General features: G+C 36.8%; 2 protein-coding genes across 2 annotated transcripts; both read left to right on the forward strand.

Annotated features, from left to right (window-relative positions):
* The first annotated feature begins 14,682 nt into the window (after nucleotides 1-14,682).
* Nucleotides 14,683-43,807, forward strand: LOC131856233 (disease resistance protein RUN1-like). Its single transcript, XM_059207675.1, has 5 exons — nucleotides 14,683-14,861; nucleotides 14,946-15,065; nucleotides 15,256-15,569; nucleotides 42,424-42,587; nucleotides 42,678-43,807. Exons 1-5 carry the CDS (start codon nucleotides 14,727-14,729, stop codon nucleotides 43,739-43,741), a joined length of 1,797 nt encoding a protein of 598 aa, XP_059063658.1. The 5' UTR covers nucleotides 14,683-14,726; the 3' UTR covers nucleotides 43,742-43,807.
* LOC131856232 (uncharacterized) lies at nucleotides 43,794-47,544 on the forward strand. The gene is made up of 5 exons (XM_059207674.1): nucleotides 43,794-44,077; nucleotides 44,188-45,399; nucleotides 45,513-46,058; nucleotides 46,151-46,699; nucleotides 46,826-47,544. Exons 1-5 carry the CDS (start codon nucleotides 43,883-43,885, stop codon nucleotides 47,258-47,260), a joined length of 2,937 nt encoding a protein of 978 aa, XP_059063657.1. The 5' UTR covers nucleotides 43,794-43,882; the 3' UTR covers nucleotides 47,261-47,544.
* Nucleotides 47,545-72,089: the final 24,545 nt, after the last annotated feature.

Consider the following 72,089-nt stretch of genomic DNA (forward strand, 5'->3'; position numbering starts at 1 on the left):
TATATTATATATTATAATATAATACAATATTATATAATATATAATATATAATATAATATAATATTATATTATATAATATAATATTATGTTATATTATATAATATAATATTATGTTATATATAATATAATATAATATTATATTATATTATATTATATTATATTATATTATATTATATTATATTATATATAATATTGTATTATATAATACGTATTATATTATATTATATTATATTATATATAATATTATATTATAATATATAATATAATACAATATTATATAATATATAATATAATACAATATTATATTATATTATATTATATTATACAATATTATATATAATATAATATTGTATTATATGATATGTATTATATAATATGTAACATATAATATATTTTTTAAATTAAAATTACAAATAAAAATCGGATATCGGATTTTATCCGATATCCGATTTTATTCGATATCTGATTTGCATAGGTAATTACCAGGCCAAGGTGTACTGACACCCAGGACAAGCAAAAAGTCAACATGGATTTTCACGTTTTTAGGCGAGTGAAGAAGGCTATTTTTTTCACATCGCCACTTTTTGGCCCCCCTTGATCCTGCACTAACCCAGGAGGAAAGGGTGAGAGACATGAGGTAGAGAAAGAACAAGAAGGAGAAAAGGGTGAGAGAATCAAAAAATAGAGAAGTGTGAGGGGGAGAGAGATGAGATAGAACTCAAGGAAGATAATTAGGGCTCAGAGTAGACAAAGACAATGATGAGGGAAGTAAGACGAGAGAGAGAGAGAGAGAGAGAGAGAGAGAGAGAGAGAGAGAGAGAGAGAGAGAGAGAGAGAAGAGGTACATGCATGTATACAAACATATATATATATATATATATATATATATATATATATATATATATATATATATATATATATATATATATATATATATATATATATATATATATATATATATATATATATATATATATATATATATACAAACATAGATACATATATCTATATAAATATATGTATATATAACTATAGATATGCATATATACATACATAAACACATATTGTCTAGGTATGTCTAAAACATGTGTAGTAAATGCTAAGTTTACAAGCATACATTATTATGTCTTCATAACCCGTACGGGTTTTGTGAAACAAAAAAAAATGTTTTTAGTTCTTCATAACCCATACAGGTTTTGTGAAACAAAAAAATTTATTTCTAGTTCTTCATAACCCATACAGGTTATTTAGAACTGTGAATAGTACTTTTGGTTCTTCAAAACCCGTGCGGTTTTTGGCTTGGTAAGAGGGTTGGAAAATGACCCTAAGGCTTGCAAGCCCATTTTCCCCCCTTTTTTGTTCCTTTACATGTTTTTTCATCCTCCACCATGATTTCTTAACTTCATCGTCATCAGGTTTACAAATGATGAAGTGGGTATCTCTAAAATTACCACCATAATCTCACACATCTTCTTAGTTTTCTGACAATATAATTTTTTTAATTTATGGACAACATTAGCATAGTAAACTTTAATTTTCTTTATCAGTGCCTTGACAGTCCTCACAGACATATGTCTACCATTTTTTTAATAACTTTTGATATACTTTACCAAATTAAAAATAAATTATATATTATTGTTCTATACTAGATTCTATACCCTTAAAAAAAAAAATTGCATTTTCGATTATTTTGATGCAAGTTATGCCCAGCACACGAACACGTACCAAAGTTTCAGGATGCGATCACTTCCAAAAATCATAAAAAATAAAATAATCAATGAAAAATTACAAAAAAATACACAACTTCTAGATCTCACTCTTACCTATCACCCTACCAAAGGGTTTTGCAAAATACTAAATCTAACTATATATTTTGTGCAATGCACGAAAACAACTATGTTATATTTTTTTGAAAAAATCAGTAATAGTTTTTCATGCGTGAAAGGTTTGACCCTCTTAATCTTATCCAATTTTTAAAAAAATTAGTAGTTTAGAAACTAGATTCAGAGTACTAAAATTCTTATTGTTTTCTCAACTCCTAGTTTTGAGTGCATGACCTTCAAATAGCTCTTTGAAGTTCAGGTTTACTTGTTTTTCAGTAAAAATAAAAAATAAAAAAAAATGGACACTTATACCCCCCTTTTTGTTCACCATCTTGGTGCACTTACCCATTTATCAAATTCTTCATTACTCAATTCGCTAGGGCTAGGCCAACTTTGATCCTTTTTTGTGCTCAACCAAATTGAAGTCACCTCCTATGACCCATTTTGATTAGGAAAGTTTTTGCCATCCAATCCCATAATTCACTTCTATCCTAAGTACAATTTGGAGCATATATAAAGCATAAACTAATGGTTTGTGCATTGATAAAAGTAAATATCCACACACAACTATGTGAAGGGTGCTCACCTTTATTAATAGATTTATTCACGCAAGGAGAAAAACCAATGATAACCCCTCTCCTACCTTCAATATGTGAAGTATGAAGAAAGGAGGCCTCTCTACATATGTGGAATACAAAAGAAGAAAGATGAAGAACATTATTTTTCACTTCTTGGAGAAATACAATATAAAATTTTCAAGTGGCTATTGTATCCTTTACTCCATATTTACAATGAGGGACTGAAATCCTCCATACATGCCAAGACAATTTTTTGAAATTCATAGCAAAGAGGAGATGGAAGGATCCTCTTCATGAGGCAAAGCTTTATAAATAGTTGGCTATAGAAATAGAATAATCAATAGAACCCAAGTCCTGATTAGTAGTAGGTGGAGATCTTGATCTTTATCTTCCTAAAAGAGCCTTTTCAAAGCAATTCTTATCCACATTATTAGGAGAAGGGGATCTAGAACTTTTTCTCATAGAACAACTGATTGAGGATAAATTTTGATCCACAGATTTGGGATTAAAGTTTGATGTAACCTTTGCTATGAAACTATATTATTCTTGATTGATGGATCAAAAGGATCTTTTCTTTTTCTTACTGCTCTCCACCTATCCTCCATAACAACATCTCTATTAGGGAAGGCAGTAGGACAAGAGATTTAAGTTTTTTTTCTTTTTTTATAATTGAACTGCTGGAAAGAGCCAGCCCCATATTATCGCTTTTGACTGGAGCTTTGAACCAGGGGATCACAATGGGAAACGCATCCCTGTAGTGAACATATTGAGACATTAGCACATCTCAAATTTCTCTATGGTTGCTCATCTCCTTTATCACTCCATTGTTCTTCATTTTGTGTCCTTACGCCTCCCACTCCTTATCTCTCCACTCCATCTGTGACCTCCTTGTCACTCCATCTGCGTCCTTATGTCTCCTTATGCCTCCCTGCTCCTTATTTCTGCACTCTGACCATGGCCTTCTTATCACTCCATCCATGCGCGCCCTTATCTCTCCACCAACTGTGGCCCCCTTATCACTCCATCATTACGCTATCATTGACTGGTCTCTACCACAACTGGTAGCCTGCCTTTTTTGCCACCTCTCTCTGTCCTGTATCTCCTCCTTTCTATGTCCAGCTCCTCCACGTCACCTCCCGACTTCCGTGTTGTATGAACTAGTAAAAGCATCTAAATATGCTTCTAGATGACCAATACATGTATAAATGAAAAAAATACATAATTTGACTAAGAGAACTATTTATATATGTACCTATAAACTATTCAATAACATTTTAGATGCTTTTAACACTTACTATACAGTTTCCTCTTTATTACTTTAATGGTACACATGTAAGCCTACCACTCTTGTATATCAAGTCTACTTAATGACGTCATAATTCCCATTTACAAATGTAAGCTAAGCAATGAGGGGGTCGTAGGAATTCCAATTTATTTCGACGCCTGAGCCGTTGAAACATTACCTACAAGGCGGCGGAATTCCAACGACTTATGGAGTTTTACCGACGGCTAAGCGCAGTCATGGTCGTCGTCGTCGTCGGAAGAGTCTTCAGCTTCGTCGAAATTCCGACGGTCGTGAGCACCGTCGAAATGTCCGACTACAAGTTTTCAACGGCGTTGCTCGTCGGCAGTCCGATGAATTGTAGTTGGAATCCCGACGAACTGCCGTCGGAATTTGAAGCCAAATGTACTAGTGACCATCTCGCCCTTCTCATCCACCACTATTACTCTTATCTCCTCGTCTCTCACACTTCCAACTTCTGCACTAATAATACCAAATACCATACTTCTCATTTCCAGGATTTTTTCATCCTTTCCCATTCTTGTCAAATCGTTGTACAAATACTTCATGCGCTCCCAAAATCTGTCTGCTTCAATCACTGAGATGCTGGAAATGGTGCTTATCTCCTTTATAATCTTTCTATTAATGTTTTTATAATTAGGATACGGTTGAAAATGACTTTTCAACTTGGCGAGAGCATACTCAACCTCAGCACTGAACTCCAACATGTCAAGCGCTTTACCCACAAACAGCAACATAATTTCTGCACATGTTAATCCCTCTTTCACCTGTTATCAGAGAAAACACACATTAATCATATCATATATCATACATCATCAATGGAATGATCAAACAAAATTTCAAACTACTTAACTGTTTTAGTTAAGGGCAGATTTTGAAAAAGAAATTGATTGTAATTGAACATCTTCTCCCATTCTGATTTTCTGAGCTCTTCTTCACGACCCTTATGGAAATGCCTCTTCTCCCCATCTTTCTATCATCTCCCATGCATTCTTGTTGGAGATTCTTCCTTTGCCATCCAACACCACCACTATTGCTGGAGACCATGACGACAAATTGTCTGGGACTTCTATTAAAGAAAACAAATGCCGTAATGACCGTTGAATCAACCATGGATTAGGGACCACTGGCCATGGAACCTTTGCAGCAACTCTCTTGAACTCATCCTCCTCCGTCTCATCACAATCTGGAACCCAGACCACTTCTACCAGATTGTGATGGCTGTGTTGCATCTTCATATATTTATCATTGAATGTTGAATAGCGCATCTTGGATATGAGTAGGCTTTGTTGGAGAAGTAATATCACTTTTCCTTGTAAATCCATGAGCTTCACCTACAATTTTCGTTATAAACTATATGTAGCGTTACAGACTGGCATTGGCCTTTTGATTCATAATAAAAGTCTGAAACTAAGTAACTAAAAAATCAATAAATACCTGCAGACAGTTCTTAAGGAGGAAATCTGTTTGCAGCATTGCTCTCAGGATTTCCACATTGCTTTCACTTAGACCTCTTAACAAAAATGCTGGTTCATTTAATATATACGAGACATCTTCCCATACGGACGGACATTTTATTGCTTTTACTTCTGAACCAAATCTGCTCCTGAAAACAGAGGTGTATCTTCCATGGATTTGGGGGAGTGTAGCAGACACCTTACCAAAGAATAAGGAAGTCTTCTTGCTTGAAGGTGTGTAAGCGACAATCATCTTTGTCACCTCAGATGGAAATGCACTGAAATGTCTGCCGGCATATATGATTGACCAGGCCCTTGTGTTCACTTCTAGCTATTGCGTACCCTTTTCGAATAACTTACCCTCTATTTGAGGGCGACTATACCCATAATCTTCAATAATGAAGATGAGACAAGAGGCGGGTGGAAGGGAAGATGAATAGAAGGGGCGTCCATGAATGTCAGTTAGTAGACCTTCTTCGTCAAATATCTTTGTTGCCGCTGCCTTCAACATCAAAGCTTTCCGTCCCTCCTCAGTTTCCTGCAAAGCAAGGCATGTAATGGAATGATTCAAATCTTTCGCTCGCTGCAAATGAAATAAATTCAAATATAAGATATAATTATCAATTGCAGATAAATAATCACTCCTACCTCCCAAGAAGATCCTGTTAGCACCACGACATTCCAGTCTTCTTTTTCCCTCTGCATTTCTATCCACCGCCTGATCATCTTTTCACTATGTGAAATATTTAACCGCCACAAGGTTTGAATAGACCCTACAATGTCCATCCATTTTTCACCTAGGCTCTCCCAATATGAAAGGTCTAATTTTATTACTGATGTCAGGCAGTGAAAATCGCTAGAAAGCTCCTCCAGGTTAGAGCACATTGATAAATCCAGCGGTTCCAAGCATCCAGGCTGACTGAAACAATTTGGATAGGCTTTTGCATTCGCACAGATCCAAGTATTTAAGAGCTCTAAGGAATCCAAAGTCTCTGCACAATTCTTGTATCTTTCCATACCCTGATAATTCTAAGCTTTCTAAGCATTCAAGCTGACCAAAACAATCAGGAAGTTTAGACAAGCTTTTGCATTTGGACAAATCTAAATATTTTAAAGCTCCAAGGCATCCAAAGTCGCTGCTCAATTCTTGTACGTTATTGTAAAATTTTAGCTAAACCTGCAAATAGAAAACAGATCTACACAAAGATCTAGCTAGAAAAGAAGAAAAGCAAAATTGCAGATAATAGCACAGAAGATGAAAACTAGAGCAACTAAGAAAGGAAATTGTATTAACCATCTTATCATTTACAATATGCAAATACAGATTTATACAATAGTAACTGTAGAAATGGCAGTGAAGTTTTCGGAGATTGTGAAGACTAACTTGTTGTTCGCATTAGTTACCTTATTACAAAGAGTGCATTAATCATGCAATCACAAATTTTCCATAAGTCACAGCTTATTTTAAGGAGCATGTATCAGCAGCTATTCGTAAATCACAGAGAGTTGAATTGCAGGTAGTATTATGCTAACACCCCCCCTTAAGTCTAACTAAGAAGAGAAGCCTAATGAAAGGAAAGAGGAAAGAGGGAAACCCCAGTGGGAACAAAACTCCCCCTCAAAATAGACACTAACTTTGCATGACACTTAATATGCTACAATGTCTTGCAATCAAAGGTCTTGTAGAAAGTGGCTATTTGTGCCTTCACAAAGAAGAGAAACAATGTAAATACAGAATAAAGCAAAACGAATGTTGTAGTAGGTTCCCCTGCAACAAATGATGCCTCTTCCTTTTGGAAGATAGAAACCTCGAGTTGTCAAACTGCTGAATTCCCACTCCAGTGAAATGTATGAAGGAATGAAGATGAACGATTCTGAAAAATACTCATGTTTCTCCAATCCAATGTTGAACTCTGACTCTGCCATACAAGATTCCAGAATAGTGACTATTGAAGTGTGAGATTTGTTCGGATATGAATCAGGATGTGTCAAGATAGTAGCATGGAGTGGTTGAGAGAAAACAAGAGAATCCAAACAAAAAGAAGATGCAACTTGATGTGAGCCGACATCAAAGAGAAGACATGTGTCCTCAAAATTGTCATCATGATCAAAGAGAGATTCAACAAACAAATGATAAATGTCTGATACGATGATATCTCACTCATCAAGAAGACAAGAATGAATCTACTGAAGAGAATTTGAAGTATCATTCGAAGAAGCCAAGATCTCTATCAAACTCGCAAGTGAAGGTGAAGGTACATCAACTATTTTTGTAGGTGGAGAAGGACCAGCTTGCGATTCTAATGCATTCCCAAAACAGAGTAGAAAGGCATTATGTGAGAAATGGGGACACCATTCACACCCATGTTGATTGCTCCCACAATACCTGCATATGCAACCCTTATACATATATATCATTCACTCCTTAAAAATATCTCCAAAAAGATACAAATACAAAACCTTCAATACAATGGTTATTCCAATCTAAAACAGCTCTATCTTCAGTGCCTGCAAATCAAAGTGTTTATCTTTTTCTTCCTAGCAACCTTGCTCTGATACCATGTAAAATTTTAGCTAAACCTCCAAATAGAGTACAGATCTACACAAAGATCTAGCTAGAAAAGAAGAAAAGAAAAATTGCAGATAATAGCACAGAAGATGAAAACGAGAGTAGCTAAGAAAGGAAATTGTATTAACCATCTTATTATTTACAATATGCAAATACATATTTAAACAATAATAACCGTAGAAACAACGGTGAAGTTCTCAGAGATTGTGAAGACTAACTTGTTGTTTGCATTAGTTAGGTTATTACAAAGAGCGCATAAATCATGCAAATAGCATGCAATCACAAGTGTTTCATAAGTCATAGCTTATTGTAAGGAGCATGCATCAACGGTTATCTGTAAATCATGGAGAGTTGAACTGCAGGTAATGTTATGCTAACAGTTATCACCTCCTGATAATTCTAACCTTTTCAAGCACCTAAGATGGCTAAAATAATCAAGAAGTTTGGACAGGCATTTGCATTTGGACAGATCCAAGTGTTTTAGAGCTCCAAGGCATCTAAAGTCGCTGCACAATTCCTATAACTTATCACAGCCAGATAATTCTAAGCTTTCCAAGCATCTGAGCTGACCAAAACAATCAGGAAGTTTGGATAGGCTTTTGCATTTAGACAAATTCAAATATTTTAGAGCCCTAAGACATGCAAAGTCACTGCATAATTGTTGTAACTCATCACACCCTGATAATACTAGCTGAAAGATTCAGGTAGCCTTGATAATCTCTTGCATCCAAACATGCTTAATGTCTTCAACCCTGCCAAGCAGTGAAAATCATCACACAATTCTTGCAAAATTTCACAGTCATCTAAGCATAGACTTTCCAAGCAAATGAATTGACTGAAGCCGACGGGAAGCACCTTAAAGCTCTTATAGCCATTCATTAATATTCTAATTCTTCCAGAAAGACAACTCGCAAACCTTGTTAGAGAGACTACTCAACATACTACAGCCCCTAAGATTTATAAATTTGAAGCATGGTAAGTCTTCAATCTCTTCTGATAAGTGAAGGAGATTAGGGCAATAGGATAAGTTGAGTGGGTGTAATGACAATAGCTTCTTTAAATCACATGGGTGCTCTTGCAAACTTTTGGAATTTGTCAACTCAAACACAACAAGGGAGCTCAGATCTCCAAATCCTTCTTATAACCGCATAAGGTTATCACACCTGAATATATATAACTTTTGTAGTGATCGGAGTTTCCCGATTGACCCTGGGAGCTCCTTCGGACCTTCAATGCTGGACAGTTTTAGTTTCTGTAGACCATAAACCTTCACAAAACTAGAGTCTTCTGTATTATGAAATCCCTCCAATTCCAAATGTTTTAAATTATTAAGATGTCCAAACCCTATATCTGCATGTGTATTGCTCTCATCAGTTCCCCAAGTCTTCTTCAGTTTGAGTACATGCAATCCAGAAAAATTACCACATTTCCACACCTCAGAATCAAAAACACCCAATCCAAAGGGGATGCCCAGCTAATGAGAGATTTTACCATGTTTAATTTGGTTTCATTATGAAGGGATACAAGGAGGATGTTTATCTATTTCTATCATGAGAGATTCAATTTTATGACGGGCTAACTTAGACCATAAAACTAGGCAATAAAGGCCAATAGCATCCATAACATTCGAAATATGCTGTTTAGAATTTTGAAGAAAAAACATGTTGTCATTAACAAAATGAGAATTGATAGCCACATCATTACTAGGGATAGAGATGCCTTTAATTAATTTCATTTGATTTTATTTTTGCAACAAATATCCAAGTGCATTAGCAACCAAAACATGGAGCAAAGTAAGAGGATGTCATCCTACAATCATATCTTCATTTTTTTCCATTAGAAATTAGGTTAATAAGGTCCACGTTAAAATCTATCCCTAATGATCTTGACTTCAAAGATTCTAAATACAATATATAAAAATTCATCTGTAATAATCTACCACACTGTTTTATAGAACTCCATTGAAAGTTCATCTATACCTAAACTTCTATTAGAAGCCATAGACAACTTCATGTTCTAATTCTTCAATGCAAAGGTTACAATCTAAAACTTGGCTATAATCAACATCTAATTTCTTTGGGTCAATGATCTTTTATAATATCTTTTGAAACAGGTTGAAAATCTTATCGATGTGATTATTCTTTAAAAAGATAAATTCATATTGATTTTGAAAAAAGACTAAATCTCTTTTGATTTTGTACAAAGAAGACCCTTCTCATCTTAAATTGTCCTAATATGCTCTTTTTTTATGTTTATGGTTAAGAAATTTAAAAACATATTTGGAACCCTATCATCCTCCTTGGCCTAATGTACTCTAGCTCTAATTTTTTCACCTCATCCGTTATAATTATCCATTTTTTGTAATAGGGCTTTAAAAAATAGCTATAGAAGATTTTGAGTTTATGTCATTTTTCTTTGCATTCAATAATTTTATGTTATGTTTGAGTTTTCCTTTGAGATATTTTTCCTTATGTTTATGTTTCCATTCCATTTTCCTTCCAAAGGCCCACAAGAATTTAGAGTAATGAAATGGCCTAGTACCATCATTCCCTATAAGAGCCTCCCTCTTTTGGCTTGGGGATAAATTTCCAAAGACCCACAAGAGAAGGCACACAAAAAGGACTTTTTATATTAGAAGTGTTGAGTTTGTATGAAAAACTTGAGTCATTGTTGGACTTGAAATTTCCAAGAATAGTACAGATGATGGGGAAATGAACAAAAAGAGTAGAGGAATGGTCCACTTTAATACAAAGTTAATTATAGAGTCTTCTACAACCTAAAGATTAGGTGAAATGTAGAATTTATCTAGTCTAATAAGTTTTCTATCCTCTCCAAACCTATAGTTAGGGCAAGTAAAATAGTTATTGTGATGGCTAAGATTTTTGTTGTGAATAGGATCTAAAACACCAATGAAACTATGACATTATAAGTATTTATCAAATTCTTCATTACTCAATTTGGTAGGGCTGGGCCAACTTTGATCTGTTTTTGTGCTCAACCAAATTGAAGTCACCTCCTATGATCCATTTAGATTAGGGTATTTTTTGCCATCCAATCCCATAATTCACTTCTATCCTAAGTACAATTTGGAGTATATATAAAGCATAAACTAATGGGTTGTGCATTGATAAAAGTAAATATCCACACAACTATGTGAAGGGTCCTCACCTTTATTAATAGATTTAATCACGCAAGAAGAAAAACCAATGATAACCCCTCTCCTACCTTCAATATGTGAAGTATGAAGAAAGGAGGCCTCTCTACATATGTGGAATACAAAAGAAGAAAGATGAAGAACATTATTTTTCACTTCTTGGAGAAATACAATATAAAGTTTGCAAGTGGCTAGTGTATCCTTTACTCCATATTTACAATGAGGGAGTGAAATCCTCCATACATGCCAAGACAATTTTTTGAAATTCATAGCAAAGAGGAGATGGAAGGATCATCTTCATGAGGCAAAGCTTTATAAATAGTTGGCTATAGAAATAGAATAATCAATAGAACCCAAGTCCTGATTAGTAGTAGGTGGAGATCTTGATCTCTATCTTGCTAAAAGAGCCTTTTCAAAGGAGTCCTTATCCACATTATTAGGAGAAGGGGATCTAGAAATTTTTCTCATAGAACAACCGATTGAGGATAAATTTTGATCCACAGATTTGGGATTAAAGTTTGATGAGGGGTGATGCAACCTTTGCTATGAAACTATATTATTCTTGATTGATGGCTCAAATGGATCTTTTCTTTTTCTTACTGCTCTCCACCTGTCCTCCATAACAACATCTCTATTAGGGAAGGCAGTAGGACAAGAGATTTAACTTATTTTTTATTTTTTTATAATTGAACTGCTGGAAAGGCCAGCCCCCATATTATGGCTTTTGACTAGAGGTTTGAACCAGGGGATCACAATGGGAGACGCATCCCTGTAGTGAACATATTGAGACATTAGCACATCTCAGATTTTTGTCTATGGTTGCTCATCTCCTTTATCACTCCACTGTTCTTCATTTTGTCTCCTTACGCCTCCCACTCCTTATCTCTCCACTCCATCCACGGCCTCCTTGTCACTCCATCCGCGCCCTTATGTCTCCTTATGCCTCTCTGCTCCTTATTTCTCCACTCCGACCGTGGCCTCCTTATCACTCCATCCATGCGCGCCCTTATCTCTCCACCAACTGTGGCCCCCTTATCACTCCATCATCACCCTGCCGCTGACTGGTCTCAGTTGTGATCTGCCACAACTGGCAGCCTGCCTTTTTTGCTACCTCTCTCTGTCCTGTATCTCCTCCTTTCTATGTCCAGCTCCTCCACGTCACCTCCTGACTTCCGTGTTGTTGACTAGCCTTCTCCGTCCATCTTCAGTTGTCCACGCCTGCAACCTCGTTCACCGAGCAGGGTACGAACACCCTCTTGTTTCTGACAACTCGAGAGGACACCACCTGCACATATCACTAAACCAGTGATTTTTGCAACATGATGGTTCAACGAATCGAACCCAAGACCTCCGCACTGCTACGGAGTTGCAACGGCAATAACAGTAGAATTATTGAAGCTTTGGGCATGTGTTGAGTTTTTAGACATAGATACAACTAAAGTTTCATTATTAATCTGTTATTGAATAGTCTAAGTAAAGACTAAGGTTGATTCATTTTGTTCCTTCTAGCCAGAGAATCTCTTATCAGATGGCTTTCTTGTTGGCAGTAAAAACATGCATTAGGTTTGCTAAGGTAAAATAGAGGATAACCTTAATGTTTTCAAGTAATTGATTGTTGAGGTCCATTTCATCAAAGACTCTTGGGTGTACCCTTAAGCTAGAGAATGTATAGAGTAATTCTTACACCAAATAATCTTTTCCAGTGAGAAACTACTTCTCTCAAGAAGGGTGTAAAGGCATAATTTAGAAAATGGAGCTCCACCCACATAGGGTATCGTGATCTAGGATGCCTTTTAGGGTGAAATTTCAATGTTCATGTTTGTAAGTAGAAAATTTATCCACAAATTATCCATGTTCCTTATTGGAGAACAACCTGGGCATTTTGAACATTCTTAAACATGCAAAAGGCATAGCCCTTTGCTAGACCCCTCAAAGTTTTGATTTTCGAGCGCCTATTTTTCCAAATAAGTTTTTCCCACTTATAAAAATCAGATTTAGTTAAGACCCCTCGTAATAAGAACAAAATAACTGGTCTATGTTGCATTCATCAATACAATCCATAAAATCATTAGGGAGGATAATTTTTAGGGTTTTACCTATGTTTCTCTTCCATTCATGAGTGCTCTATTTCTCCATTTTCATTTGTAGTTTTTTCCACAATCTTCATAGCTGCAATCTCATTATCATTCATAAAGCCACATTTCTATATTCCTCTGCAATAGCTTCGTTGAGTGTCCCATTCTTGGAATGACCCTCTCTCGCCTCTTATTTCAACCTCATTCAAATTGTTCCCTCATTCACTTGCATTGCCCTCTAGGGTTTGTTCTCAGTTTGCTACATTTTTTCTTCCTTCTTAGTGCCATTTGATGGGAATTGCTTTAGGATGGCCACATTTAATGTTTGGAAATATTATTTTATCTCCCATACACATTTAAAACAATAAAAAACTACTTTTTAAAAACTTTTCTTGAAATTTAGTAAATTTAGTAATTAAATGGGTTCCCACCAAATTAATAAGATTGGAACCACGAACAATTCCAACATCTTAGAGGCACAAAAAATTATAAAGAGGATTTATAATTTATCTTGATCCTCACCTTGTCATTGAAATTTGAGCAAAGTGCTGAATTTTAGGAGCTCCTTAAAATGTGAGTCGTACAAAAGACCGTTAAAAAAAATCATTTTTGACCTTGAAAATCATCCGATTACAATGACACTAGAAGTGGAGAGTGGTGATGTCATTCAAAGACTATAATTTTCAAAACGAACATCTTTTCACATTTTCACTATACTTTATGAATCCACACAGAAACATCAAACTATTAAAATTGGGCCCAAAATAAATGTGATCACCCTAAAAATGAGTATGGTATGTTCATTGTGAATTATCTAAACTTTCCATGAAGCAGATTTTGAAAATGATTTTTGAACAACCTATCTCTCTGGGGCCTAAAAACAAGCCTTCTTTACAAAATTAAAAGAAGTTTTAAATGAAAAATGAAACACAAAACAAGAAAAGTATAATATTAAATATATAAATTAAACAATTAAATAAATTAAAATTCTTGTTCACATTTTCTGTGATATTTTTTAATATTGTTACAAATAATAATTATTGATGTAACTAAACTATGACGTATTTAAACGTATGAAATTTGTATGAACTAGTAAAAGCATCTAAAGATGCTTCTAGATGACCAATACATGTATAAATAAAAAAAATACATAATTTGACTAAGAGAACTATTTAAATATGTACCTATAAACTATTCAATACTTCTAGATGACCAATACATGTATAAATTAAAAAAATACATAATTTGACTAAGAGAACTATTTAAATATGTACCTATAAACTATTCAATAACATTTTAGATGCTTTTAACACTTACTATGCAGTTTCCTCTTTATTACTTTAATGGTACACATGTAAACCTACCACTCTTGTATATCAAGTCTACTTAATGACGTCATTGCAAACGCGTTAGGGATTCAAATAAACAAAAAAATTAATCGTTACAATCACAGCGTCAAACTTGTAATCGTAGAGTATAGACCCACATGTAACTCAAGGAGAACGATATGTTTTAAATCTTTATTGTCTTATCCATTAGTTGTACACCATGTTGCGTCTATAGACAAAATTAGAAGCTTACGTTCTCTTCACTTTCTTACCAAAACCTTCGGAAGTTACATGGAAGCAGCGGGAAGGTAACACGGGTTCGATGTGCTTACGTAATGCACGCACTAACTTTCATTCTATATACTGTCTTACTGCGAGATAGATTAGAGGGGTGTGTACTTATCCTCTGCAATTCATTCTTTCATTTACATCGGCAGTAATGGCTTCCCCGACATCCCCTGCTACGCCTGCTCGGATCATCGATCACATTCTCAGGACAGACACAAGCACGCCAGACTATCTCCAAACATTAGTCAACAATATTGACACTCTACTCGATCATTACACCAACAAGGTACAAAACCATACATTTTCCTACGCTTTTTAAGTATTCATTTGTATATAGTATTGCTTTTTTAATAAGTTGTTTTTGTTACAGGGGAAACAAACAACCAATGATGATAAGTCGACTTTTGTGCGAGATGGGCTACCCTCTGCATCCGAAGTCGCCAAATTCTCAGAAGAAGCGTCAAAAAGTGTCAGGCTAATTTCCACCGAGGTACTAATATCACATTCATGTCTTTTATTTTTCCCCTTTGTTTTCAGGAGCTGAAAAGTAAATAATTTTTGGAACGAATATATGCAAGTTATAACAGAAATTTGTATCGTTAACATTGATTTATCCTGTTGAGTTTGCATGATGTTTTTCTCAAAAAGAAAGATGAATTTGTTTGTTATCTATCGTGCAGCTAGCATACATCTCTGGAGACACACACAGTACTGCTATATCAGTATTGAAAGCCATCGGAGGTGTTCATTGGGTTGGGGTTGGGTTTTTAATGGTAGCGGCAGTTATTGCAAGGCTAGACAAAATAAAACAGAACAAGGCGGAGTGTTTAGAACTTCTGAAATCCATGAACGGCCTGGCCAAACTTATACTGCAGCTTCAGCGTCTTCCGCATCTGAAGAAAGAGATGCATGACAAAATGAACGAATCCATACATCTAATTGTGGATGGGGCAATCTTATGTTGTGTACAGAAGAAAAGGAAACTCTTAGGAAGGTACATATTCCTTTTATTTATTCGAAAACGAATTCTGTTGTTATCTCTTTAAAAAAGGGTATTGGGTCTGTGGTTTTATCTGTGGTTGTTTTTAATATATAACAGCTACTGTTAGATCCATATTTCTTTCATCACGTAGATATATTTTGAACTGTGAAAGGAATTCTATTTGTTAAGATTATTTTTGTGACATATTTCACCACAGATTTATTTAGTATTACATGGATACCAGCTATTGCACTGATGTTATAAATGAAATGTTTGTTAGACCTATTTTTACATAGAGTGAACAGTAGAGATAGATGTTGAATTTATTGTACATTCGTTTTCACAAATCTTATATATTTTGCAATATATTTCTTCAAGTTTTGTGTATTATAATAATTCTTATATTTTAAAGATCAAAGGTCACAGTGACATAAAACGACTAAAATATTAAATGATTGCATTGACTAAGTGACAAACAACTTGGTTTTCTTGATGGGTGCTTCCTCTCACATGGTTGGTTGCATGGTTACGACTTGGCGATACTATTAGGTAGCAATATACTTTTGATATGATTACATATTATTTTAAACCACATGTCTATGTTACTTCAACAAAAATAGGCCTGCTACATTTGAGGGATCACCTTCTCATAGACAAATAGAGCTACCATCTTTGCTTTAATACCAATTTGGTATGATTCAACATCCTTTTAGAAGAAGTTCTAGACATGATTGTGATTGGTAGGTCTATACTTAAAGTATCAAATTCATGTACTTGCAGAGAACAATTCTCACTTAATTTTTTGATTCTAGTCTTTTGTATTTGCATAGTTTTCCACTACAATGCATGCAAAGAGTCCCCTATAATTTGCTTCATATGCACCCCTAAAATTTTTAGTTTCTTTCACTATAGAAGGGTGTACAACATTGTTTCTTCTTAATGCTATTTAACACAAGTAATGTTTATGTGAGATAGATTCTTCAATATTATCATTACTGATGAGCTATAATGGAGAAGTAATCAACTCAATACTTTATGCTTAAAATATTTTTAATTTTTAGTCTTTTATACTTTGGTACCTAGATGCAATTATTAACCATTAGGTCTTGGGCTCCTTCTCATAGGTCAAATAATAGAAAATATGAACATTGTGTCCATATTTATCCTACAAAACATTAGTTGCATTAAAGAAAAAACATTGGTATTAGTCCATCTCTAGTCTCTCAAAATAGAGCCAAAAAATTCTATTTGCATTCTAGAAAAGCATTTTGGAGGACTAACCCAACAAACACTAGGTAAATTAGCTCATTGACTGCTATATATCTTTGGACATGATGGACAAGCCTCAAATTTCAAAGAATTTTTCTTGAAGTATTAGTTGTAGGGAGATTGGTTTTGGTGTGTCTCATTTTTAAAAAAATATAGTGGTAGTGTTTCTTAAATGTTTCTTGCAGAATCTACACATTTTTTTATTACCATATTTGATAGTAGAGTGCGATTTGTGTAGAATCTAGAGGTCAATCATTTGTCATGGTTTCAATGAGTTTTATTTTTTGAAATTTGTACACAATTGAATGATTTTTTGTTCTTTTATTTCAATCTAAAACAATTGTGTCATTATCTATTAATTTAAGGATGGGATTTTGGGAAAGCTATCTCATACTCGAAAAATAGCTATTAGGTAGTTGAAATATTCCTTGGCTCATACATAAAACAAAGTTTAACTCACAACCTATATTTTCATATAAAAAGTTGAAAAAATCTTGACTCTGTTAAATTTTGTAACGTCGGTCGTACTATTTCATGCTTTCGATATATATAATTTTACACCGTTCATGGTATCGGGTGGTAAAGCGATTCTCAAACAAGTCGCACTCCTTCCGATTGAGTAAGTAAATGGTGACTAGTTTATATACTGTGGTGAGAGGTACATGGGGAAGAGATTTATCTTCCCACGTGGGAAGACATATCTCTTCACTATGTAACCCCTCATCCACTTATATAGCATGCTTACATTGAGGAGGATGGACACACCACAATTAATAAGTATTGTGCATCTTCAAAACATGCTATAGCAGATAAAATACAACTTTCAGATCATATCTCCATCTCTTCTATTTTGATCACAGAATTTTGAAAGAACTTAACATGGTATCAGAGCCAAGCTAAGGAAGATCATATTAAAATTCTGTAATGATCTCATAAACTTTCACCAGGCTCTTACTAAGATCACATTCCCATAATCCTAATGGCAACTGAAGTTAGCTTTGAAGATAGATTAGATGGAGCATCAAATTTTGTATCTTGGAAATTCAGGATCAGGCTTGTTTTGAAAGAAAATAAAATTGACTCCCATGCCAAAAGTGAAATTCCTGAACCCTCTGATGATATAGAGAAAATTCAGTGGCACAAGGACAGTGAGAAGGCCCTTAAGATAATTGTGGATTCAATAAGAGACCACATTGTACCAATTATTTCTAAATATGAGATGGCCTTTCAAATGTTCAAAGCACTAGTTGACATTTATGAAATCAACAACACTAGCAGGGCTCTGACCCTAAAGAATCAACTACACCATATAAAGATGAATAAAAGAGAAACAATTACATCTTATTTCTTGAGGATCACTGAGCTTAAGGATCAACTATCCACTATTGGACTTCTAGTAGACAACAAAGAACTTTCTATGATGGCCCTAAATGGACTTCCTACCTCATGGGAATCGTTCATTCAAGGAATTAGTGCTCGTTCTAAATTTCCCAAGTTTGATAGATTGAAAACTGATTGCATTCAAGAGGAATCTCGGCTTGTCACAAGAGGAATAAAACAAAACAATGGTAATGAAGACATTCAAGTTCTAAACTCTAATTCCCACAAGAAAGGAAAGAAGAAGAACTTTAAGAGAAAGAGGGACAACAACTCAAATGGGAAGAGGTATTCAAAGAAGAAGAGAGACATGTCTGAAGTACAATGTTTCAGATGTGACCAATATGGGCACTATGCAATGAAGTGTCCAGACAGGATCAAACAACAAGCTTCAATGGTAGAAATTAAGAAAGGGAGTAATTCTGAGAAGCTAGTCTTCTACTCAGCCCTCTCTAGTCAAGTCACCTCCAGTTTCAACACATGGGTGATTGACAGCAGAGCATCTCGACACATCACTAGATTTTGTGAGCACCTAGATACACTTGTGGAAAGTTCAAATGAAGAAGTGATAATTGGTGATGACTCAAATTATCCAGTTATCGGAATAGGAACCTGCAATATCAACCTAAAGTTAGGCATATCCCTAGAGCTAACTAGAGTTCTATTTGTACCTGGTATAAAGAGAAACCTTGTCTCAGTTTCTGTACTTGAAGATAAGGGTTACAGATTAACCTTTATCGAAGGAAAGGTACTTGCTTGGCCAAAGAACTCCACCATCAAGAAAGCCCACACTATTGGAGTAAGACAAGGGAGCGTCTACAGACTTTGCACCACTCCAACTCTAGCCTTGATTCATGAGACTCCAGATTCGAATGAACTTTGGCACTAAAGATTAGGGCACCTTCATTTCCATACCCTACCTAAGATAGAGAAGATGGTGATCGACTTACCCAAGCTAAGTAAAAAATCTGAAGGAGCTTGCAAAGGGTGTGCCTTGGGAAAGAATACTAAAGGGTTTTTAAATTCTAGCAATAGTAAATCCAAAAATGTATTAGAATTAGTTCATTCTAATTTATGTGGACCCATGTCAGTACCCTCATTAGGGGGATTTTTATATTATGTAATATTTGTAGATGATTATTCTAGGAAGACCTGGATATATTTTCTGAGGTACAAAGAGTCTCAAGAAATCCTTTCTAAATTTAAGGAATTCAAAGCTCTTGCAAAAAAATATGACAGGTAACCAAATCATAACCTTAAGAACAGACAATGGGGGGGAGTACACTCCTGATATGTTTAAATATTATTGTATAAATGTTGGGATTAAGAGGGAGTTAACTGTACCTTATAACCCACAACAAAATGGGGTAGCTGAAAGAAAGAATAGGACTATAGTAGAAGCTACTAGGGCTATGTTGTTTGACCAAAATATAGAAACCTCATTTTGGGATGAAGCATCTAGGACAACTGTGTACATTCAAAATAGATGTCCTCATTCTCTTCTTAACAATAAAACCCCTAAAGAAGCCTTTACTGACAACAAACTTGACATAAGTCATTTCCAGATCTTTGGGTGTCTAGTCTATATTCATGTCCCCAAGGAAAAGAGGTCAAAGTTATAACCTTTTGGAAAGAAAGGAGTATTTGTTGGGTATAGTGAAACCTCTAAAGCCTACAGAATATACATACCTGGTCAAAGACAAATTGAACTAAGCAGAGATTTCATCTTTGAGGAAGACATAGCATTCAGGAGGTCCAAAAGCTCTAATGAATTAGAACACCAAGATCCTCCTACAAGCTTGGATGAGGATTCCACCCCTGAGATTCAGAGGGAGACCCCTGAAGATGTTGAGCATGAAGTTCAAGGCTTACCTTTAGAAGAAAATTATCCCGAAACTAGGAAGAGACCACTTTGGGCTAAAACGATGCTTCAAGAAGCTGAAAATTATGCTGCTCCAAAGGGGATCTTCAAAGAAAGAAAGAGACCTAACCTATTTTCCAGTTATACTGCCTTGATGAATGAGATCATTGACCTTCCTATGTTGGAGATGCACTCAAGCATCAAGTTTGGAAAGATACTATGTCAGAAGAGTATCAGTCAATTTTGAAAAATGATGTCTAGGATATTGTGCCTAGGCCTAAAGGCAAATTTGTGAAATCTTCTGAATGGCTCTTCAAAATCAAACATGCAGCATATAGTAGCATTTAGAAACACAAAGAAAGGTTTGTTGCTAGAGGTTTCTCACAGAAAGAAGGTATTGACTTTGAAGAGACATTTGCTTATGTTGCCAGATACACTTCTATCTGAGCAATTTTGTCTATTGCAGCATCTAAAGGATGGAAAGTCCATCAAATGGATATTAAGACTGCTTTTCTGAATGGTAAGATTGAAGAAGAAGTTTATTTGGAAAAACCTTAAGGTTTTGTGATTCATAAGGCTTAATCACATATCTGTAGACTAAAGAAAGCTCTATATGGACTGAAAGAGGCCCCCAGAGCATCCAGTATGAAAGAATTGATCACTATCTCTTGGAATTAGGGTTTTCCAAGAATAAAGCATATCCAAATCTCTACTACAAGGTAATCAATGGTGAATTATTAATTCTTATTCTTTATGTTGATGATCTTAGGATTCCCATAGATACTGAGAGGGGGGGGTGAATCAGTATCTAACCAGTGATAAGAATTTCTTAAGTTAAAACATGCAGAACATAAAATAGCAGTATACCGGTATGCAATAATTAATGCAATATATAGAATCAGAAACATCCACATGAAAAGAACACCATAACACAAGATGTTTAACGAGGAAACCCAGTGTGGGAAAAACCTCGGTGGGATTTGTGACCCACAATATTCACTCACTGGCCAATAAGAGAATATTACTTACAATAGGGGCCTGCACATGCAGGAAGGCCAACTGCCTAGAGCTCACTGCTCAATGAGAAGTCACACTGACTTACAATGAGGATTATACTAATCCAAAGATCTATACTGCTTTACAATAGCATCTCCAATGCCAGATTCAGTACTGGTTCTAACTCTGTTCTTTACATATACCCTTGACCTATAATTTGCACATTAGGTCTGCCTAATAATTTTTTTTTATGCTCGCTACCTTACCTCTCTAAATGTCTACAATGATCTCCTTTATATACAAGACTAATTTTACAATTTGCCAAGCCAGCTTACAATAATAAACAAAATATTACATATCAAAAATCATGTCGGCCTTTATGCCGGTATACATATTTTCTTCTGTGCCGGTGCCGGTGTAGAGTGATCTTGTTGATGTCGGTGCACTATCTTGCTTGTGTAATGCTTTGTCGGTATGAAGTCTTGCCGATGCCATAGGATTGCAAGGTTGCCATCAATGACAAAACCTTCAATCACACACAATGTCTCATTGGAGTGTCCATATTCCAACAATCTCCCCCTTTGGCATTGATGGCAACACTCATGAGAGAAATTTCAAAAAGTGTCCAAAATGTGTAGTCCAAAAAAAATTTACCAAAAAGAATGTTTACCAAAAATATGAAGGGCTCCCCCTAAGCATATGATTCCTGTCTTTGAACTTTCTCATCCTACTACTCCCCCTTTGGCATCAATGACAAAGTTTGTCAAGATGTTAGTAGAGTTTGTAGTCATATCCTCAACCTTGTAGTTGGGTAGTTATTATCTGAAAAAGATCGCCCAAAATTAAGTTTATACTATCCATAAAATTTTTGCTATCTTTTATTGTTGTTTCAGTCCTCTTCACAATACCGGTTAGATGTTGTAATTTCTCTGCCGGTGTTTTACTTCCCTGTGCTAATGCCTTTGAGATTTCCTTCCGCACAGATGCTAGATAGTCCAATCTTGGACTCAGTTTAGATCTCAAGTGTTTTGCCTTGTTTATTATTCTCTCTTTCTCTCTTTCCTGTTTAAGCAATTCTTCCTCAAAATTTGCTAACTTACCTTCAAAAACAGATAGTGAATCCGGTGAGTTGACAGAATTGTCTGCAAGCTTATTTATCTCATCCTATGTCTTGCTTATTTTCTTGTCAATATCTACAGTCAAGAAGTTTGTTTTGCATGTGTCTTTATACAGATTTTTATATTCTTTCAACAAACTACACAGTTTCGGTAGAAGTGTGTCAAAGTCTCTGTTACACTTCTTTATTTCTTCTTCAAAGAATTTCTGTTTCTCCTTTTCTACTATGTCCTTTACTGATTCTTCCTTTATTTTATCAATAATTCTAGAAATGTATTTACATAATGTATCCAACTGTCCTAAAGAATCTTTATTATCTATATTACAATCAGGAGCAATTATCTTCAAAATTGGTATTGAATCATCTATTGCTTTGTAAGCCTATGAGCTGCAGTCAGTTATTTTCTTAATGGATTCAAGCAATACCTCAGTCACATTAGTTGACTTGAATTTTGATGATGGTCCAAGAGTCTGAGTACCGGTGGAAGTGACCATGCTTGTATTGACCTTTGGTAGGTCAGTTTGTGTTTTTATTTCTTTTAGCACTGGTTTTCCTGCTTCATTGCTTACCGGTGGCATTGTTTCCTTGTGAGCCTGTTCCGAAGCCTTTAGCTCTGTTTGTGCCTCAGATTCCATCTTTTTCCCTGTATCCTCTGCCGGTTGCTCTGTATCTCTTGTTACTGGAGGCTTTTTAGCCATACCTGACTTTTCAGTTGTATCTTTATCAACTGTTATGTTGATCTTTTGGGTATCAACATTTATAGTGTATAGGACTTCAGGATTTGGATTACTATCCTCTACATCCATGCTTTCTGCTGATGGTTGGTCTTCAGGAGTTGTGATTTTCACACGTGGAGGTAGGTTGTCTTTAACCTTTATGCTTGGAGGTCCACCAACTTTTCCTTTCCCTTTGTCCTTATCCTTCTGATATACCTTAATAGGCTTGGGATTCATGTATTCTTCTTGTTTTTCCTTTTCAACCAAGAATATGTCCCAGCCATCTTCTATTTCCTCTGTAACTTCTGTAACTCTTCCTGCCATTAGTGAAATATGTCGGTGTGCAGTGGAGAAAACAGTCCGGTTTGCCTGAGCAATTAGATCATCAATTTCCTTTGGGGAGTTTACCGGATATACAGCAAGTAGTTTTTCTATTTTCATTTTCTTGTCTAATTCAATCACTCCTTGCCTTCTGGCCTCAAGTCCTTTGTATAAAACATCAGGTATTTCATTGATAACTTCCATCAAAAACTTTTTGAACATGTCCATATGCAGTATTACACTCTCCTCAACTTGCCCTTTCTCATCAGCAGATAGGGTGTCATAAATTTTCCCTATGTTTTCTAGTTTTCCTTCCTCTGTGATCTCATTTAGCAATATGTCTAGAGGTGCCAAGTCAGTTTTTGTCTTTTTCTTTTTCTTAGGAGTTAGCTTCCTTTTAGGTGTGACCTTTCTGACTGGAGATCTCACAGCTTGTTTCTTCTACCTTCTCCTTCTAAGTGAAGGAGTGGTTGCCAGTGAGGGATCTCTTTTCCTAACAACTCTTTTAAAAGTTGCTGGCATGTCACCTTCCGAAGAAGTACCTACCGGTGATAGATGAGCTTCAGGTTGTGGGGCAACCAACTCATCTTCAGCTATGCTAGTTTTCTTTAATACATCTTCCTTAATGGCCTTTGCTTGTCTGGATCCTTTCCTCACAAATGCCTCTACCTTCTTCACTCTTTTCTTGGATTGTATTTGGCTTTCTATGTTTCAGCACTACCAAATACTTCTTCCTTAGGTTCATTAGGGGCTTCCAGAAGTGCTTTGGCATAAGTTTCAACTATGTGTTCATTTGTCTCATAGCCCATTTCTGTTACCCAGATTGTCCTTAGGATGACTGCTTCCATCCATATTTCATCCTTTTTAATAACAAAGCATATATCATCTTTGTATTTATCTACAATTTTCTGAGATAACCTTATCCTTTTCTTCATTTTTGTCTTTAATGCTTGGAAAAAGTCATGAATGTTGTTTTCCTTGTTCTCACCCATGGTATTAAACAGTTCTATCAATTGCTTTCCTATCAATATGTCATATCCTAGTTCTTTATATCCTATACTGGGAACTTGTTTGGTTATATGAAGCATTAGGCATACTAACAGATTTCCAAATCTGAAAGTTCCTTTCTTATCCTTCTTTATCTTTCCAAGGTTGTTTGTCAGTTCATCCTTTAACCATTCACAGATGTCAATTTTTGCATTGTCTATTATCATATCATAAGCACTCTTAATGCATAAACTTGAAATTGAGTTAAGTCTATTAGCATGAGTGGCTTTGTAACCTAATATCATACTTAAGAATCTCACATTTGTATCCTTTACATCGTTAACCCTTAGAGATCTTTTATCAAATGTTGCACCTGTTAGGTCTATGACTAAATCATTTGAAACCTTCTTGTTTTTGTCTGGTCTTTTATCGGTGGTCGGTAACCCTGTGACAGCCTTTACCGCTTCCTTGGTGATCTTATGAATTGCATCTAACCAGAAAAATTCTCCATAAACTCTACTTAACACTATCCTAATCACATCTTTAGGAAATTCAGGAATGCTAAGGATCTATGTGAATCCTAGGGTTTCAATAACCTTGTGTTCAGCTTTAACATTGCCGGTATCATCACATATCTCGATTTTATACATGGTTTTGATTTCCTCATCTCCTAACTCTTCAATATTGCAGTGGATGTACATTCTAGGGTCTTCAGCATATACAACACCTTTAGGAATTTGAGAAAATGCACCTAAGGTATCATCCTTCTTTGCTATTTTGGGGACTAACTGAAATATGGGCCTAGGTCTTTTAATTACTTCCACAACAGTAGGGTTCGCTATGTATTCAATTGTAGAGGTGGATGCCATGATTAAATACCTTTTTCTGTCTTGGATAAATGATTGCTTGGAGTGTGCTTGCTTCTTGCTCGAAATGCCTTAGCTCAGAATCTTCACGCTCTCTGAAAGTTTGAAATCACAGTGAAATGAAATGGAGCCAAAACCTTATTTTATAAAGTCTTTTTCGCTATCTACCACATTAATTGCATGCCAGTTGAGTATTCACTTAACAAATTGTTTGTCGGTTAAGTAATTTTTAACTTCTTATCTCTAACCGAGGGAATAATAGCACGTATCATTAGATTGCCAAACCCTCAAGGAAATTTTCTTCAATTAGATGAAGAACTTCCTGCCGGTGGAGCACTGCTATGTCCTACCGGTGAAGCATCACTCCGTCCTGCCGGTGAAGCATTTGTTGGTTCTACTGGTGGAGGAGTATTCCCAATGTTTAGATCAGCTTTTCTAATCCATTGCTTTGAGAATTCTTGCTTAACCTCTTCAACTTTTTCTTTTCCTTTCAAGCTAGCACTTTTGTTGTCTACCGGTGTACTTTTACTTCTACAAAATTTAGCAATATGCCCAATCTTGTTACATGCATAACAAGTTACATTATTTTTTTGAATAGCTTTCCCATAACCTATGCCGGTTTGTGTTCTGCATTGATTAGATAAATGTCCAAATCTTCCACAAACATAACATCTCACATTCATTCTGCAGTTTTCAGAGTTATGACCAACTTTGTTGCATTTCGAACATTGACCAGTGGGTGTATTGATATTTTGATAATTCCTAGATCTACATTCATTTGCACTATGACCATACTTATTACAGTTAAAGCATTTTCCATTGAATTTATAAGCATTAGGTGGTTTTACCAATTCGCTGTGATCCTGAGTATTTGCAGTACCAGAGGTTTCTCCAACTTCAAAGCCAATTCCAGAGGTGTCACCTTTAGGTTTTTTATTCTTCAATAAGGTACCAAGTTCTTCTGAGCTTTTCTTGAATTTTTCTTTATGTTGATTTGCAATTTCCAATTCCCTTTCCAAGATTTCTTTTTGTCTCATTAGTTCATTTGAGTCATTCTGAGTATGCATCAAATTTGTCTTCAACATGTCATTTTCATAGCTAAGTCTTGTGTTCTCATTTGCTGCATCACTTAGTCTTCTGGTCAATTCTTCTTCATTCTTCTTTTTATCCTCAATCTCTTTGCAAAATCTCATAGTCATATCCTGCATTTCATTTTTTGTTGTCATGATCTCTTGTTTCAGCTTGCTTATCATATAATTAAGAGATTCCTTTTCATCTCATTTTGCAATTTTTCACAAAGTTCTCTTCTCTTATTTCTTGTAACAATAAGATTTTCTTAAAGTGCCTGAATGATATCTTGAGCTACTCTTAAATCATCTTCTAATTTGATATTTTTCAACTTCTCTGTATCATAGTCAGTAAGAGCTCCTTCAAGTTGCTTCATCAGATTTTCCATCTTTACCAGTGTCAAGATCTTCCTCAAGCTGTTAGGCTTCTGAAAATAGAGGACCAAGCTCTGATACCAATTGTTAGGATTCCCACAGATACTGAAAGTGGGGGGTGAATCAGTATCTAGCCGGTGATAAGAATTTCTTAAGTTAAAACATGCAGAACATAAAATAGCAGTATACCGGTATGCAAGAATTAATGCAATAAACAGAATCAGAAACATCCACATGAAAAGAACACCATAACACAAGATCTTTAACGAGGAAACCCGGTGTGGGAAAAACCTCGATGGAATTTGTGACCCACAATATTCACTCACTGGCCAATAAGAGAATATTACTTACAATAGGGGCCTGCACATGCAGGAAGGCCAACTGCCTAGAGCTCACTACTCAATGAGAAGTCACACTGACTTACAATGAGGATTATACTAATCCAAAGATCCGTACTGATTTACAATAGCATCTCCAATGCCAGATTCAGTACCAGTTCTAACTTTGTTCTTTACATATACCCTTGACCTATAATTCGCACATTAGGTCTGCCTAATAATTTTCTTTTATGCTCGCTACCTTACCTCTCTAAATGTCTACAATGATCTCCTTTATATACAAGAGTCATTTTACAATTTGCCAAGTTGGCTTACAATAATAAAAAAAATATTACATATCAAAAATCATGTCGGCCTTTATGCCGGTATACATCTTTTCTTCTATGCCGGTGCCAGTGCTAGTGTAGAGTGATCTTGTTGATATCGGTGCACTGTCTTGCTTGTGTAATGCTTTGCCGGTATGAAGTCTTGCCGGTGCCATAGGATTGCAAGGTTGCCATCAATGACAAAACCTTCAATCACACACAATGTCTCATTAGAGTGTCCATATGCCAACAGATGATCTACTAATCAAAGGAGAGGATAATTGTATTTCTCAATGTAAGAAAGAATTAGCCTTTGAGTTTGATATGAAAGATTTAGGAATTCTTCACTTTTTCCTTGGATTGGAAGTTTGGCAGCAAGCAGATGGTATAATCCTTAATCAAGGAAAATACACCATTGTTATACTCAAGAGATTTGGAATGATGGATTGTAGATCCATGACCACACCTATGGAGACAAATCTACACAAATTAAAGGAAGCAGTTGCAGAATCAGAGTTTGCAAATCCTACCCTCTACAGACAGATTATTAGATCTCTGATGTATTTGGTAAACACAAGACCTAATATATGTTATGTTGTTAATGCACTAAGTTAGTTCATGTGTGAACCTAGGGAAATACATCTTGTTGCTGCAAAACATATTCTGAGATATCTTCGAGGAACTATTGGTTTTGGTCTGAAGTATAAAAATGTAGACCTTGACCTACATGGATTCACTGATTCTGATTGGGCTAGAAGCATAGTTGACAGGAAAAGCACATCAGGATGTTGCTTTAGTTTAGGATCAGGAATGATCTCATGGATATGTAGAAAATAGTCTCCAGTTGCTCAGAGTTCTATAGAAGTTGAATACGTTGCAGCCTCCATGGGAGCAAGAGAAGCATTATGGCTTCAGAAACTACTTGTAGGACTGTTTGGTCAACCTTTAAATCCTACTGTCATCTACTGTGACAATCAGAGTTGCATCAATCTTTCAATGAATCCAGTATTTCATGACAGGTCTAAATACATTGAGATTCCTTATCACTATGTTCGAGATATGGTGGAAAGGAATGTGATCCAACTGAATTATATTGGTACAGGTGATCAGATTGCAGACATTCTTACCAAGTCTCTCTCCAAGATCAAGATTGAACACTTTAGAGATAAACTTGGTATGGTTGAAAATGTTATTTAATTTTGAGATAAAGTCTCATTTATTCTGATATACTAATATATTTAAAGATGTTTAGTGTGTAAACTCTTTTATTTGTCATGTGTGTGACTCGATGACTACATGGGCCTTCTGTGAACATTATTGAAGGGTGACAACTTTTCAATAATGAACACTTGTTTCAAATTGATATTGTAAGGTGACGATTTTACAATTATCAATTTAACTATATTGATGGATATCATGTGACTTGATATCTATGGACATGTCATGATAATATATATATATATATATATATGAGACATTATGGTAGATATCTGTTGGTTGATATCATTAAATAAACCATAATTATGATAGAGATCTTCATGGTGAATATTATGAACATAATATTCGCGGACATGCCATGAAATCATTATCAGTATGGTAGGCATAATGTGACTTGATGCTAGTGCACATACCTTACTTGATAACTATGAGTTATGGTGAGTATCATGAGACTTGATATTCATTGTTGAACCATATCTCTAAATATCACTATGGTGTGATATCTCCTCTCTTCACAATCAATGGATGAATTGTGATGTTTTTTCTAACATGAAATGTGTCCTCCCTATTTAAGAGGGAGTGTTAAATTTTGTAACATCGATCGTACTATTTCATGCTTCTGATATATATATATATATTAATTTTTACACCGTTCGTGGTATCGGGTGGTAAAGCGATTCTCAAACAAGTCGCACTCCTTCCGATTGGGTAAGTAAATGGTGACTAGTTTATATACTATGGTGAGAGGTACATAGGGAAGAGATGTGTCTTCCCACGTGGGAAGACATATCTCTTCACTATGTAACCCCTCATCAACTTATATAGCATGCTTACATTGAGGAGGATGGACACACCGAAATTAATAAGTGTTGTGCATCTTCAAGACACGCTATAGCAAATAAAATACAACTTTTAGATCATATCTCCATCTCTTCTATTTTGAGCACAGAATTTTGAAAGAACTTAACAGACTCAAGTTTAAAAATCTACTAGCTCTGGAACTAATATTTTTAGATCTAATTTTGATTTATTATAAATAAATTGAAGAAATGGTTCTAGAGAGATATTTGTTAAAAATGATTGTATGTTTGTTTTTAAATTCTGAAGGTAAATGAGTCTAAAACTCAATATTGATAAAGCAGGTGCAAGAAAATAAATTTACAGGAGACCAAGCTTTGGATAAAGATGTATCTCAATCTACAAAATTTATTTCAATTAAATAATTGGAAAAAATGCCTTATTGGTTGCAAGATATGAGTAGATAGAAAATTTAAGAAAGGTGAAAGTATGATGTCTTTAACATATTATGGTTAATCTACAACTTTGATTGGTAGGATGTTTTGATTGGTTTGCTGGAGTGGGGTTTGCCCTTTTGTGTTGTGGGTCTCTTTCTTGGGATACTCTTGCCTTCCCTTCATAAAGTCTAGTTTTTTGGTGTCGCTTCCTTCATGGAAAGGGTTTTGAAGGTGCTTCATGTTCTGTCCCTCGAGTGACCCTATGGAGGTGGGTATTGAAGTTACAATGTTCAATGTTGCTCCTCTTGTTAGGCATAGTTTGGGTTTCTTGTGATTTCTCTAGATGGTGTTGCTCTTCTTAGTGGCTACTCTCCTTGTATTGAAGTGGGTGAATTTGTGATTGGTGGTGAGAGCTAGTTACCCTGTGAGTGTTTAACCAGAGAGGGATCCTTTTATTGTGTGCTTACTTTAGTGTTAAATCCCTACTGCTATTGGAGGTTTCTACCTTTCCTAAAGATCTCCTCTTTTGGCCCTCACCCACCCTTTCATGTGTGGTGCCTTGCTAGGGTGATGCCCATCAAATCTCTCATTTTGTGTATATATTGGGATCATTTCATTTCTGGCATATTGTCTAGGGCCTCTTTCACTATGTTTTTCCTTTATGGGATGTTGTTCCCTAATGTTCCTATTAACAATTTGCCTATTGAGGTGGCCTATTTTGGTTTATTAGATAGCCCTCTTGGAAAAAGGTTGCAAAATGCCTTCCAAAATTTGTCGATTGTTGTTTATCCCTATGGTTGGTTTGTTTCCAGCTTAAGAGAGGTTTTTAATAGGATGGTTTGGGGTGTGTTGTTAAACCCATATGTTCTGATTAGGTATTCTCATGGGTTCAAAACTGTGGGTCTCGTCGGTTATGGCTCCTGTCAAAAGCCTCTCTTCAAAAAAGGGTCTGTCTTTTTTGGTGTTTCTTGGGTTGTATCACTTCTTGTGAGCTCTCTCCTTTGGTGTGCCTTCATGACAACTTGCTCTAGTATGGGCCTATCTTGATTTTTATTTTGTTATAGTACAAGCCTATCCCACTTTGATTGGTAGGATGTTGAACAAATATGGATGGCTGACATATTTACATATTTTTAGATAAATAAAGAGATCATCTATATCAACCTTTTTTTCTTGATTCTTGAATTAAACATATTAGTTAAAGCTACAACATTTATATTTTCACTAGTGTAATATCAATTGCAAGGAAATTAGAGTTATGAGAAATTTGATATACTTGATCATCTATTTTAACTTTAATCTAGAAAGAGATAAATGAATAAAGGATTTGATGTAAATGAAATTAAAGGAGTGCAAAGAGGTGTTGTAAAATATCTTATTATATTTTTATCTATGAGGGTTGTAACATTCAGGTGGAAAATGATACACTCTAAAAGCCCGAGGGTGAAAAAGGGTAAAAACTAAGCTAGATGCTCAAGACATGATGTTTAGATATCTATAATTAATTTTAGTATGTGTATATATTTTTATAATATGATTTACACAATGTTAGTGTAGCTAAAAGATGAATTATGTGAAGTTTAGCCCTTAGAAAAAGGGAAATAGAACCACCTCTCTTATGACCAAACACATTCTATTATTGCAAAAGCATTGACTATATAAGCTATGGGTAGAGAAATTTTAGATATGAAGGTTCATAAATAAAATCTTAATTCAAAATGAATACCATTGGTGATATAAAGATTTGCACAATAAAACACTATATTGACTAGTTTATGGATGTAACTTCTATTGAAATGATGTGGAATAAAACCCTAAGACAAAAATTTCAATCTAAAGATCTTGATTCTCATATCATAACATGGCAGAACAAGATTAGGCCTTCTTAGTATCCTCAAAAGAGAGCTAGGCACTTGTGGTTCCTATTCCATTTTTCTTGTGATTAGAAATGAGATATTGAAGTTTGTGTATGCGATCTAGGTTGACTATTAAAAAAATTGAATTTCATAGTAAAAAGTAGATAGTACATGAGAAATAGAAATAGTAAGTTAAATCAAGAACAAAGACATGAAGAGGAACCTGGATCCAACATCTAGAGCCAATTATGTAGGATAGAGGCATTGGGTTCTCTCATGGTGCCCCAACCTAGAGGCTTTAGGAGCTTCAAAATGATGATCTAAAATGAAATTAGGGGGTTCTAGACAATTGCCTCTCAAAAATATGGCTCAAAATACTAGGACAATGGCATTGAGCTCAAGTATGGGGTTTTGAATCTTTTCAAATTGTATTGAAACCTTTTAGTATCTTATTTTCTCTTCTATAGATTTTCTACTACCATATATGCACAAAAACACATGAAAAAGGGAAAAATGTTATGTCATTTAGGATCTTTTATATGTCAGATTCCATGTTGGTGTTTCCTATTCTAGAATGGCTAATGAAGGAGACCTTAATGCATGACCTTGCAAGGATAGAAGCTAAACAAATTATGAAATGTTAAATTGACAAGATATTACCTCAAGTATGAAATGCTTCATGGAATCTCAAACAAGTTTTAATGTGACGCTCATGAAGTCTTATAATATGATAGTGCATACTTTCAACATGAAGAAACATAATGCACAACTAATCAATATTGTCATAGTAGACTTGAATGTTTAAATGCTTTGCTCCTTGAGTGTGAATATGTGCTTCATATCTAAAGAATGTGGAATTACGTTACTAGATTTCTTAGACCTTTGAAATGAGAGAGGGGCTTGTATTTATGTGTAACTTACACTTTTATGAAATAAAGTTTTGGGAAAGGCTGACAAAGGAATGTTAATTCCCACTAAGTGCAAGGTTGAATTTCACTATTTTAAAGTTGAGCTCCTTTTTTTCTGGATAGGGGCATTGGACACCCTATTCAAAATAAAATTAGGTATAAAAAGGGATAGGAATAGGCAAATGAATCAATTTTATAGAAATAGTTTTAAAATTAAACATAAATTAGGCACCTTTACCAAAATGGGTCGTAAACCTAGTGTGAAATTGTTAAGTTCAACAATTTATGACACTATATATTTAGCCCCCACTTTAGCGAGGATAAGAACTTACGTTCATACCCATGCTAAAGTATAGAGAAGCCAAAGATTATTTAATCAAAACATTGAATAAACAAGACAACTCCAAGCTTAGCAAGACAATAACCCCCAAGACTTAGGGTCTTATCAATCTAAAATATCAAGATAAAAGGTCAAGAAGAAGTGAGAAAAAATATGATCAACATTGAAAAAGTACATGGAGCTTACATAGAACATGCATGAAGAATACATGGAGCAAACACAATATGGCATCTAGTCACTATTAAGTTTGTAGACTCTCATTAAGATCCATAACCATAATTAAATAACATTGGTCTAGGACTAGTAAGATCTTTAAACACTTACTAGGAGTTATTTCACAAATATTTAAGTCATGGCCTCTTAGATAGCAAGGTCATATGCTTACTAGAAGACATTTCCACAATGGTTCAAAAGTCACAAGGCTAGTAAGTCGTGTTATGCTGGGTGGCTCATGAAAAAGTGAAGGTCTCATGGATTAGTAATAAAATTATCATATATACTAAGTGAGCTTCACGCCAATGGTATCAAAGATTACACAGCAAGAAGAAAACTATTTTTTCTTGGTAATATTGATAGAATTCTTCAAAAGGGTGTTGTGATATCACAAACATATTACGTCACACATGACGAGGGAAGAATAAGTATGATTCAAGTTGTCATAGAAGGGACACTCACTTGACAAAGGTGTGGTGAAAAACTAAAACAATATATAACACCCCCATTACACTTTATAGTATAACGTGAACATAAAATTTAGCATAATAGAATATGAAAAATCTGATAAAAGTATATAAACTTGTGACACTGTATCTCAAAGTGTTTACAAAATGAAAAGTGCAATCAAAAGATGCTTATAATTCCCAGAAAAGAAAAAATGGTGGAAACACATGTAGAACAAACCAAAAAAGTCATCACACAAACATTAAAAAAATTAAGAGCCAAAATATCAAGTAGTCAACCAAATTATAAAAAAATGAAAATTTGATTAGAATATACCTAGATAAAAATCTTAAAAATGGATTGTTACAAAGAACTTTGAAAGACCCTTCCAATGATACAAGAATCACTAAAGATAGAGAAATTGGCTAAAAATTATGAGACATAGAATGAAAAAGTGCATCTAAATTTGATAAGAAATAAAATGAACTAGTAGAAAATTTTGAGAAAAACTATCTATATCTCTAGAATGTACATGAAAGTATCTCTTTGATGATATCACATTTGCATAATTTCAGCAACATATGCTCATGTTATGCAAAAGCAAAAATGACCCCTTTACAAAAGATTGAAGGAGTCAAGGGGGCTAAAAGGGCACACCATTAATGTCATGTTGACATTATCATGATGTTAGTAGATGTAATATACTAGGAAAAAACTTCGATAATTAAAAAAATGTTGAGTTGCCTAACAAAATATTATGTTAGTAAAAAAAAGTCAATTAGTTGTCCAAAAAGTCATTGCACTATTGTTTTCATGGTTGTTTAATGTTTCATTTTATCATCTACATCCAGTGCCAACTTGTTCATTGGTAAGAAGTTTTGAGTGTAACTTAGAAGAGTTCAACTATTAATTATTTAGAGGAGTTTTTTGTATCACACTATTTATTTAGTTGAGCAAAAAAAGTGGAACATAAAAACAAATGAAATCACAAACTTACATTTGTCCTTAGTCAGCTCGATAATCCTCATAGAAAAAGAGTGCAAAGCCAAAAACACCTTCAACACACAAATCATTAGTCCCCAAAATTTCTTACCCTGTTATGTTTAATGAGAATGCACATAAGTTGTTTGACAAAATGCCTCAAAGAAATGTGGGTTCATGGACTAACATGATTTCAAGATATGCACAATTTTTTTTAAGAAAATTCTCATGGAATGTCATGATTGCAGGATATGCACAAAAAGGTCTTTCAAGAAAATGCAATGGGCATGTGTAAAGAAAAAATTCATAGCTTTTACCAACATTTTGCCTCCTCGTGCCACAACAAGAACTTTGGAATAGGATATGTAGGATTATATACTTTTATTGTGATCTTTGGATTAGGATATGCACTTTTATTGTTTTATTGGTGTCATAGACAAAAAAATTCCACTAATTATGAGAAATCCAAAAAGCCTTTATTCTAATTTCATTAACTGTAGAAGCTTGAGAACTCTTATATTTGATTATATTTAATTTTTTGCAACTCCATAAATATGAATCTTTTGTTTTCTATCAATTTATTCTTTTATTGTCTGTCAATTTATATGAGCGACTCATTCCCTTATAGATAATTGTAATATGGAGGGGCGCTCTACATTTTGTCATGGTATATTACAAGAATTTGGAAACTAAAGGCCTAATTTTTTCTTGGTAAATGAATTCAATATAGTTCTTAAGTTACATTTGGCATTGAGAAATGCATATTACATTATACTAGTTTTAGATTACTACAAAAAATTTTGAAGGGAAAATATTCTTACCACTACTTATGGCTAATTTTTTATTGTTTTTTCAAATTAATAGACAAATTCAATAATAATGAAAGATGGTAAGCTACTCAATAGCTTGTCTTCTACCTTGAAATTTAACATCCATACATATAATTGCACTCCACTAGAACAACAAATAACAATACAAAATCTAGGTTTGGTTTGCTTTTTGATGCTGTGAAAATACCCTATTCTTAAATATTATGAGTTCTTACGCAGACATTAAATGGACCTACTCATTTGGCTTAGTAGCCAACATTTTCAAGGTCCTTGATTTTGAATCAACAAAAAATAGTCTCAAACGCAATAAAAGAAACCTAAAATAAACTTAACATAGAAGCTTGATATAACAGATAATTAGGGTATTGCCTTCACAAATATCGTACAATACACCACTGTTTTCTTCTAGTTCATTCATTTATAGATTCTTGCCTTTAACTATATGATTAAAAAAAAATACAAACACTTTTTGCTTTCTAATATGGAATGCAGAAATTATATGTATCACAAATATCTACATTTTCATAGAAGAAGTTTATGTAAAAGTTAAGAAAAGAAGTAAATAAATAATGAAGGGGAACCAAAATGATCTGTTTGACAACCCAGAAGGAGAGTGCCATGGGCTAGTAGAATGAGTGACAATTGCATGTTCTGCGTCCTCACATAAACCAAAAAAAGAAAGACAAAATCCAAAACCGAGCTCACCACAGTGTTTAAAACCCCATGGTGAAACCTTCAGCACCTAATTGCTTGCCCAATCCCTAGAAAATGAAAACCAGCTTGGAGGGATCATTCCTGTCCACCAAAAAAAGCCGCATCTTCCAAATAATGTTATACATATCTCCAAAGATGCTGAACGAATAGACGGAAATGGATATTGAAGCCAAAGCTTGGGGTCGTGAAGAGGGGTTTGTTGTGTTTGAGTTGGAGGCTTTATGTTGCATGGGTATTCAAGAAGCTATGCAAGGTGCTACTTGAAGATGAAGCCATGCCTATTAAATTACAGTCACCTCTGAGCCTTTTTAGCCACGAATAGAGCAATGTTTAGAGAGATGTGCATTCTCTTGCACGAAGATCATACAAACCTTCCGTAACATCCTGCAACTGTAAATGCAGACCAATAGAAATGTTTAAAAAAACTTTAGATTAATGTGAGTTAAAAAATATGCATCTTCATTCATAAAAATAACATATAGGAGTAAATAATGAAAAAATATTAATTGTGATTGATTGTTGAAACTTCGTTTAATCTGTTGTTATTGTTGAAACCCTCCACTATAGTTCCAGTAGGCAGGAACTGATTAAGTTTGTAGCCTCTAAAGAAAACATATCATAGAATGAAAGGAGGCATTAACTATGCATTATAATGTACAATTCGTTGGGACAAAACTGGCCAAAAAAAAAAATACAAAATAGAGCCTAGAAAGATATGAAAACTATAGCTAAAACTGACAGTCAAAGCGATTAATATTATTGAAAGCACATAGTATGGCGGTGAATGCATGATCAGCATGCGGTGCATACAGAATGACATGTAGATATCAACGAAAGGTATTCTCTCTATAGTTATTTATATATTAAACTTACTAAATTACATGTAATTGACCACCCATCCCCATATATAGAGATCAACACAAATGTTGCATCCTTTTAAACTCTTGCTTTATTCTACTATTTGAAAAATGTACTTGATACCTTAATTCTTCAGTATTATTCCTCAGGATTTTGAAGATAGCTGATGTTGTTTGAGCATGCATCTTCAAGCTTAGCCGCTATTTTTGGCTTTGATGTTGTTTGAGCATGCATCTTTAAGCTTAGCCGCTATTTTTGGCTTCCACCGTCAAAGACAAAGTCATTGTTATGCATCGCTAAACTCTCAAATCTATCGTAGCTTTTTTTTCATTCACCATATGCTCCATATTTGGACTTCTATTGTAATTTGTTTTTTAGGATTCTTAGAAATAAAGCATGCTGTGCATGTGGTTAGATTAATATTAGAACCATCACCGTGTAATGCATGCCCATGCAAAATTTTCTTTAGTTGGCCTAATTTAGTTTTCAACGAATAAGTTTATTTTTTACTTTAAAACCATAAATAGCTCTTGCCACCGATAAATGCATGCTATGCATAATCAGATTTAAGCAGTAAATACTTAATTTTGTAATCCTCTTGAAGTCTATTTTTAGAGCTGCAAAAACTATAAATGTAGAGCTCTATTGTTTTATTTATTATTAAGCTGCAATAAAAGAATTTCTGTGTGGAGTTCTGAAATAGAGCATTTCTTTTAATTCTGAGTTGTGTGTTTATACCTCTGCAATATTTATTGCTATTATTGTTAAATTTTTGTTATTATATTTTGTTAATTGGCTGACTATAAGAACAAGGGGTTCTAATTAAATTCTACAAGTGGTATCAAAGTAGGTAATATTGTTTTGGGTTAAAATTTTGTTGTAGAATTTCGCCAAAGTTAATCACGTCAAATTCTAATAGCATGCCCATTCTAGAATTTGATGGGAATGATTATGATTATTGGTGCATTAAGATGCTAAAAAAATTTATTGGAAAAGATTTGTGGGAGATTGTTGAATCAAACTATGAGGAGCCAGCTAATTGGAATGCTCTTACAACCAATGAAAGAACAACAAGAAAGGAAGCAAGGAAGAAGAATACTCAAGCTTTGTTTCAGATTCAAATAGCTCTTGATAAGAGCTTATTTCCAAGAATATCAGGAGGAACAAATGCCAAAGATGCTTGGAAGACTCTACAAGAAGATTACCAGGGTAGTGATCAAGTTAAGGTGGTCAAGCTTCAAACACTGAAGCGAGAATTTGAGAATTTGAAGATGCAAGAAATTGAAAGTACAAGTGACTATTGTGTCAGAGTCAAAGATGTAGTCAATAAGATGGCTACACTTGAGGAAACTGTAAGTAATGAAATTTTGATCAAAAAAAAGGTATTGAGATCTTTGACACCTAGATGGAATTATGTTGCCATAATCATAGAAGAAAGTAAGGATTTGACAAAACTACAGTTTGATCAATTGGTTGGATCTCCGATGTCTCATGAAGAAAGATTGAAAGATTCTTTTGAAAGTATTGAGAAAGCGTTCTCCTCTAAATTACAAATCACAAAGAATGAAGATGCAAGCAGCAGTAGCACCAAGAGCAATCAAGGCCAAGGTAAAGGGCAAAGCCAAAATTCTTCAAGAGGTAGAGGTAAAGATGGCTCAAGAGGAAGAGGTGGTTCCAAAGGAAGAGGTAGAGGTAAATTTAATAGGAGAAATATTCAATGTTACCATTGTAATAGGTATGAACACTTTGAAAGAGAATGCAGATTGAAAGAAGGTAAAAGTGTCAAGTATGCTTAAGAAAGTAATGAGAATCCTCCAAATCACTTATTTTTATCTTATGCCAAAGGTGAAAATACTAGTAAAGATGTTTGGTATCTAGATTCTGGATGCTCTAACCATATGACAGGGAATAAGAAGTTGTTTTCAACAAAGGATGGAAGTTTCAAATCCAAGATCCAACTTGGTGACGATAAATCATTGGAGGTTGCTGCCAAAAAAGCTATGGAGGTCCAAACAAGAGAAAGTATATAGAGTATTCATGATATTTATTATACTCCACAATTGAAGCACAATTTGTTAAGTGTTGGGCAGCCATGTGAGAAAAATTATAAAGTAGTCTTTGAGAATAAGACATGTACTATCTATGATAAGAATAAGGGCAGTAGGGTGATCACTGTTGTGCCTATGACAAGAAATAGGATGTTCCCCTTGAGGTTTGGTGAACATAACAACAGTTTGGAAAATATGGCATATGAGGATTAAAGTTGGTTATGGTATCTCAGGTATGGGCATTGAATTTTCATAGTTTGAAGTTTCTAACCTCGCATGCATTAGTTTCTGGTTTTCCCAAGGTTCAAGAGCATAAAGAGGTTTGTGAAGGTTGTGCTAAAGGAAAGTATGAAAGGAAAAAGTTTCCAAAGGGCAATGCATGGAGGACCCATCACCCACTTCAGCTTGTTCATTCCGACATATGTGGTCCTGTGCAGACTAAGAGTTTGGGTAAGTCATCACATTTCATCGCTTTTTATTGATGATTACTTCCGAAATTATTGGGTATAATTTTTGAAGGCCAAAGATGAAGCCCTGGATACATTCAAGAAGTTCAAAGCCCTCGTGGAAAATGAGAAAGGGTGCAAGATCAACTATTTAAGGATTGATCATGGAGGAGAATTTTTCTCGAAGGCTTTCCATAGTTATTGTAATTAGAATTGCATCAAGGGGCAACTCACTACTACATACACACCTCAACAAAATAAGGTAGCTAAAAGAAAGAATCGTACTCTGGTAGAAATGGTAAGGTGCATGTTACAAACCACAGGATTGAGCAATACTTATTGAGGAGATGTAGTTGCTATAGCAGTGCACATTCTCAACCGTAGCCCCACTAGTGCACTTGAAAAGATGACTCCTTATGAAGCTTGGTATGGAAAAAGGCCTAATGTTAATCATTTCAAAGTTTTTGGTTGTTTGGCTTATGTGCATGTACCTAATCAAAATAGACAAAAGTTAGATGCAAAAAGTGAGTCATGTATTTTTATTGGGTATAGTGAGAAAAGTAAGGCTTATAGATTGTATAATCCCATCACTAATAAGCTTATTGTCTCAAGAGATGTGATTTTTTATGAAGGGGAGTTTATGGTCATCAAAAAGACCATGTTGAGAAGACAAAATCTATTTTGAATGATGATATTATTGTTGATATCGATCATGAGCAGCGAACTAATATTTCTATTTCCAGTGGTATAACTCCACCAAGCAGCCCTTCATCAAGTTCTCCGATACCAAGTTCAAGTCCAAATTCTTCTCCAAGTTCTACAAGGAAGGTAAAGTGATTGAGTGATATCTACCAGAGGAGTGCAAATCAAGTATATGAAGAAAACCCAATAGGTGAGACAGTGAATTTTGCTTTATTAGCCAAGGCTGATTTTGAACCATCATATTTTGAAGATGCATGTACTAATGAGGTTCGGGTGCAATCCATGGAAGAAGAGATGGATTCCATTCACAAGAATGGCACTTGGGAGTTGACAGAGCCTCCACATGACAAGAAGAAGATTGGCACCAAATGGGTCTACAAGACCAAGTTTAGCAGTGATGAGAGTGTTGAAAGACATAAGGCAAGATTAGTTGCTAAAGGCTTCACACAAAAGTATGGAATTGATTATGAAGAGACATTTGCACCAGTAGCAAGACAAGAGACCATTAGAATGCTAATTTCATTAGCAGCTTAGAAGAAGTGGAGCATACGTCATATGGACGTGAAAAGTGTCATCTTGAATGGGTACTTAGAAGAGGAAGTATATGTGGAGAAACCACAAGGTTTTGAAGTGGAAGGAAAAGAGAATCATGTCTATAGGTTGAAGAAGGCCTTGTATGGCTTCAAGCAAGCACCAAGAGCATGGTATGCCAGGATTGATGGATACTTTCAAGAGAATGGCTTCCAAAGAAGTAAGAGTGATCCTAACCTTTACTACAAGCAAGAACGTACTGATATTCTAATCATAAGTTTGTATGTTTATGATCTTTTGTATATGGTTAGTAGTTCTAAGATGAAAGATGAATTCAAAGTTGCTATGATGAAAGAATTTGAGATGAAAGATCTTGGTCTCATGAAATATTTTCTTGTATGGAGGTATATCAAAGCAAGGATGAGATTTTCATTTTTCAAACAAAGTATGCACAGGATATGCTGAAGAAATTTGATATGCTTGATTGAAACCCATCCCGTACTCCAAGTGCTCATGGATTTGTGTTATGTAGAGATGATGGTGCTCATTTAGTTGATGAGACAGCTTACATAAGTATTGTGGGGAGCTTGATGTTTCTAACCCACACAAGGCCTGATATTGCATATTCAATTTCACTTGTTTCAAGGTATATCACAAATCCATCAGAAATACATATGAAGGCAACCAAGAAGATTTTGAGGTATGTGAAAGGCACTCTAAATTTTGATATTCATTACTACTCTTCTGAAAAGTTCAATCTTGTTGGCTTTAGTGATTCAGATTGGGGAGGTAGTATGGATGACCATAAGTCTACATCTAGGAATTATTTCTCTTTTGGTTTTGGATTAATTACTTGGAGCTTGAAAAAGCAAAGCATTGTTCCCCTCTCATCCACATAAGCAAAGTATGTTGCAATTACCTCAGCAGGTACACAAGATCTTTGGCTCAGAAAAGTTTTGGAAGAAATTCGAGAAAAGCAAATTCAACCTATAGTTTTTTATTGTGATAATGTGAGTGCCATCAAGTTAACAAAGAACCCGGTTCATCACAGCAGGACAAAGCATTTTGATATGAAATATTACTTCATACGAGATTTGGTGCAAAAGAAAGAAGTTGAATTGAAGCACATCAACACTCAGGATCAGCTAGCGGATATCTTCACTAAGGTAGTTGCAAATGCTCAGTTTTTAGCACTACAAGATAAGATTGTGAGCCCTCTCAGCATCAAGGGGGAGTATGAAGATAATTGATGTTGTTCAAGCATGCAGATTCGAGCTTAGCCGCTATTTTTAGCTTCCACTGTCAAAGACAAAGTCATTGTCATGCATCGCTAAACTCTCAGATCCACCATAATTTTTTTTGCATTCACCGCATGCTCCATATTTAGACTTCTATTGTAATTTGTTTTTTTAGGATTCTTGCAAATAAAGCATGCTATGCATGTGGTTAGACTAATATTAGAACCATCACTATATAATGCATGCCCATGCCAAATTTTCTTTAGTTGGCCTAATTTAATTTTCAGCAAATAAGTTTATTTTTTACTTTAAAACCATAAATAGTTCTTGCCACCTATGAATACATGTTGTGCATGATCAGCTTTAAGCAGTAAATACTTAATTTTGTAATCCTCTTAGAAGTCTGTTTTTAGAGCTGTAAAAAATTATAAAGGTAGAGCTCTGTTATTTTATTTATTATTAAGTTACAATAAAAGAATTTCTGCGTGGAGTTCTGAGTTAGAGCATTTCTTTTAATTCTGATTTGTGTGTTTATACCTCTGCAATATTTATTGTTTTTATTGTTTAGCTTTCTGTTATTATATTTTCTTAATATAAGAACATGGGGTTCTATTTAGATTCTACAGATTTGTGTAGAAAGAACACTTAGACTATTATTTACTACCATTCGCTTAAAATCTAAAATTTTATTTCATATAATTGGAAGATTGTGGGTAGCTGGAACGGATGGAGAAGAATTTGCAAAGCTTCGCATTCAAGTGGATGAAATGAGCAGGATGCTTCTTTCACAAATAAGCCTCTCTACTTTAGATTTTGTGCAGAGCAATATAGTTTCTTGCCAACTACCGATTCCTTCCGATGATACTACAGGTAAATCCTCATTTATTAATATGACATTTGTTCATACCAAACCTTTGATCTATGTATATATTTTAAATGGCATACTGCTTTGACCTGTAGTTGTGGGCATAGATCACAAGATTAAAGAAGTGATTGAACACCTTGAGTGGGATAATGACAAGCCAGCTGTGGCCGTGGTTGTACACGGCATTGGTGGAGCCGGAAAAACCACCTTGGCAAATAAAGTGTTTGCATCTTTAAATCTGGAGGGCTGGAAATATTCAAAAGTCACTCTTATAGAAAATCTGGAAAATAATCCTAGGATAGAGGAAATACAATCTCAGATTTTGAGCGACTTGACTGGGATGAAAAAATATGTAAGAGATTTTCACAGTGGACAACAGGAGCTGAAATCTATTGTAGAGAAAGAAATTGTTTTCATATACATCGACAACATACTATGGAGAAAACATCTGGAGAAACTTCTACCCAAGCTGATCGACAGTCCCATAAAAAAAGTTAGGATTCTTGCAACAGCTAGAAAAACAACTATCTCTGGAGCGTTGGAAAGCTGCGGAATTAAACACTGTAAATCATACTCCATTGAATCGCTCTCTGTCGGGGCAGCCGTACAAATATTATGCAGGAAAATTGATAGCGCAAGAGATATAAACTCCATGGTGGAAGAAAGACCTCAGGCAACAAATATAGCGGAAAAGTGTAGTTGCTGTCCTCTGTTTCTGGAAGTGGTGGGAGCCTATCTCCATAAGCGAGATAATAAGGTTGAAGCTTATGAAAAAGTTATTGGCTGGTTAAGTGATGGAAATGATTTCAGCTGTGACAAGGAAGACTCTTTTGAGGAGTCTAGGATTCTTTTTGCCTACCATGAGCTTACACCCAGTGCTCAGGAGGCGTTCCTTGACATCTGCTCATTCTTCTATGATTGGGAGTGGAATGAAGTTGCCTGCATTGTGGGAGAGGAAGAACTGGATTGTCTACTGGAGGGTGCTCTGGTAAAAAAATTACAGGTTGAAGCTTACGATGGAACAACCACAGATATGATAAGCGTTCACGATCTTATACTGACAGCAGGTCGTAATAAATCAAAGGGTCGTCGATTTACTAGTGTACACGACTTTCCTGAGAATGAAGGGGTATGCAAAGTTCATACACTAACTAGTTAAAAATAGATATTATAGAATTTACGTAGACTCACGATATCTTTTTCTTGGTTTGAATATATACAGGATTTCCACCAAATAAAAGGAGTTTGGCTAAGAAAGTTAAAAAAGCCATTTCATGTATCTGCAGAAGTATTAGACACCATGAGTGCGTCTCTTCGAGTGTTTGCTGTGGGAAGCGAAATAGCTATGAGCGGACAATGCGGTAAACAATTCAATGAGCTTAGGTTTCTGCAAGCATGTACGGTATCAAATTTGGCTATTGATATATTGAAGCTGAGAAACCTAAGGTTCATGGATTATTATTTGAAAAAGAACGAAATTTGGAGTCTACCTGGGGTAAGTTGTCGACTCGACTCTTTCTCTCTTTTATATATATACCCCAAAAAAACGTTTTTCAATTACAATGTCTTTTTCTAATGTTCCTCATAAGCCCTCTTTAGTTGCAGAATTTCTCAGGATTGCAAGTGCTAAAACTGAAAAGTTGGGGACCTGTTGGGCGCATTATACATCTAGATGTAGACTTCGGGCTTCTTACTAAATTAAAACATTTGGAGTTGGAAGGATTTCATATCACAGAAGTCTCGAGTTTTGTGAAGGTGTATAGTTTGCAAAAGCTAAAATTGTTCCGAATTCAAGGTCTGAAGGAGTTACCAGGCTCAATAGGGAAGCTTCGAGCACTGCGTAAGTTGTATTTAGTCAAATGTTATGACCTAACGCGGTTAGCAGAAGGATTTGGCCAGCTATGCTCTCTTACAGAGCTTGATCTACAATTTTGTCAGAGTTTGCAAGAGCTCTCATGCGATTTCCAGAGGCTATTGTCAATAAAGTCGCTGAACTTAATCCATTGCTCCAGTCTCCTTCGGCTACCAGAAGGAATTGAAAGCCTATCATCTTTACAATTAATAGATGTTAGTGGCTGTAGTAAGTTAACTAATCTCCAGCACAGGGTTTGTCAGATGTCATTCCGGAAGGGTGGAATATCATTTTCGGGGTGTTCAAGCTTGAAAGAATTACCAGAAGAAATCTGCAAATTCACAATGCTGACAAGCTTATCGTTGTCTGGCTGTGAGAGCTTAAAGGTGCTTCCTATCGGCTTCGGTCAACTCGGTTGCCTAAAAGAATTAGGCTTAGAAAAATGTGAAGGCTTACAAGAATTGTGCGAGGACTTTCATTGCTTGGGAGGGCTAAGAAGGTTAAAGATGTCTGGATGCAAGAGCTTGTCAAGGCTGCCTCAAGATTTTGGGAAACTTAGCTCTTTGGAAAGGTTAGTATTATCAGAGTGTGATAAGTTAGAGGAACTGTGCAGTGACATTTGGTGCCTTGGAGCATTAAAATTTTTGGAATTGTCCAGATGCAAGAGCCTGTCCAAACTTCCTGATTGTTTCGGCCAACTTGGATGTTTGAAAATGCTAGATTTATCAATGTGCTTTAAACTGGAGGAGCTTTCCAGTGATTTTCATTGCTTGACATCCTTAACAAACCTAGACTTATCAAAGTGTCAGAGCCTAGCAGGAAAATGGATAGACGTGGTTGGGTCTATTCAGAGCTTGTGGCGCCTTAATATTTTAGGATGTGAAGAGATGAATGGGCGGTGGAAAGAAATGAAAAAGGAAGAAGAAAATTGGCACTTCGTTGTGCTAACAGACTCGTCCTCGCAGGTAAGATTGGTGATTTATCTCCAATTGATTTTTAAATATAGCTAATAACTCAATGTATTTCATTTCCAACGAAACAAAGACTCGATAATTCCACCACACGTCTTGCTTTGCAGGAAACGGGACAGGGACAAAATGCTATTTTGTTGAAGGGAACGCTAGCAAAGATATTTGAAGAGGAAGGTCTATTGGTTGACATTAATGGACACCCCTTCTATTCATCCACTCTTCCTCCAGGCTCAGCTCTCATCTTCATTATTCATGGCTATAGTCCAAAAGATGATAAATTATTAGAAAAAAGTATGAAACAACTAGAATTGAACACAATAGGGTGCTCAATCATATATGCTGGTGGATATTTCAATGCATTAGCACCTGAATTGAAAGAGAGAATCCTGGCTTATACAGCTTCAAGCTCTAAAACTTATTCATTTTTTGATAAATTGTATGCTACTTTCCCCGAGATCTATAGAAGTTCTATCTCAGTTTTCAGGAGCAGAGATAGTTTAGAAGTTAAAGGTATAAAATGTCCGTCCGCATGGGAGGATGTCTCGTATATATTAAATGAACATGCTACTCTCTTAAGAGCTCCGAGAGAAAGCAATGTTGAAATCCTGAGAGCAATACTCCAAACAGATTTCCTCTTCAAGAAAAGTCAGCAGGTACTTATATATTTTTTTATTTCTTTAACTTTTATTATGAATCGCGGTTCTTATGCAAAAGTTTCTGAAATCTAGAATAAAAAAAAATGTAGGTGAAGCTCATTGATTTACAAGGAAAAGTGATACTAGTTTTGGATACAAGCCCAAGTATGCACGAGATCCCAACCTATTCAGCTTTCAACGAAATATATATGAAGATGCAAGATAGCCATCAAGATCTCGTCGAAGTGGTTTGGGTTGGACTATGTCAGAACAAGTTCGAGACAGCTGTTGCAGATGCTCCATGGCCTGTCGTCCCTGTTCCATGGCTGCTTCAGAACTGGAAGTCATTTCACAATTTCTTTTCTTCAATAGGAATAAAGTACAAGTACGCATTGCCGCCGACGTGGTCGTCTCCAGAAGAGGTGGAGATAAATGAGAATGGAAGAATAACGTGGTGGTGGTCGCCTCCGAGAGCGGTGGTGGTGGATGGCTTAGGAAGAATCTCCAACAAGAATGCATGGGAGATGATAGAAAGGTGGGGGGTGGAGGCATTTCCATTTTCCGTGGACCGCGAAGAGGAGCTCAGGAAATCAGAATGGGAGAAGATGTTCAACTACAATCAATTTGTTTTTCAAAATATGTCCTACACTCAAACAAAGGTGAAGTTAAGTTTTTTGAGTATTTATTTATGTAATCGCACCCGTAGTCGAGCAAATTCCATTGAAGGCTTACTCGTGTTGAAGAGTTAATTGTATGTGTGTTTGTTCTCTTTCCCGTTAAAACAGGTGAAGCACGGGCCGCCCTATGGAGAACTGATGTTGTTATTTGTTGGTGAAGAAGACAAGATGTTGAAGTTCACTGCAGACTTAGCTTATGCTCTCACCAAGTTGAAAAGTCTGTTTTCGCTCTGTTATATTCGGCATAAAAGATCCTTCTTCAAAGATGATTACGAATTGCAGATAGAGAAGATGAACAGCATTCCGAGCATCTCTCTCAGTGAAGCATACAGATTTTGGGAACGTATGGAGTATTTGTACTCTGATTTAACGAGAATGGGAAGTGATGATAAGATAGTACAGGTGAGGAGAATGGTGTGTGGTATTATTAGTGCTGAAAGTAGGAGTTTTCTAGAAGGAAATATTCGAGTAATAGTGGTAGATGAGAAGGGGGAGGTGGTAAGTGGGAGCGCAAAGGAGGTGGTAAAGACGCTATTGCATTGAAGCGAGAATAAGTCAAAGTCGCCGACTGAGTTTATCCAAGTTTTGCAGGGGCAAAGGGAAGACGGGATGATCCATACCAAACATCATCCCCAACATCTTATGCTTCTAATAGATTTCCTTTATGGCTTTCGCAGCTGCACTGTATGCTGCGGTAACAAAATCTTTTCTACGGAGTATTATCATTATCAATGTAATACATGTGCAAATCATGTCATGTGCGATAAATGTATTTCAGATTAGGAAGGAAAAAGTGTAAGAACTTATTGCTCTTAGAAAAACTAATTATGGGCTCTTTGTTAATAACTATGAAATATGGAATGTTTAATAAATTGAAGTTTTCGTAACTTTTGGAATTTTATTTTAAGAATTTAATAGAAAATTTATAGATTTTTTTGTTCCTCATATTATATTCTTATAGTTAATCAAGTGGTAGATGGAAATGTAAAAGGAGAAAGAAGATTGGCATGTCTGCTGGCAACTAATCCCAACGACCGCCATTACTATGTACTCTTCTATTTTTATGTACTCTAATCCCAAGTTTCTATGTACTCTTCTAATTTTTATTATAACTTCCATTTGCAAGTCTCTTTGTTTGGACAGCCTTTAAAATGTATTTGGTTTTGCTGCTGTAATTAGTTTCTGAGAATACGAATAGAGGGGAGGTAGTTTTGAATGAAATGTATAAAAAAATATAAAGAAGTGTCTAGAATTTTTTCTCTGCACCACATATTAATAATTTGAATAGGGAGCAATTTATATGATTTTTGGCTGCATAGAAAAAGAAAGCAATTTATATGGTTTTTGTCTGGATAGAAAATGGATGTGTAAAAGTTGTATGTAGTTGTAGCAACAACAGTTAACAGGGGACCTTATTTTCAGCATCATTTTCTGAGCACTAAATTGAGCATGAGCTCTATGTAATGGAGTAGATTGTTGTATGATCTTATTCAGCAGAATATGAAGATTTAAATCATTATATGCTATTAATATTTGTGTTATCTTTTTATGCTCTGTTTTATTTCTACCTCTTCTCATCAAGTGGTATCAGAGCTGAAGGTCTGTGGGTTAAAGATTTTAGAGAGTTCTTCAGGGAGTTAGAAGGGTTATTCATAGTCAACAATGGCAGCTCCTAGCACAACTTTGACAGACTCGCAAATTCCTCAATTCAATGGGAAAAACTATGACTACTAGGCAATTACAATGAAGGCATTGTTTTATGCTCAAGACTTACACGAGTTTGTTGAGAATGGCTAACCAAAACCAGCAAATGCAACATCATTTAATGCATTAACTCAAGCAGAAAAAGACTTATTGAAAGAAAATAGAAAGAAAGATTCAAAATCCCTCTCCTTCATCTTTCAAGGAGTGAATAAAAACTTTTTTTCAAGGATTCAAACAACAACAAAGTCAAAACAAGCATGAGACATTCTGCAAACAGCCTATCAAGGAATGGAAAAGGTGAAAATAACAAAGTTGCAAATGATAAGAAGGGAGTTTAAGAGAATATATATGAAAGAATCCAATACAATAAACTCAATCTTCACTAGAAAAATTGTACTGGTAAACCAAATCAGATCTCATGGTGAGATACTTGAAGAAAGGAGAGTGGTTGAAAATATTTTGAGAAGTTTGCCTAAAAGATTCGAATCAATTATGGTGGCCATAGAAGGGACCAAGAATATTTCACAATTTTCAATTGATGAACTCCATGATTCACTTATTTCTCATTAGCATAGACTGAGTAGGTCAACAAAATCAAATTCAGAGCATGCATTTAAGACACAAGTTTCAATCAGCCATAGTAGAGGTAGGGGAAGATCAAATTTCAGAGATAGAGGAAGAAACTCAAATAGAGGTGGAAGAAACAGTTCATCAAGCTCAAGTGTAAGAGGCAACCATCAAACATCAACTCAAAATCAACCCCAAAGCCAAGGTATGATAAATCTTAAATCCAATGTCATTACAACAAGAAGTTTGGACATTATTTAACTGGATGTAGAGAGAGACAATGTGATTCTATACAACAAAGTGCAAATTTCACCAAAGAAAACCAAAATCAGGACAACATGTTTATAGCTTGCAATGTAGCACAAGAAAGTCAAAAAGACATATAGTTTTTATACTCAAGTTGCAGCAATCATGTATGGGAATTTAGAAATATTTTTTAGTTTGGATGAAAATGTAAAATCAAATGTAACATTGGGAAATAACAATAAATTTTCAATTATGGGTAAAGGGAGTGTCAACATTGTAACGAACAATTGGGAGAAAAATTTTATTTCAGATGTGTATTTTGTTCCTGGACTAAAACATAACTTAATGACTATAGGGTAGCTCATTCAAAAAGGGTATCGAGTCTTTTTCAAGAATAGAGAATGCAAAATTTTAGACAAATTTGCAAGCAATCAACTCATAGAAAAAGTCCAAATGACAAGCAATAGAATGCTTCCCCTAATGATAAAACCGGATTTGAAGGTAGAGCTTGCTCAAGAACACCCCTTAATGAACCCACAAGTGCATGAAGAAAAAGTTTCAACAGCCCCCTAAAGAATTTATCAAGCTAAAATTAAGGATGAAAATTGGTTATGGTATCTAAGATTTTGACATCTAAATTTTGGAAGCATAAATCTATTGCATAAGAAAAGAATGGTGAAGGTGTTCCCATTAATAGAAAAATCAAATAGAATATGTGAAGATTGTATTTTGGGTAAACAACATAGAGAATCATTTCCAGGAAGAAAGTCAATAAGGGAAAACAAATCATTGGAGATTGTTCATTCATATTTGTGTGGACCAGTGCAAACACCCTCAATTGGTGGAAGCTACTACTTCTTGACATTCATTGATGATTACACAAGAAAAATATGGGTCTACTTCATGAAACATAAGAATCAAATGTTTAATTATTTTCATCAATTCAAGGCTTCTGTTAAAAAGAAAAGTGGGCATCACATCAAAGCATTGAGAATGGAAAAAGGTGGTAAGTACATTTCAAATGAATTCATAAAATTTTACAAGAATCGTGGTATACACAAACAATTCACTACAAGGTATACCCTTCAACAAAATGGTATAGCTAAAAGGAAAAATAGGACAATGATGGAAATGGTAAGAATAATGTTAAAGGCAAAACACTTGTCAAATGAGTATTGGGTTGAAGCTGTAACATGTCCAACATATATATTGAATAGATGTCCCACCAAAAGTGTGATGAGAGTATTTAGATGTCTAGCATATGCACATGTGCCAAATTAATTAAGAAGAAAGTTAGATGACAAAGGAGAAAAATATATTTATTATATTGATGAATCCAAGACTTACAAGTTATACAATCCAATCAGCAAAAAGGTAATAATCAATAGAGATGTGCAGTTCATAGAAGATGAAGCATGGGATGCAACTATGAATAAAGAAATCAATATTGTAGCCAACTTCCTACAAGAACAAAATGAAGATTTCATATCAGCAAGTACTCCTCCTAATTTGACTCCATCCACACCCATTCAAGGTCAACAAAGTAGTCAAATGACACTAGCATCAAGAATAAAGACAACCCCATACAATCAAGAAAATACTCCATCAAAATTGTAGCAAACACCATCTTCAATTGGGACTCTTGGTGCTAGACCATCAAGTCCAATTCAACAAGTTCAAATGACATGTCAAGCCCCACATTAGTGAAAGGAAGCCTAATTTCATAATAATGCTTCCAAATGCTAAATCTAATAGGAGAGATGATGCAAAAATTTCTTAAAAACTTTTAAACAATTGCAAATTTGATAAACACATATAAAATCAGATTTAAGCAAATTAAACCATAACACCAAATTTACGTGGGAAAACCCTTTTGGAAAAAAACCTACACTCCAAAAGCCAAACTCAATTGTATTATTTAGCAACAACAACAATTACAATATAATGTAGAGAGCCAATGCTCTTTAGAAATAGTCTACAACAGAGATTTCAAAAATAATTCCAGCAACGTAACAACGCCTTCAACTTGTCTAATCAAAAAATTAACTAAGGCATCAACATATTTATAGAGCTCATTAAAAACTGGTATGTGCACATGGTTTCCAAAACCAACTTCAAAGCACAAGAGGTAAGTTGTGTTGTAAGGAACACCTTGCTAATCCAATGACACGTTGCACATAGCAACTTCTGAAGCAACAACACCCATCAATTCCATAACCGTCATCTTGCCAAATGTAATGTAAGTACAACATAGAAGTTACCATGACCAAATAGATGCCTTCCTTACCTCACACCACTCGTCAAAAGTGAACTTAAATAATAAATGCAAACTAACAATATATAAATCTCCACGACTCTTCCACCGAACTAGAAACCACCATAATCATAATAGGAATTTTTATCATAATCTCAACATAGAAACTTATAGTTCCAAAAAAAATATTAGGACTTCCAAAGTGGAGTGAAAAATAAAACAAATAATTAAATTAGCATGTTTGGAGTCTAAGGTTGAGACACCTTAATCCCAACATTCTCCCACTTGTCAAAGACTTGTCAAGAGTCAAAACAATCTATCAATTGCTCAAGGCCCCAAGGCCCATAGAACTAACACACCATCTGAACTTCTTAGTCCTCACTGGATTTGTTAGTGCATCTGCAACATTCACCAAAGTTTCAACTTTCTCCAACTTCACCTTTCCATCTTCTACCATATCACGTACAAAATAAAATTGTACATCAATATACTTTGTTCTGGCATGGAAAGTAGGATTCTTCGCTAAACATATAGCACTCTTGTTGTCGCAACACATAGTAATCTATCTGTAGACACCCAAAATTGTCATGTCTAATTAAATAAATATTTTATTTATTTAATTATCTAAGCCTAATTCTTCTATTAATTAAATAAATCCTTATTTATTTAATTAATTCATTTATCCTACTTCTTTTATTAATTAAATAAATCTTTATTTATTTAATTAATTCATTATCCTTTTCTACACATGACACATGTCATTCATCTCTTAATTCATACACTACCTACCCCTCTCATTATTTTATTATTTCTTCTACCTACCCTCTAATCATAGCCGACCTCCTTTTACACCTCTCAATCTTATCCCTCCATTTCATATTGTGTCTTCTATGTAAGGAGATGCTTCCTTCATTATCAAACCCTAATCGACAATTTGGAGGACTTGACTACACTACGATCCTACTTGCAACCACATTCCGTTCTTTGTTGAGCTCTTGTGCACATAAAATCTGAGAGCAAATATATCAAGCAAGATCAATGGAGATAGGAAGAATGGAGATCAAAACCCTATTGGACATGTGATGGTATAATCTTTGTGATTTCATGTGATTTGCATTGTCTTAGGTAATCTTCATATGTTATGGTGGATCTTTATTGATTGTTAGGCTAGGGTTTTGTGGTTGAACTCATTTAGCCTTTCAATATTGTTATTATTGTTATCCATTTTCACCATATACATTTTGGCACGCCCGGTGGGACTTCTTGTCCCTTTGCATTTAACCTTTTTTGTTGTAGATTTTGCATTTTTGAAGTTGCAGATCGGACATTTTTCAACGACATTTTAGGTTTTTCCGCGTCTGCGAACATTCGGACCGCGTCTCTGATTTTCAGGAGCGTCTGCGGAATCGGGAAGCGCGTCTGTGTTTTCGACAAGTTTTATTTTGCAGGTTTCAGACAGGGGCGTCTGTGTTTCATAAGCGCGTCTGCGTTATTTCTTTGCGCGTCTGTGTTGGAGAAGGGCATCTATGATTTTTGACCGCGTCTGTGAGTCACAGAACCGCGTCTGTGTCATACAGACGCGTCTGTGTCGGGGGTAACCGCGTCTGTGTTTTGAATGTTTCAAAATTTTCAAATTTTCATTGATTCGGTTTTTGGATTTCATACTTAGGGTTTCAGATCTGGTTTATTTTTGGACTAACCCTTTCAGATCTAGCTAACTAAGTTGGTGCAGCTCGCCTTGGAAGCTAAAACATTTTGGTTGAAGGCCCCTCTTTCACAAAGTCTTTTGGGTTTCTAAAATTCACCTAACTTGTGTGCTTGCAGGAAGGGGTGATCATTTGAAACAACCCAAACTAGTAACAAATTTTGTTGCAGGTCCTTGGCTAGGGTTTTGAAATTTTGTTGTGTACCTTGTTTTCATAGATTAGCAAACACTTCCATTGGTGCACTAAAATTGAATCATTGTCTTTTGTGTCTTGAGCAATAGGCTCTTTTTGTTTATTCTTTAGAGGGCCTGTCTTCCTGTGTGGTCATTAGGACTACTAGTGAGAAGAGAACGACCCAAGTGGTAGCGAGGAAAACCCATCTCATCCGAACCACTATAATCAAATGTATTCATGGTGAAAACTATGGATAACGTGTGCTGATTAGTTCATACCGACACTATGTCTCCCCATAAACCCGTTTGATCAAATTTATTTGATCATTTGTAGGGCGTAACCCCTATCGGCTGGGAGCCTTCTGTATTTATAGAGCTGAAAGTGTCGCATGTATGGCCACACGAGCGGATGCCCTTACTAGCACCATTTTGTTTTAGAGGCCCAAATCCTTCTAGTTGTTGGGGCAGGAGGTCGGACCTCTGGTAGCGGCCCACACACATACGGTTCTTAGTAGAGATACAAAGTTCGCCATGGGGAGTTTTCATGGGGACTGATGCTTGGCTGACCCGAGAAGTGAGTGCCGAGGGTGGAGCTAGTGAGGTCAAGCATCTAAGTATCCGCTTTGAATAGCGTAGCCTCGGGGGTAAAACCCTATGTGGGATCAACAACCATTGTCTTGGCCAGCCATAAGAATTGTGCTTGACTTATGTTAAACATTCAAAGCATTCAAGATCAAACAGCAAAACATTGTGTCTTTTGTGTCTTCAAGTGTATGCAAAACATTTTACATCAAACAACACACTTTTCTTGGAGTCATTTTGGAGTCTAAACACTTGCAAACATTGAGTCCTCATCAACATTGTGTCCTCTTGTCACGAAAAACAGTCAAACAGTCGGATTTGGTCACAGCAAAACAACTTCACAAATTGAAAAAATTGCACAAAGTTTATAGAAACGCGTCTGTGTCTGTTTTAACCGTGTCTGAGTCATCTAGGCATGTCTGTGAAGGGCATAATAGCGTCTATGTGTCTAGCAGCGTCTGTGTCGAACAGAGACACGTATGTGTATGGAAATCGCATCTGTGAAGTATACAGTCGCGTCTGTGTCCAGAATTGCAAAAACCTTTACAGTCTAGCAAACATAAACAAGAAAATCGCAGAAGCGCGTCTGGGTTAAACATAGTAGTGTCTGTGTCTAGAAACCGTGTCTGTGAAGTATACAGGCGCGTCTGTGTTCAAAATTGCAAGAAAAAAATTTCAGAGTCCAACAAACAAGAGAAATCAGTTTCGGAATACTTGAGCTTCCTAGGTTGTTTCTTCAGGTTTCATCTAGCATTCAACCTGTCTCTGGGTCTCATACAGTCCATCATTGCTTCGCATCTCATTTTACATTCATACTTGTCTAAACTTGAGTCAAAAGGTCACTTGCTTGTCCTCATCATACTTTGTCAACATACTACAACTACACTTTGCTAAGTGGTCCCTCATCAAGGTTTCTTACCTTTGGGTCTCATTTGGTTTTACTTAGAGTCAAGGTCAACTTACCTCATCAAGAGAAACTATCCTCTCTTTGGAAGTCACACCTACTCTACTACTTACATACTTGGTCTTACACTTTGGACATTGCAAGTACACTTCAAGATTCATTTACACTCCATACAACTCTTGGTCTTCCATACTCTTTCCATTTTTCATCTAGTCTCTCACATCTTGGTCAAACACCTAGTTCATGGTTGAAACCCATCTTCAAAAATCTAGGAGAAAAGCTAAAGAAGCTCAAGAGTCCACCAACATGAGTTCTTATGAGTATGACAATGATTTATTTTTCAATCCTGAGCACACTACATTGCTTGACATGGATGTTTATAGACACATTCCAAATGTGGAAAACGCAGACACTACAAACAACAAGGCTACACACAATGACAATGTGGACAACTTTTCAATACAATCAGCAGATGTAGAAGAATCCATAATGAATCCTCATTTCAATAGATTGGTTGAAGAGATAATGAAGAGGGATAGACAATACTTCTTACACATGATGGCACAAAGTGGAGCTAAAATACCTCATGACTTTGGCATGTCTCAACTTATGGAAAACCGACCCTCGCAACAAACTCACTCCAACATGGATCAAAGGAGACCCAATAGTGGAGGAAATAGAGGACCACACATGGTACCTGAATCACCATCAGCCTTGCTTCAAAAACCAGAGGTCCCACATATACATGGTCAAACATATGATACTTACCTTCGAAGACCATTATGGAAGCCTTATGCAGATAGATATGCTCAATCACATGCTCAAGCTATGGATCAATCAAAACAAGTGGACACTCAAAGGCATGCTCAAAATTTGGACATAAGGAAACCTCATGTCAAATTTGGGGGCAACACAATAGAGCCCGATGTACCTATAGAATATGGTATATATGCACAAAATAGATATGGGGTTCCTCAACATGAAGCTATACCAAGTGCTCCCTATATGCCGCATCAATATAAACCTCCTCCATATGAACATGTCTATGATCAATATCATCCATACATGCAACAAGCTCCTCCTCAAATTGGTGTCCCAAACATGGGGTATGCTACAAGAAATCGATCGCCACCTAAGAATAATTTGGAGCAACAAATCAGAGATTTACAAAAGAAAATGGAGGACATGAGTACACCAAAACCAACATACACTATGAGAGACATATGTCCTTATCCATTTGATAAAAGCATTCCAATGCCTCCATTTTCGGCACACTTTGTGACGCCAAAATTTGACAAGTACAAAGGAAAAGGAGACCCCAAGGCACACATATGATAATTTTTCACAGCTTGCATAGAGGTAGTGGCAGAAGAAACATATTTGATGAGGTTATTCCCGCAAAGCTTAGGCGATCAAGCTATGGAATGGTTCTCTCAATTGCCTCTTGGTATTAAGTCATGGGGTGACTTAGCAGAGGCATTTATTCAGCATTTCTCCTATAACATAGAAACAGATATCTCAATCACTACTTTGTGCAATAATAAGCAAAAGGAGGGAGAATCTTTTGCGTCATTTTTACAAAGATGGAGAAATCTAGCCAGCAGATGCTCTTGTGAAATTCCCCAAAAACAAATGGTAGAAATGTTCACTCAAAACGTTAACAAGGATATTGGCTATGATCTAAGGAAAGCTTGTTTGTCCACCTTCAAGGATGTTATTGAAAAGGGCTTAGCAACAAAAAAGGTCCTAATTGAACAAGGAGTCATCAAGCTATTCAAGGAAAACAAAGATGACTTTAAAGGAAAAGACAAGCCAAGATTTTGGAATAAAAACAAGAACACAGTCAATGATGGCGTTGTTGATGCCAATACAGTGAGACCCAAGTTCATCTTTTCAGGATCAAGTTCTACAAACAATCAAGTGAATACTCAAACAACTTCTAGATCATGAAGGAAGTACACTCCATTGGGAGAACCACTTGAATCAGTCTTCAAAAAGCTAGTGGCAAACAAAGTGATCACAGTTCCAGATTTTCCTCCATATGAGCCAAAGGTCAAACCAAATTGGTGGAATGATGATGAGTATTGTGAGTTTCATAAGAGCAAGGGTCATAAGACAGGAAATTGCCATCAACTGAAGAATATCGTGCAAGATCTCATTGATAGAGGTGACATTGAGATTGAGGGACATTCGTCTAATCAAGAACATGAGATGTTTAAGGAACCATTCCCAAAGCATGACAAAGGAAAAGCCCAAGTCACAGATGATCAGGCCAACTATACTAGAGCACCTTACAACTATGACTCAACTATCAATCACATCTCAATGGATAATCATATCTCTACTATTACCATCAAGAACAAAAATCCTGAGAATCCTCCTCAGAGACCCAAGATTGTTCTAAGAGGTGTTGGATCTTCTTCCGAGCCTACCTCTGAATGTCATGTTACAACTTGTCGAGGTAAAATTACTTTGCCAGGTGCCTCCACTAAAAACACCACTTCTTCATCTACCAAACCTGAATATGACCTTGTGGAACAGTTAGGGAAGACACCCGCGCTCATCTCCATACTTGAGCTTTTACGCATATCCCCCGCTCATAAAGCTATTCTTGACACAATCCTGAGAGACACTGCCATTCCTACTGATCTGAACGTGGATCAGTTTCAAGCCATGGTGGGATACCTATCCATTCCACATTCCCTTACATTCACAGAAGCTGATGACGCCTCCATAAGTCAGCCACATAATGCACCATTACATATTGAAGCCTTCATACACAAGCATCGAATAAAGCGAGTCCTGATAGATGGAGGAGCTAGTCTAAACATTTGTACATTGAGCACCATTAAACAATTGGGATATTCCGATAAAGCTGTGAATTCAAAGAATCAAATTACCATCAAGGCATATGATGATGAAGAATGCTCATCCAAGGGCACGGTCACCTTACCTCTAAGAATTGGGCCAGTTACAAAGGATGTGGTTTGTCAGGTCCTGGATCTAGATCTCACATACAATATATTGCTAGGACGTCCTTGGATTCATGAAATGAGGGTAGTCCCATCGACATATCACCAATGCATTAAGTTTCCTCATAATGGAGTCGAGGTAACAGTTAACGGTGATCCCAATCCGTTCATATATTGCAATAACCTGAGATCACATACGGAGACCATCATTCCTAGTAATCGTGAAGCTGTTCCTTCTTCGGCATACATTGACCCTGAGTCATTGAAACCTTCGACATCAAAACAAGGTGAACTTAAAGGCAAATTTCAGGACAAAGGCATGGGAGAATACACTTCAAATCAGACCATGTATTTATGACAAGTCATGAGCTCTCCAAAAGAATTTGGAAGGCCACATCCTAACAAGCAAACATCCATCATGACGCTCAAATGGGATCCTACTACCTTTCAAAGATGGGGCGAACTGGAAGAGGAAGATTTATACAAAATGCTCTATAAAGACATTGAAGATGACACACATGATCAGATCAATATACCTTGTGAGAAATATGGCAAAGGCTTCAAGATTCTACAAAAATTCGGGTATGATGGAAAAAGCCCTCTTGGGTTACGCAAAGAAGGCGTCATGGAACCCCTACAACCTGAATTGACTGTAAGAAGAGAATGCTCAAAGGGACTTGGTTTTCTGACTTCCAAGATCCACACAAAAAGGACAGAAGAGGCATCACAAATCAAAGTTGCCAAAATTCAACAAGAAGATTGCTATTCCACAGATTCCAACGAATGGGAATGGGGTTCAGACAAATCCTCCAGTGACTACGAGCTCACCGAGACATTCAGAGAGCCAGATGAACCCACAGAAGAAGAGGAGTTTTATAACAAATTCAGAGTTGGTCAAGAAACAACCCATGAGGAGTCTACACAGTCCTTGTCTCAAGGTTCCAGGTTGAAATCACATAGGATGAGAACACCTATTTCGGAATGCGCTACTAGTAATGATAATTTGGATTCACTTGCGATCGAAACTGACGAGGAGAGTGCCATCGATGACCTCGACGACTGCCTCGATATACCCGAATATAACCATATCTTCACTCTTAGCCCTGCAAACTCTGAAAACATTAAAAGCCTTCCCCTTGTTCACCACCAACTCATTGACTGGGATTATGAAGGACCAGCACAATTTGACACATTTCAGAATGACGAAGCTATTATTGACTATCTTGGCATACGAAACGATCTTCCCCCTGGAGACCATAAAGCGGGATACACCATAGAACTCAATAGCGTGGCATATTTTGGTGAGGGTGTCGGACCTTCCAGTCGCAAAAATGTGAAAATAAGAACAAATCAAGGGTCTTATGGTGAAAACCACATTGTGGCGCTATCTGACCCCAAAAAAGTAAAAAGAAAGGACGTATCTGAGGGTGAAAACCTCTCTGAGGCGCCCGAAGATGGAAGGCTCGACATTCTCCCAGCATCCTATGAGGAAAAATCATCCATGTTGGTAGAGGAGACTATCAAAACAAACATTGGTATAGAAGAGGTTCCACACAACATATTCCTGGCTCAATCATTAACAGAGTCCGAAAGATCAAAATTCATAAGCTTCTTCAAAGAATGACAAATCAATTTTGCATGGTCATACACTGATATGCCTGGACTAGATCCGGATTTGTTAATGCATCATTTGACAGTCAAACCAGGGGCAAAGCCAGTGAAACAGAAATTAAGGAAAATGCATCCACAAGTGGCATTACTAGTCAAAGCAGAGCTTGAGAAATTACTCGATGTCGGATTCATATGCCCAATTGATTACCCTGAATGGATCTCCAATTTGGTACCTGTCAGCAAACCAGATCGCAGCATTAGAATTTGCACAGATTTCAGAGACATCAACAAAGCTTGTCCAAAGGATGACTTCCCATTACCAAACATTGACTTGATTGTTGATCTCACAGGAGGTCATGAAATGCTATCATTAATGGATGGATTCTCTGGCTATAATCAGATAAGAATTACACCCGAGGATCAACATAAAACATCATTCACTTGTCCGTGGGGAACTTTCTGTTGGAATGTCATGCCCTTTGGGCTGAAAAATGCAGGTGCTACATATCAAAGAGCTATGACCACTATTTTTCATGATCTCATGCATGTAACTGTGGAAGATTATGTTGATGATCTCTTGGTCAAATCAATAGATAGAAATACACATTTGGACATACTTTCAGTTGCCTTTGATTGATTGGAAAAGTACAAGGTAAGATTAAACCCCAAGAAATGTGTCTTTGGAGTAACCTCCGGGAAACTCCTAGGATTCATCGTGTCCAAAAGAGGAATTGAAGCGGATCCAGCAAAAGTCAAAGCTATCTTGGAAATGCAACCACCAATAAATATCAGTCAACTTCGATCCTTACAAGGCAGACTCCAGTCCATCCGCAGATTCATAGCACAACTGGCAGATAAGTGCAATCCTTTTCAACACTTGCTACATAAAAACATCAAATTCAAATGGGATGATAACTGTCAACAGGCTTTCCAGATGCTCAAAGACTATCTCCTAAATCCACTAGTTCTGATGCCACCAGTTCCAGATCAACCACTGTTATTATACATTTCAGCTACTCCAACAACATTGGGGGCACTCTTAGCGCAACAAATTGTTGACGGCAAAGAAAAAGCAGTATACTATATCAGTCGCACATTGGTGGGATATGAGCTAAACTACACACCAATCGAGCGTGCATGTCTCGCTGTGGTCTTTGCTTCACAAAAATTACGACATTATATGCTCACTCACAAGACTAAGTTGATTGCAAGAATTGATCCATTAAAGTACCTTCTCAACAAAGCTACACTTACTGGGCGACTGGCCAAATGGGTAATGATATTGAGTGAATTCGACATTGAGTATGTGGACAGAAAAGCAATAAAAGGACAAGCAATCGCGGATCAATTAGCAGATGCTCCCATGATAGATGATGTTCCTCTAAGTTCAGAATTTCCAGATGAATCCATTTTAACAGTGTCACATGCAAAGCCATGGCAACTGTACTTCGATGGCTCATACACACAGCATGGGGCAGGAGCTGGTATTCTCTTTAGAACTCCTCAAGGTGATTCTATACCAAAATCATACCGCTTATCATTTCCTTGCACCAACAATATAGTGGAATATGAGGCATTAACAACAGGATTACGAATTGCAGTTCAATGGAAGATCCAAGAACTTCGTGTTTTTGGAGACTCCCAACTTGTTATCCGTCAAGCAACTGATGATTACCAAACAAATGATGAAAAATTACTGCCTTACAAGAAAATGGTGGATGATTTGAAACAACACTTCACAAAGATAGACTTTGAGCAGATACCAAGAGAGCAGAATCGCGCTGCAGATGCCATAGCTACAATTGCTTCACTAATTGATTTACCTCAAAATGAGACCTACTATGAATTCTTGGTAGACAACCTGTTGGTTCCTTCATATGAGATCACTCCTACTGAAATGATATGTGTTGTTGGTCCCGAATCCCAGTTATATGGTTCCATTTTTACATACCTACGAAACAATACTTTACCCCCTGATCTATCAAACAACCAACGACGCACTTTCAATCGCCAGTCCTCTCGATATGTCATTTTAGCTGATATCCTATATCGACGAGGTCTGGATGGCACTCTTCTTAGATGTCTAGAAAGCGACGAAGCTCAGATTGCGTTACGTGAAGTGCATGAGGGGATATGTGGTCCACAGGCTAGTGGTCCTACCTTGGCCAAGAAACTCATTAGGACTGGATATTACTGGCCCAATATGGAAAAAGACTCATATCAATTTGTCAAGAAATGTAACCAATGTCAAATTCATGGAGACCTCATACATGCGCCGGCACAAGAACTACAACCACTTCCGTCTCCTTGGCCCTTTTGTCAGTGGGGACTCGATCTCATAGGCAAGATTCGCCCGCCTTCTTCCAATGGTCATAAATTCATTATCACTGCCACAGAGTATTTTACAAAATGGATTGAAGCCGTGCCTCTCACACAAGTCACTGGAAAACAAATTGCTACTTTCATCCTTAACTATATCATTTGCCGATATGGTATTCCTAAGTCCATTATTACTGATAACGGGCGTCCCTTCAAAAATCAGGATGTTCGTGAACTCTGTGACCGCTTCCATATTTCCCATCGTTTCTCCACACCATATTACCCCCAAGGTAATGGCCAAGCTGAGGCGTCTAATAAAACAATTCTTAAAATCCTCAAAAAAATAGTCGACGACACTGGCCGTAACTGGCATATCCAACTCAATCCTGCACTTTGGGCCTACCGCACAAGTGTCCGCACACCTACAGGAGCTACACCATATTCACTTGTCTATGGCGCTGAAGCCATCTTGCCTATTGAGGTCGAGTTACCCTCTTTACGGGTCTCTTTGCAAAACATCATCACTGATGATGACTACAGGGTCTCTCGCTTACAAGAACTAGAACTGTTGGATGAACGGAGACAAATTGCTTTTAATCATCTCAAGGCTTACCAACAACGAATGAGTCGCAGCTACAATCACAAGGTCAAGCCTCGCACATTTGAGGTAGGTGACTTGGTTCTCAGAGAAAACCCCAAGAATCAGCAAGACAGAGAGAAGAAGGGCAAGTTTGAACCAAACTGGCTTGGTCCTTACATCATCACAGCAGTATATGGCTCTGGGGCATATCAACTCTCTACTACAGAAGGTGAACCTTTGGAGGATCCTATCAATAGCATGCACCTTCGTAGGTTCTACACATAGCTCGTCGGAATATCCTAATTCAAAAATACAAAAAAATTATAAAAACAAAAAAAAAAAAAAAAAACATTGAAAAATTGAAAAAAGCAAAGAGAAATAATTTCGTCCAACGGTGAAAACCACTTCGGTGGCGCCCTGGGCAAGTACCATGGTGAAAACTGGGTTCACAGCGCCATGCATAGAGACATTGCTCCTCCCTCCTTCAGGATTCTCTTTCATCCTTTCACTTTGCACACACTCACAACCTATTCATCCATAATAAACTTACCCATTCCCATCATGGCTTGTTATTCATCTACCCAAGATTGGTTAGCCATTCATAATAAACATTCCTAAACCTCCCTTTTCACATCCCTTTCCATCCATAACAAATCAGACCGTATCTGTGGCTAAGGCAAATCCTACGTCTAGTGATGGGTGTGGAACTGAGAACATCACATGTTTCGAGGAGTACAGTTTCTTCCAGCTTCCTTCAGTCTGTCCGCGCACAATCCGCAATAAAGCAACATCTACATCACAGATCTGCAATAAAGTTTCATTTTCTCCGCAATAAAGTATCAGTTTCATGGATTCAGTCAGTTTCAGACGAGACACGGCAGCAACAATGGGCTTCAACAAATCAAATCTTTCAACAGACTCAGACAACATATGGTTCAGTGCTATCTATCCTTTCTGTGAAAGTGAACATTGTGACCACAATCAAACATGGCTTATACAAGTGACAAGAGACACTAAACTTGAGGACTACAGTGGATGTTGGTGTCGAGTCTTGGTTTTCTTTTGATTTCATCTTTTTTGGTGACATGTCTTTTAGCTTTTCCAGGATGTCTCTAACTAGAGATTCTATCTCTAGGATGTCTTGGACTAGAAAGGCGAGGATGGGGTATCGTCACCTATTTGTATTTGCTGTCTATGGATTGTCTTTTAGTAATGCTATGACTTGTCCAAGGATATGAGGACACTGTGAGTCTAGTGTGAACTGGGGCATTCCTTGTTTGTGACTGTTTTATCTCCATGCAAACAGGTACAATGACTTTCTGGGTCGAACACATGCCTCAATTGTTATAACCTACTTGCCATAATAAAGCTTAATGATGATAACACACAAGAAGCTCTTTCACTTTCATATCTTCTGTCTTTCACCCCCCCTTTCTTGATTGATTTCCATCGTCCTTCTCGAGTCCTCGTAGCCTGCTATCACATGACTGAGTATAATGACACACCAAAAACATTTGCATTTCATGTAGCTGCACCTGCATTACCACATATAAGCATTTCATACATACATATAGATATCACAATTGCATCACATCCTGCACACAACACCTGTTAGTACAATTTACATTTGCATTATCATATTCGTCTGCATTACATACATTCACATTTGCATTTGCATAACATATAGAATCATAAAAGAACAAAAATATTGCATTGCACCATGTAAATATTTGCATCCATATCATAAGCATCACATAAGAACATCTCATCACATAGGTACACATGCATATAGCTGCCACAAAAATGAATCATCTCTCATATATATAATCAAAAATGTCATGATACAATGATGTCAAAAAAATCATATGGCTACAATCACCCGCAGGTGTCTACAATACAAAAAATGGTACAACTACTGATACAAGGGAGCCCTCTATGGCTATGATGAACTCCCTCCCTCGGAGCCGCCTGGCCTCGATAGAATCTGAGCCCTAGAAGGACCCGCTCCAGGATCACCCTGCCTATCTGGTGGTGGTGGAGGACCCATGACCCCACCACTTGATGCCTGTTTCCTCTGGCTCCCTCCCGTAGCTGTCGTTGTCCACGATGGTCTATGGAAGCTCCTCGCCTGCTGATCTGCTGGCACGACACCATAATACAGGTCCCTCCAGTAGGCAATCTCCTCTCTGGCTCACAGGACATATGTGTAGCCTGCTCCTGTATCCTTCGCCGCCTGCCTCCCTGCCCTCAGCGCTGTCTCAGCCTCTGTGTAGCGCTGGATAGCCTGATCCCACTCTCGCTCAGTATCCCTGAGCCTGGTCCTGAGCCGATCCCTCTCCCTCTCCAAATCTTGAATCTCATCTGCCTGGCCCTGGTAGATCTCCCTCAGATCCAGCAGCTCAGCCTCCACTGGGTCACCCCCCTCTGCCTCTGCCTCTGCCTCTGCCCGTGGCTCTCCCTCTGTGGGTCCCTGCCCCTGTACCTCTCCCTGTACCTGTACTAGTGCCTGAACGGGTACCTGTCTCGGTACATGCCTAGGTCCCTGTACCTGTCTCTGTCCCGGTGCCTGTACTGGCACCTGTCCCTGTCTCTGTCCCGGTGCCTGTACTAGCACCTATCCCTTCACCTGTCCCTGTCTCTATCCCTGTGCTCTAGGACCCTGTGCTGCTGGTGCCTGCACGGGCACTCCACCGTGACCCCTCACCACCTGGGCCTGTCCCTCCTATCCACCCTCTCTCCGAGGTGCCACCCTCCTCTCCCCAACTACTCCCCTCCGCCGCCGTCGGCCTCTACCCCCATCACCCCCACCATCATCATCATCATCTCCTCCTCCATCTCCATCCAGTAGCTCTCCTGGATCTGTCAGTCGGGGGAATGGATGCTCGGCCCAATACGCTATATACTCTGCATCCATCCCGGCGTCCTCAATCTCAGGCCACATGTCCCAAGGAAGGGGTATCATCTCTGCCAGCTATGTGACTGCCTGATCATATGACAACAACGGCCCGAACTGCGCCTGATCCCTAACTGTACGGGCATACATACCCGAGCCTCGTGGCATCCGCTGGATCCGGCCAAACTGTCGGCCAACCCTGTCCACCAGCTGTCTCTCTAATATATAGGGCATCCGCCCAATCAAATATCTTCTCCTGAAGGTGTAAGGCAGCTCCACTGCATCATCCTCCCACTCCTCACATCCCAGATACGACCTCCAGATGACGACATCAATGTCATCTATCACTCGCCGCCAATACTCTAACCTGCCAATCCGAGGCTGTGACGTGATCATGTCATACAAATGAACAAAACTCCATCCATGACCCCTGCCTCTGAAATGTATCGGCCGCGTGATAGGCAGATGCTCGTATGCCCAAACCTGCAATAGTGTCACTCCACAACCCAGTCCTACTGATCCATGGTAGACAAACTGGTAAAGCTCATAATATAGGTGGGCCAAAACACATGGACCCCACGCATATCTGGTGTGCTGCGTCACCAATGTCTCCAGTGCTCCTCCCCAGCCCACTACCAACCCCCGTGTCGCTCTGTCCGGACATAGGAACCCATTGATAGCTCCTCCAATCATAGTTGGCAAAGCTAACCCTGTCGTAGTCATGGTATCCCATGCCACATGTCCTGCTCTCATCTCTAATCTGGGATTCTAGAACACCTGTCTCAATGCCTCTCTGTCTCCATTGCGATCATATGGAATCAGCTCTCCATCAATCGGTATCCGCAGAATCCAGTAGACATCCTCGAGGGTGACTGTCATCTCACCCATCGGCAAATGAAATGTGCATGTCTCTGAATGCCATCTCTCGGCTAGCGCAGCCAGCAAACCCATGTTTGCCCGAAACTCAGGCACATACAATAGTGTCTCAAACCCATCTCCTCGATGGCAGCTCTATCCTGGAAAGACAACTCCGATCGCAACCTCTGTGTGGACGGGAATCTCTCCCGTGACTCTAGCATAGGCAAATACTCCTGCAGTCAAACAAATCAATCATGTCAGTCATGGTGGCATTTACTGTTCATCACAAAATGCTACTTTTTATCTAAATGCATATGGTTATCTATCCTAGTGACACTCACTGTTCATCACAAAGTGTTGCTATCTATCCTAGTAGTGCTCCCTGTTCATCACAAAGTACTACGTGTGTGACATTCCCTGTTCATCACAAAGTGTTACTCACATTTTGCACTCCCTGTTCATCATAAAGTGCTGCTCATACTTTGGGTACTCCCTGTTCATCACAAAGTACTCTATCTTGGTGCTCCCTGTTCATCACAAAGTGCCTTGATCTATCCTAGTCTTCCTAGAGGACCTACTTGAGTGTATCCTCTCAGCAGCTTATCCAATCGACAGCGTATGTTCATCACAGAACTACCGATTTGACCTAGAAGACCAAAATCTTGCATTTTCAGACACAAACGCGTTTTCCTAACATAAACGCACATTTATTACTTTACCTAGTATGCATTAATGACAACAATAAATGTGTCAAAGTACGAGGAGGTTTTGTGGTACTCACCGGCTCTCCTGCCTCCGCTACCCTCTAGACTCGGCGAACACGGTCGAATCTGTGAACCAAAGCCATCGCTGCTGACTGTTGTTGCTCTTTTCTCTCTCTGCACTTTAATCTCTTGAATGTGTAGATGACAATGAGGATGTATTTTCCCCCGTGGTCTATCTTATAGACTACCCCTAGCCCTCGTTTCCCAAGTCAGTCTTCATTATCCCGTGACTTTGTCACTTTATCCGGTCAGCCCATTCTATCCTGTCTTTCTTATCGAGAGATTGTCTGCAATCTTTCCAGACATTTTCATCCAATCTCTCAAGGGGGCATATCATTCCCATCCTTGGGCAACTCTGTATCAGTTCATCTTATCTTCTTTGAAACAACGCGACAAGCCGCATTGTCTCAAAGAGGGGCAAAATGTAGACACCCAAAATTGTCATGTCTAATTAAATAAATATTTTATTTATTTAATTATCTAAGCCTAATTCTTCTATTAATTAAATAAATCCTTATTTATTTAATTAATTCATTTATCCTACTTCTTCTATTAATTAAATAAATCTTTATTTATTTAATTAATTCATTATCCTTTTCTACACATGACACATGTCATTCATCTCTTAATTCATACACTACCTACCCCTCTCATTATTTTATTATTTCTTCTACCTACCCTCTAATCATAGCCGACCTCCTTTTACACCTCTCAATCTTATCCCTCCATTTCATATTGTGTCTTCTATATAAGGAGATGCTTCCTTCATTATCAAACCCTAATCGACAATTTGGAGGACTTGACTACACTACGATCCTACTTGCAACCACATTCCGTTCTTTGTTGAGCTCTTGTGCACATAAAATCTGAGAGCAAATATATCAAGCAAGATCAATGGAGATAGGAAGAATGGAGATCAAAACCCTATTGGACATGTGATGGTATAATCTTTGTGATTTCATGTGATTTGCATTGTCTTAGGTAATCTTCATATGTTATGGTGGATCTTTATTGATTGTTAGGCTAGAGTTTTGTGGTTGAACTCATTTAGCCTTTCAATATTGTTATTATTGTTATCCATTTTCACCATATACACTATCCAGCATCAAAACCAAAATCCGAGCACAATCTCTTAAGCCAAATGGCTTCTTTACAAGCATGAGTAACTGCCATGTACTCTGCTTCACTAGTAGACAAAGTGACTACAGCTTGTCGCTTACTCATCCAGCTCACTGCACCACCAAACATCATGAATACATATCCACTAATGGATCTTCTGCTGTCTATGTCACCTGCCCAATCAAATTCAACATATCCATGAATACTCAAGGAATGTCGAGGTCCAATAGGATTACCATGGAAACATAGGGAATACTCGGAAGTACCCCACAAATATCTGAACACTCTCTTCACTGCATCCCAATGCACTCATCCAGGATTAGCCATAAACTAACTACTTGGACTCCCACTGCTTGTGCAAAATCTGGTCTCATACAAACCATAGCATACATTAGGCTACCAACAACACTTACATAAGGAACTCTGGTCATGTCCTCCATCTTAGTAAGAGACTTTGGACAATCTTCCACAGAAAGTTTCATCCCCTGTAACACTGGAACAACTAGTTGCCTGCAATATGTCATATTGAATCTCTACAACATAAAGTTCACATACTTTCTCTGGATGACCCAAATCTTTTTGTGAGATCTATCCCTTTTGATCTCCATTCCCAAAATGTACCTAGCCACACCAAGATCTATCATCTCGAACTATTCTAACAACTGATACTTCAAATCTGAAATCATTCTCATCCCATTTCCAATGAACAACATATCATCTACATATAGGACAATAATGAGAAAATGACCATTTTTAGCTTTATAATAAACACAATGGTCAGATTTAGATCTCAAAAATCCCAATGACAATGTACATAGGTGTCAATTTTCTGGTACCACATTCTAGGAGATTTCTTAAGACCATAAAGAGATTTCTTCAGCTTGTATACCATATTCTCTTTACCTTTCTCCAAAAAGTTCTCTGGTTGTGACATGTAAATTTCATCCTCCAAGTCACCATGAAGGAAAGTTGTCTTCACATCCAACTACTCAACTTCCAAATCGTGAGCTGATGCAAGTGATAACAAAAGCCGAATGGTTGTCAGCTTAACTACAAGAGAGAATATCTCCCCATAATCAATTCCCTCCACTTGGGAATATCCCTTCGCAACCGATTGTGCCTTATACTTTTCAACACTACCATCTAGACCAAGTTTCTTCTTGAACACCTATTTACAACCAACGAGTTTCTATCCTTCAGGCAAAGGTACCAAATCCCATGTAGCATTCTTCTTCAATGCAACCATCTCTTAATTCATGGCTTTCATCCAAGAATTTGCATCACGTACACCCATAGCCTCTCTAACAGTCCTGGGCTCATCAGTGTTAGTAAACAAAACATTAATACAACAGGATTCCAACATAGAATACCCAAACCTTTTAGGTCAACAACCATATCAATGAGGTTGTCGCCTTTCACATGTAGACCTCCTCAAAGACTGAGGTTGAGGATCGTGTTCCTCTTCTAAACTTTCAAAGCTACTAGAGCCTCCCTCATTATCAGGTCCCACAGGAGTACGTAGTTTAACTCTCTCAGGAGTGGGAAGAATTTGAACTACCTCCTTCTATTTCTCTTCCTTCTCTAGCTGCAAATCTACTATGGAAGGTTTCAACTCACGAATGATAGCACTTCTTCTATAGAGCACCTTCTCTGCAACTAGATCCCAAATCTTGTACCCCTTCACACCAATACCATAGCCAATGAAGACACAGTTGACCGCCTCATTCTCCAATTTAGATCTTTTTTCACTAGGCACATGAGCATATGCCTCACAGCCAAAGAATCTAAGATCTCTCAACGAGGGATTTTTACCAGACCAGGCCTCCATAGGGGTCTTTTCAACAAGCACCGAAGTAGGAGATCTATTAATGAAATAACGTGTAGTGGCTACCACCTCAGCCCAGAAATTTTGTTCAAGGCTAGCACCACTTAACATACTCCTTACCCTCCACATCATCATTTTGTTCATCCTCTCCGCAACTCCATTTTGTTGTGGTGTATATGGAGTTGTCTTATGTTATTCAATCTCGTGGTCCTTACAGAACCTGTCGAACTCAACAGAACAAAACTCACCACTGTTATCCATCCTCAAACACTTAATTTTTGTACTAGTCTGATTTTCAACCAAGGACTTGAATTCCTTAAACCGACTAAAAACTCCAGACTTACTTTTGAGGAAATAAACAACTATCCTTCTAGAATAGTCATCTATGAAAGAAAAAAAGTACACAGATCTATTTAATGAAGGCACATTAACTGGACCAAAAATGTCAGAATGAACATATTCCAAAACCCCATAAGACTTATGAAAAATAGAATAAAAAGAAACATGGTGTTTTTTTTCATATACACAATGTTCGTAAAATTCGAACTCGAGATTACAATCATCAAGGCCTTTAGCAAGGCTCTTATTTTTCAAGGCTCATAAGCCCTTTTCACCTATATGGCCAAGCCTTTGGTGCTACAACATTGCCTTCTCAGCTGGGAGCTTTATCTCCATAGCATTAGCACTCTTAGGTACCTAGAAAGCACGACCATCAAATGTTGAAACAACAATCTTCTTTTCTACGTGATCTGACAGTGCGGATGAAGAATCCAAAGCCCTTTTCTTGGACTTCATAGAAGCTCTATTATACTGAATCATGCATTCATCCAACTTATATAGAGTGCCAATCCAAATACCCTTAGCAAGTACCATAGAAGCTAGTAATCTTACATCCACCTTGCAAGAAAACAGTCTGCACTCCCACAACGCTCAACTTGATAACTAAAAGGAGGTTTCATGCCAAACCAGGGATGTGTAGTACACCATGAATCCCCTTCATTCTACCATTAGGGAATCAAATCTTGACTCTTCCACGACCAACAACCTTTACATGAGAATCATCACCCAAGTACACCTTCCCACCATCATATTCTTCATATTTTGAGAACCAATCCATGTGAGAGGTCATGTGGAAAGAACCACCTAAGTCAATCAACCATACATCTTCTGATGCATGGGTTGCCAAGTCAGCGACAAAAGAATCGACGTCATCTTGAGAGGATTTATCGGAATCTAAATTAGAGGAATTATTATTTTTCTTATTCTTCTCCTCTTTACAATCTTTCCGAAAATGACTGGATTTTCCACAGTTCCAACATTTTTGCTTAGACTTTTTACAAGGAGACTTAGATCTCCCTGGAGACTTTGATTTACCCTTGTCCTTTTTCTTGCCTTTCTCCTTCGATGTGCCATGAGTAACCAGGGCCTCCTTAGCCATCTTGGAAGTCTTTCTTCGCATCTCTTCAGATAGCAATGAAGAAACCACATCCTCCATCTTGAAAGTAGTTGTTGTGCTTCCAATGACCATCACAAGGTGATCCCACGAGTCCGGAAAAGGACATAATAGAAGCATGCATTTGTTTTGATCATCAATCTTATCACCAGCAAAAATAATTTAAGCAACGAACATATTGAATACATTTAGGTGATCTACAACGGATCCTCCTTCCTCCATCCTCAAAGAATACAGCTTCTTTCTCGGGAATAACTTATTACCAAGGGTTTTCCTTGATAAATATCACCACGCTTCTTCCAAAGTGTAGTTGCAGTCTTTTCCTCATGGATATTCAGGAGCACTAAATTAGTCAAACAGAGTCTTATCAAGCCCTTAGATTTTTGATCCATTTTATCCCATTCATCCTGTAGTGTATTTTGGGGTTTTGTCAAAGAAACTGCAACCCTTAGATCTCTATCCATGAGCATGTCCTCCATTTTGAGTTTCCACAACTCAAAATTGCTGCCATTAAATTTATCCATCTCTATTCTACTAGATGTGCTTTCAATATCCAACTTACAACAAAGTTATGAAATCTTCCACTGCAAAACTCCCACTGAAACTAGATCAACACAAAAAACCCGTCAACCCAACAACAATAACAAAGTTGGCCAAGATTTGATTCCAATTGAAAGGAAGCCTAAGTATGGATTAATACTTCCAAATGCTAAATCTAACAAGAGAGATGATGGAGAATTTTCTTACAAACTTCTAAACAATTGCAAATTAGATAAACACATATAAAATCAGATTTAAGCAAATAAAACCATAACACCAGATTTACGTGGGAAAACCCTTTT

This window comes from Cryptomeria japonica, chromosome 7 (genome assembly GCF_030272615.1).
Source record: "Cryptomeria japonica chromosome 7, Sugi_1.0, whole genome shotgun sequence".
Lineage (NCBI taxonomy): Eukaryota > Viridiplantae > Streptophyta > Pinopsida > Cupressales > Cupressaceae > Cryptomeria > Cryptomeria japonica.

Bases quoted from the DNA above. Each gene is read 5' to 3' on its own strand.
- LOC131856233 (XM_059207675.1), top strand. From the start codon at position 14,727: ATGGCTTCCCCGACATCCCCTGCTACGCCTGCTCGGATCATCGATCAC. The intron at 14,862-14,945 runs GTACAAAACCAT...TTTTTGTTACAG, and splicing joins TCGATCATTACACCAACAAG to GGGAAACAAACAACCAATGA. The intron at 42,588-42,677 runs GTAAATCCTCAT...TTTGACCTGTAG, and splicing joins TCCTTCCGATGATACTACAG to TTGTGGGCATAGATCACAAG.
- LOC131856232 (XM_059207674.1), top strand. From the start codon at position 43,883: ATGAGTGCGTCTCTTCGAGTGTTTGCTGTGGGAAGCGAAATAGCTATG. The intron at 44,078-44,187 runs GTAAGTTGTCGA...CTTTAGTTGCAG, and splicing joins AAATTTGGAGTCTACCTGGG to AATTTCTCAGGATTGCAAGT. The intron at 45,400-45,512 runs GTAAGATTGGTG...CTTGCTTTGCAG, and splicing joins TAACAGACTCGTCCTCGCAG to GAAACGGGACAGGGACAAAA.